This window comes from Silene latifolia, chromosome Y (assembly GCF_048544455.1).
Source record: "Silene latifolia isolate original U9 population chromosome Y, ASM4854445v1, whole genome shotgun sequence".
Lineage (NCBI taxonomy): Eukaryota > Viridiplantae > Streptophyta > Magnoliopsida > Caryophyllales > Caryophyllaceae > Silene > Silene latifolia.
In genome coordinates this window covers 374,607,052-374,679,140 of record NC_133538.1, presented here as the reverse complement: position 1 = coordinate 374,679,140, position 72,089 = coordinate 374,607,052, and the positions used below count along the sequence as shown (strand labels likewise).

Sequence of the window (72,089 nt, the reverse complement as noted above, 5' to 3'; positions counted from 1 at the left end):
TGAGTGACCAAACAAGAATTAATATGTATGGGGTTCTAAATCCATTCCCCCATGGTATCTCATTCTATTCCAATCCATTCCGACTTATTGAATTTGAGCCAAACGCCCCTTTAGTGTCATATGAAATGGCGTCACGTGAGATCCAGCCTAAATAATTGTGATTTTCTCATTTAAATCTATAGCTAGTGGGTTATCTCATGTGTAAGACTATCTCATAATAAATTTTGTGCCTATAATAATGTTATTTGTTTCACTTATATATATGTCAATTTTTTTGGACATTTCGTAGGTAAGGGCTATTCCATATACATCGGACACTTGCCTTACGATGCCACACCCAAACTTGTTGAACAAGAATTCAAAAAGTTTGGGTGCATAAAGAAGAATGGCATTCAAGTGCGATCGAATAAGGTACACGCTACACTAAAAAATATCTGTATCTAATTTTAATTCTAATAGCTCTTTTACCTTTCATTATACCCGATTTAGAACTCTGTTACCTTTCATTGATGTCAGGGTTATGTTTTTGGTTTTGTTGAGTACGAGGATGCTAGCGCTCGAGAGAATGCACTTAAAGTCTTAAAGTATGAATTTCAATTTACTCTTTTTTTACATTTCGCGTACAAAAACCTGTTACTGGCAACTTAACCTTTTAATCAAAAATGTTCCCTGGAGTCTATATTACTGTCACTAGTTTCTTTTAAACATCCATTGCATTGATGGCTAGCTGCGCTGAGTTATTTGCAGCCATGACCTTGAATTTGTGCACATCTTCATTATAACTCACTCTTGATTGATACTCTATAAAAAAATTTACTTTAGTCGGTGTCGCTAGGCCTTGGTCTACGAAGCTGATTATGAGGTAACATAACACATCTTCATGTTTGACTTGGAATCGGCTGTCACCTCCTGATCTCGGTTGTTTCGCTAGAAATGCAGCCTGATCTTAGTCTATATTCTAAAAGATGATCTCAGTTTGAGACTTGATGTGAATGATCTTGGTGATTTCGCTATATATTAGGCCAATATCAGCATAGTATATGGTCGCAGTAAACTTCCATACCTTATAGGTGTTGCAGCCTAGATAGGAAGAATGTTGTCTTGTGCTTGTGTGTGTGACTGGCAACTCTTCTGTAGACAGGTCCTTTTTATACATGGATCCTCTTTACTTCATAAAATATCAGGTTATCATAATAAAATTAAAAAACACAAGTTATATAGAGTATATTTGAGCTTATTTCTACTGGGTTTATCATATCTTATATATATAACAATTTAGTGATCTGTCAATCTATACACAACGGTTCTTTAGCATCCTTGTTCCTATTGTTCAGATGGGGACAATCCAAATTGGTGATAGAGAGTTTCAGATTGAGGAGAAAAAAACAGATGCTCGAGGCAAGTACTCTTATACTACACCTTTATTCATCCGTTGTCTGAAAATTGTCCTACTTCGTTCTAAATGGTAGTGTCACTGAAATTTAGCACATTTATGTATTTCCCTCAATTTCTTATCTGTAAATGAATTCAGTTGATGATTATACCGCGGGACGTGGTGGCTATCGCAATAATGGTTACCGACGGGGCAACTATTCCAATGGCCGTGGCTATGCAAGAAACGATTATGGGAAGCGCAGTATAGAAGGTCCACCCCATGGAAGAGGTAATGGCAATGGATATCTTCACCAGAACGTGGTGGTAGAGGGGGTCGTCAAGGGGGAGGCCCCATGTAGAAGTGGGTTTTTCCCCAAGTAAAGAGAGTTTTAGTAGGAAGTAGGCGGGTTCTTTTCTGCATTTTCGACAAACTTTGGCTGAGTATGTTCTCCGGAAGTAGGTAGAAGAGTTGGTGTTAGTAATTTCTTTGAAGTCTAGCTAGGAAGTTGATTATTTAAGTTCCGGAGGAATACTTGATATGGGCTTGTCTAGGTGTTTGGCTATCTATGAACGGTGTTTGTTCATGCCATCTTGGGATGACATCATTGTTTTCCGGCGATGATTGTTTTATTAAAATGAGGTTCTTGAATCCTGATTCATGAAACTTCAATTGTTTCTGTGGGAAGCAACTTTGTTAAAAATTTACTGGCTTAATATGGAGCTTCAAAATATCGGACTTTATCTATGAAGTATGAACGGTGTTTGTTCATGGAGTTGTGCCATCTTGGGCATGACAACATTATTTTGCGGCAATTGTTGTTTTATGAATAATGAGATTCTTTTTAATCTTGATTCATGAGACTTTAATTTTTTCGTGGGAAGCAACTTCGATTAAAATTTACTGGCGTAATATGAAGCTTCATAATATCGTACTTGATCAATATTAGCATCAGAAACGAGGAGAGTTTGAGAGGGATATGCATTTCCTTCAATTTATACCCTCCGACCTCCCGTGTAGCATTACCCAAGAGGCTCCGTTCTCGGTGGAATTCAGGGGTCGGATTGTACACATTTTCCCTGCAATTGGTCTCCCTTGTGACGGGTTACCATTTGTGGCGGATATTTTGTGAGTTAAAATGGTAACAAAATGGGTTAGTGGAGAAAGGGGACCACATGAATAGTGTTGCAGAGAGAGAAAAAGTGGGTACTTTGTGAGGTAAAATGGTATCCGTCACTCAAGAATGACGGATATGTGCCGTCAGAAACAAGAATTTGTGTATCCTAAATTGGAGGTCGCATAGTTGATATTCTTATTTTTTATTTGTGATCAAAGAAAAGAGTGATAACTGATGATGATAGGCAGTCAAGGAGAATGAGATCGTGTCGTAGTTGGCAGTTTATTCACTAAACGAACTACCATATATCCGTATCTTAATGTTTTCATATTGAGTACTTGTACGTATAAATATACCGTGAATTAATCACATCATGACACATCAGCTTTTTTTTGTTGGAGTGGCTTTTGCTTTAATAGTACTAGTCTTAAACCCGTGCAAATTGCACGGGTATGCTCTTTAAGAAATTGTTACTATAAAAAAAATTCAAGATGAAATTGTATATTAATACTGTATTAATTAATTATCTCCTTTTGAATTTAATTATCTTTAGAAATAAAATTTTAAAGTAAAGCAGTAATATCACCCTACTTTTGTTTAACAATTTTGATCTCTAAATGTAATAATTGAGTTATAAAGAGTCATGTTTAATTAAGATCTTAGATAAGGATTATAATTTCATTTTGCAATTAGCATAAATGACATGTTAGGGTTAATTAGCTCAGTACTTGTAATTAGCATAAATGATACGTTAGGGTAAATTAGCTGAGTACTTGTTGTAATATGATATGTTCTTTTGTTAGCTAAATTTGAACTTCTACTCTAACTTGTTACTCGGGTGCTTAAAAAAGCCCGACTTTGTATAAAATGAAACAAAATTATTTGGATGAAATTAACATAAAATTATTGAAATTGCACAGGTTTGATAAGTTTGAATAGTTGCAGGCTTCTTCAAATTGTTAGACCGCTTTTCATTATTGAAACCAATGTACAAAACAAAATGGAAATTTTGACCCGTGCTTATTTAAAATGAGAATTTTGGTCCATATTTTAGTATAAATTTTTAAATTAGTGAAACGGGCTAAAATGAAATTTTGACCCGTGCACGTTTAAATTGATATAAATCAAACTGTTAAATATTCTCACCCATGAAATTATCATATAAATATATGATAACAAAAACTAAACGATAATGTTACATCATAAATCTTATTAAAATAAAATAAAAAGTTGCATGAATAATCATCATATTCACACTATTTGAACAAAAAGTAAAAATAATTGACAAATTACTATCTCGAACTTTCATTTGTATTTGCAATGTAATAGGCCATTAAAGACGATATGCAATCACAAGTGAATGTGATGGAAATTAGTTTGAGTGACGTGTTTAAACGTCCATAAACGTTGCTATGATTAACAAAAAAAACCATTCCCAAAATGTTGCTATTGGTCCATAAAATATTTTTTTTCATAAACGCATAAATAGAAGTAGGCTAAGTAAATAAATATAAATACGATATCTACCTTCTATTAATACAAAAGCAAATAGAAGCATGAGAATCAACCACGTCACCTACAAATTTTCCTATTTACAAATTGAAAAAATACAAAAAGTAAAAAATTGTGTAAAACTGACGTAACCAATTCATGAAAAGTACCCCACCACCAATTTTCTATGCGCACACTCTCATTTATAAGAAGGTTGATATCCGTCACAAGCTTGTGACGGGTTAAGTAAAACCCATATGAATAAATAAGATAAATCATTTGTGATTTCCTAGGCGCTTTAATTTTTGTCTTCTCTACTCATATGAGTAATAGTTGACCCGTCACAAGCTTGTAACGGATAAACCCGTCATAAGAGAGACTCATTATTTTCTATGTCTATAGCAGTGGATAATTGCCAAGAGAGTATTTTTTGAGAAAGAGAATTGCTATTTTGGAACTGCTAGAACACTAACAAAAAAATAATGGATTATGAAACTAAAATTGCATAATTAAACTGTCAAGACTCAAGAATAAGTAATCAGTTGAAATTAAAAGACCGGGATATCATTACAACCAATGACACATTGACACCGCCTGGCCAAACTTCCTAGCCTTCCCTCGCTGTAATTCTCATACTTTTCTATACAAGTTATAGATTAAGACGGCATTACATTTTAAGATGGTCCATTTATATAAGAATATTACTTCCTCCGTTCTCATATGATCTACCCATTTGTTAAATATATGAGTGTAGTATTTTAATAAAATGGGTAGATCATATAAGAACAGAGGAAGTATTTATTTATCACAAATACTATCCTACAACCAGTTGTATAATAGCATTGTACAACCGTCTCAAAGTTGTTGAGCTCTTACACAAAGTTGTTGAGCTATTTTACAAGTTATTGAGCTATTTTACAAAGTTATTGAGCTTAATAATTATTCTGTTAAACTCAATAACTTTGTATCTTAACTCGATAATTTTGTTAGTAGAGCTCGATAACTTTATAACAAAGCTCAATTACATTGAATAAGTTCTATATACAACCAGTTGTATAATACATCAACTGTTTATTTATTGTGCTAATTAATAAATGATTTTTTTTTAAACATGATCAAACTTTCTCATAATATAGTAAACCTCTCATACAAAAACTAATATCCTAACTCATTATATATTAACTAAAGATATGGGACTAAACTCGATGACTACATCATAATTAATGGTCAAAATTGACCTTTAGCCACTTTAGAGAAGATAGTAGTAGTAAAATTGGGAAAAAAAGTACAGTTTGTTTTGCGAGGACGATAAACAAGAGTCAAGGTCAGTCTTTATCTCAGGTCAACATCTATCTTTCAAGACCGGTGTTTACTCATGGTCAGCTTTATGTGACACTTTCCAGGGTCACAAAAAAAGAAGGCTTGAAAAATCTAATTTGTGATTCAGATATGCGTACATCTAATACGACTACTAATGTAGATTTTCAAATTTTTTTTATCAATGTCCAATTTTTAGAATAATTTGCGTATGTTAAAAGTAGATTCTCAAATTTTTTTCCTTTATTCGGGTTGTAAAGTTTTTTATATTTGCAAATTGTATTTACAATGGTATATTACGTTTTTCAGCTTAAATCATTGCATTTCAACACGTCTTTGAAAGATGTGTAAACATTAATCATGTAGATCACGGATTTACAACTATTATAATTATAATAGAAATGCAAATTAAAATATTCATTAAAAGAACATTCATACCGACCTAAATACATACCCGTACAATTTTGCACGGGTTTAAAACTAGTTAATATTGAATATGATTCATTTAAAAAAAAAATATATATATTCTTAGTTTTTCGCCTAAGAAAATGGTATAAGTAAAAGACGGCAAACATAGTTTGTTTTTAATAAAATATTCTAACTTAATATGACCTGTCGTATAACCCAATTCGTATTTTATTTAACCGTATTTTAACCCGACCCTTTTAACAGGTCTAATGGGACATGATTGTTATATAGTTAATCTTGTGTTGTTGTAGAAGATAAATGTTGCGATGGATTATTGTATCTGCACAATCATAGCTCACAAATTCTTGTTTAAGAGTATCTGTCTTGGGCTTAAGAGTTAAGACGGATTAAATAATAAGATAAGTCAAAAGAAAAATGCATCAAGAAAAGTAAAAAAAGTTGTTTTACATGCTCAATTGGATGTTACTTATCCGTTTTAATGTTAAGACAAAGTAGAGCTATTCATGGGTCGTTTCGTCCATTAAACCCGACTCATCCCGCCCGTTAAATAAGCGGGTACGGCAAGGCATTTTAAGAAAAATATAAAGGCCCAACCCATTAACCCGTTCCAAACCCATTAACTCGCTTGTCTGTGTGGGCCAAAAATCAAACATGAATCCGCCTATATCCGATCCAAGCCCGTATTTAAACACCTCTAAAACAAAGATACAATATACCAAATCGATAAAAAGTTGTACATTGGAAGGACAGATTAAAACAAAGGTACATTATATATTAAATGAACTACGACACACTCGGCCAACTTAAGACCTTCAGCCCAAACTATTGACCTCATAATCTCGTATATTCCATGTTCACTTTAACCCTAATTATATACCCACCTTCGCCTCATCCACCTCCATGTATATCTTCCTCAATCTCCCTGACTTTATCCATTCATATTCTCCTCCTCCTTCCACCTCCCTTAACTTCAGCCATCGCATCTTTTATTTACCCCCTTCTTTTTCATTCCAGTTTAACCCTAATTCCATTTATCACCATAAAACTTTGTTCTGAAGCGATTTCGTGTGGAAAATCGTTTACTTTCACTGTTGAAAGCTTGAAGTTTGTACATTTACTCACTACATGAAGATTTAAGTCTGCCTATTTTTTTTTTTTCTTCTTCTTTTTAAGAAAATTAAGTTTGAAAATAATATAGGTTTCAAATTCAAATGTCGGTTGTTATATGATTATTCAATCAATTATATAAATTTTATTATTTATGATTCTTCAATCAATTATATTAAATTTGTAAATTTTATTATTTCCGATTCTTCAATCAATTTGTATATTAATTCAATTTCTAAATATGTGTTTTATAATTTATTTATTTTGGTACGCAAATTTGTGTTTTATAATGAACTAGGCAATTTGTTTTATGTGCAACAAATTAAATCCATGATAGAACGTGGGTTCCATAAATTGAGCAAAAAAAATTGATCTTTGAAAAGTTGACTTTCAACCACAGAGCGACACCTCAGCTCTGTGGTTGTTCCTTTAATAAATAAGATTAACTAGTGTAAGACCCGTGAAAATTGACGGGATTGTTTTAAATTTTTATAAATTAAAGAGAAAATTGTTGATTACAGCCTTATGAAAACCACTTTTTGAAAATTACAGCCTTATATAATTTTTTTTGAAAAATACATCCATAATATCACTTTTCTTGAAAATTGCACCACGATGACGTTTCCGGTAAATTTTATCAAAAAGTGACCGATATACCCTTGCTTATTTGTTTGCCTACTTACCCAGATCTTTACACTTTACCTATCATTTATCTCTCTCACAACACAACATTCTTCCAATCTCTTTCCATTTACCATTCTCAATTCTTCACTTTTTCTCTTCGCTTCACTAATACTAACTTATAATGTCGAATCGGCATGAAAAGGAGAAAGACGTTAATGTCCAAGTCCTCCTTCGCTGCTGGTTTTCCCAGAAATCCTCCTCGCTTTTTCATCCTTTTCTATTTCACTCTCTTATTGTTGTTTTATTGTATTTTTACATGCCTTTCAGTGGAGCTCCGTAACAATGCGCCGCAATTTGTTGTTTTTTAATTGATTGAATTGAATTTTAGGGTTTATGTCTAAAATTAGTTTGGGGAAAATTGGTGATGAACCCTAATTATTTTCAATTTGGGGAAATTGATGATAAATTAATGAACACTAATTAATTTTAAGAGAAAATTGAAATAATAGAATTAGAATTCAATTAAATTAAGTAGGGTAGAACCTGAATAAAAGGGGTGAATTAGATTAGATGATATTGTTGAAGAAATGAAGAATTAGAGAGAACGAAGATGAGTTATGAAATCTGATTTTAGGGATAAACTCATAAACATAAGGGTTTAGAAAGGTTGAGGGTAAGGGTATTTTGGTCTTAAAAAATGAACTTAAGTTACAAAAATTCAAAATGGCATCAATTTCCCGCAGGCGTTAATGTTTTGGTTGTAATTTATGATCAGAAGTAATATTATGGATGTAGTTTTCAAAAAATATTATATAAGACTGTAATTTTCAAAAAGTGGTTTTTATAAGGCTGTAATCAACAATTTTCTCTAAATTAAATTTATTTGTTAAACTTGTAAAATGAATGTTACACTATGTATTTAATCATTATGAGTATACTTTAATTAATACTCATCCTATCTTATCATCATACCGTTGTCCCCTTTGAGTTCTTTACACTTTTACAGGTACGTATAATTACAGCTCTTTCCTTGCTCTGGAGATGCTTCAACTTCCTGAGACCCCTATTTGATTGGACTGCTCCCGTAGAAGGTTCTAAATTAACTTAATTCGTTTATGTATATGGTTTTGCCGCTCCATTCCCGCTTTACATAGCTATGTTTATCTTTTAAAGTTTACTTTATACTCCGTATTATATATATATAAAACTGGGTTGAAACGCTGTGGATGCGACATGTGTCAACCCAGCATTAAATACGAGTATTAATTACAGCTGAACATTAAATATAAACATAATAAATGCAGCATAAATCTCAGTTAAATATTAATTATAATTTAATAAATTTTATTATAAAATTATATTAAATAATTACGTTGATTTGATTCTAAATTTACTAAAAAAAATATTTTGATAAAAATTCTAAATTGTAAATAAAAACGTTCATTGCAAAAAATGCTTTCAATCGAGTATACTTTTCATTATATTTATTAACATAATTTGATATGTAGAGATGATTAAAGTGAGCATCTTACAATGTTTCACATTTACGTAAAAAAATATTTTGAGAAAGTTATAAAACTTAGACCATTAATTTTATTAAGAAAAATATATTTTAAAGAGTCATTGTATTTATTAAAAACAAAACTTAAAAAAAAAAAAACTACTAAGATATACTCCCTCCTATCCACTCTTTTCTTCCCTATTTCCTAAAACGGATTATTCAGGTTTTCTTCCCCTTTCCTTTTTGAGAAAGTTTTTATTAATATTATACTCTTACCTATTTCCACTCATCAAACCCCACTATATACTTTATTAATATTTAATTCTAATTATTCCTACCTCTCTCCAATAACCAAACCCCATTCATCTCCTTTATTAATATTTAATCATAAATATTCATACCTCTCTCCAATTACCAAACCCCACTCATATATTTATCAATATTATACTCCCACCCTTAATCTCCGTGCCCACTTCAAAGGGGAAAAAAAGGATGGATAGGAGGGAGTAAGTTTTTATAGTGTGGGAACGAAAAAATTATATTGCGACAAAATGAATACATATGAGATTTTGAGAGGTTTAAATACTGTGATAACGAGTATGTATGTACACAGTGATCACGAATGAATTTGAATAATTAAAAGAAAAGTATGATTATTAAGTAATATAATATTATATAGGGTTTTTCTACGTGATACCCCGTGTTTCTTCGCATTCTACGTGATACCCCTATATTTTTGAAAATACAAGTGGTATCCCTAAATATAGTAAAATGTTCTAAAAATACCCAATCTACTAAAAATCACGTTTTAATATGTTATATTTTGTAAAGAAAATATGTTTACAATTGAGTAGACGATGTTTATGTTAATGACATGACAAATTACTGCCAAAAAAATCAATAAAAAATGTATAAATTAAACATTCTAAAGAGGCGGATTAAAGCATTTTGGGTATTTTAAGATGTTTTTATCATGTTTAGGGGTACCCACGGTTATTTTTGAAAAGCAAGGGGTATCACATAGAATTCGAATAAGTACAAGGGTATCATGTAGAAAAACCCTATTATATAAACAACATGAAGAAGTAAAATACACATTAGATTTTTCTTTAATATCTTTAGTTAAATATGTATACGTCAAGAACAAAACATTAGTTATGACTAACTAGATATTACTTTTATTTAAATATTTTATACGTTATCTTATAAAAATGATATTTGAGAAAATTCAACCTATTTTATTTACCGTAAACTCTTAAACATCTTATCTCTCTCTCTCTCTCTCTCTCTCTCTCTCTCTATATATATATATATATATATATATATATATATATATATATATATATATATATATATATATATATATGCGCCACGTGTCAACCCAGCTTTAAATACATGTATTAATTACAGCTGAATATTAAATATAAACATAATAAATGCTGTATAAATCTCAGCAAAATATTAATTATAGCTTAATAAATTTTATTATAAAATTACATTACATAATTACGGTGATTTGATTCTAAATTTATTACAAAGTTATTTTGATAAAAATCCTAAAATGTAAATAATTACGTTTATTGCGAAAAATGCTTCAAATTGAGTATAATTTTCATTATATTTATTGAAATATTTTGATTTGTAGAGATGATTAAAGTGAGTATCTCATAATATTTTATGTTTACGTAAAAAGATATTTTGAGAAAGTTATAAAACTTAGACCATTAAATCCTAAGAAAAATATATTTGGAAGAGTCAATTAAATCCTAAGAAAAATATATTTGGAATAGTCGTATTTCTTAAAAACGTAACTTAAAAGAAAACTACTAAGAGATAAGTTTTTATGTGATAATGAAAAAAATATATTGCTTAAAATCGAATACATATGAGATTTTGTTAGGTTTAAATAGTGTGATAACAAAAGTATTGATAACAAAAGTATTGATAACAAAAGTATGTGTACGAGTATGTATGTACACAGTGATCGCGAATGCATTTGAATAATCAAAACAAAAGTAATGATTATTAAATAATATAGTAGTATAGAAGACATGAAAAAGCAGAAAAAAACGTTACATTTTTCTTTAATATCTTCAATTAAAATACGTATACGTCAAGTATAAATATTGATTATGACTAGCTAAATACTCCCTCCACACACCTATTTTCACCCCATTTCAATATAATACTCCTCACATATATTAAAGAAATGAGGTGAAAACAAATGTGTGAAGGGAGTATTACTTTTAGTTAATAATTTTATATGTTATATTTTAAATACTTTGAAGTTAAACCTCAAAAAATATTATTTGAGAAAGTTTAACCTATTTTATTTACAGGTAAACTTTTAAGCATCATTTATATATATAGTTGTTTAAAAATACAAAAGGTGCAATTTTGATAGATATGTTTGATACATAACAGATGCAAAACACAATCAAAACATTTGAATAAGTTGAGTTTGAACTCTATATGTTTAATACATAAATATCACATGTTATATATAAGAAAATTAAAAATTTCATAAAATTATATTCACATTATTTTGAACAAATATTAATTGATTTGAAACCTAACGTATTGTGAAATGATATAATTTGAGAACTTAATGTTGACTGTTGCATTTTCGAATAAATTTTATTTTAATTAATATGATATTTGATCAGTCCCAAAATAATTTATAAAACGTTGATCAACATAATTAATTATTACTTATTAGTTTTAATTAAAATTGTATGTATTTTATTTTAACATATTGAAAATAAACCTAAAATAATTAAATTTGAGAATAATTTATTTTTATTTATAAGTAAAAATATTAAAGGTCTTATATAAATTATGTTATTTTCTTCAATTATAATAATTAAATTTAAAAACAGGCCGCGCGAAGCGCGAGATACTACCTAGTAGAATTGTATTAACTGGTCTAATTCATACATCTATCGTTTACACTACATATTTTAAATCATGGTTATGATAAAATTTATCAATCTGATAATGAGACACATTCATTGCTTTCTATGTTACTATTGTTACTCTTACTATTTATACAATTAATATGGTTACTTACAATTACACCCCACTGATAGTATTGTTCATTTCACTTTATTCATACTACTCGTGTTTTCGTACAAATATTTAGTTCACTATTTGCGTTGATATTGTTGTTAGTTCGTCACCCTCGTTGGTATTATTGATATGTGCTACTCTCCAACGTTAATGGAGGAGCTCATCGTAAGATAGATTTTTGAATTAACATGAATTTCAAATTTTAAAAGATAAACATAGGGGTTGTTCATTTCACTACTACTGATTGTATTCCTTTTACACAGATACTTTTTTTTTTTTTTTTTTGACAGCATCACACAGATACTTAAGACCGCATTTTGAGATGTGGAACTTAACTTATGTTTTGGTCTTGAACTAAAATTAGTTAAGAAAAAAGTAGTTTATACCTTAATGAGGTTGGAAAAGTAAAGGATAACTGAATTTTTTGAATGTGTAGGCACAATATATTTAAAATTTACATTTTTTTGTACAATCGTGTTGAATCATAGTCTCATAATATTTTTTTAAGTCATAAATTGACTTCCAAATAAAATCACACCTCCTAAAATCATTAATTAATTAAATAATTATTAGTCATTAGTCATTAATTTTACAGTAATTATTTCATAAGACGGTTTCAAACAGTATTTTACAAGTGCTTTTACAACTGAAAAAATAGAAACTAGGCCAAACACTATAAATTAGATGGATGTAAAACTACTTTTGAAAAGTTAAAAACTTTAAAAAAAGCCACTTAAAGCAGAAGCTGCAAATACCTACTTCTATTTCTACTTCTCACAATCTCTACTAGATGGGCAATTGTTTTGATTTTTTATTGTTTGTACTCTATAATTATAATATTTTTCACTTTATTATTGCCTATTTTTTGTTAATCGGCTGCTTCTAATTGTACGTTCTTTAAGTCATGTGGCATTGATTATTGCTATGTACTCCGTATATTGCTTATGATTTGTCTTATGGTATTTTTTTAAATATAAGCTCAATATTAATTACTCCCTCCTATTCACAATAAACCTCACATTTCATTTTGGCACAAATATTAAGGAAACTCACTACCCCACCATATAATTAAATTTGAACCACACAAATACACTACCTCACCATACAATTAAATTTGTACCACACAAACACTTACCAAAAAAGGAAATAGGGAAGTTATTGTGAATAGACGGAAAAGGAAATAGGGAATTTTATTGTGAATAAGAGGGAGTATATAAAAAGGAAAAATAATTTACGGTTTGAGATGAAAAGAGTATGAGACGATCCTTTCAATAATGTATAAGACCGTCTTTCAGTGTGAGATGATCCTTTATATGTAAAAATTGAATGTTTGGCTTATAAAAGTAATATCTCATAGTATAAAACTATAAGACGGTCTTATTTTATAATTATTTTTCTTTGGCTAAGTACGTAGTAATTGTTTTGTAGTTCAAGTACCCACCAATATAAATGCTTAATTTATTTTGTTTATAGTTTGACTAATTGATTATATTTGTAGGTAAGTTTCATCATCTTGCAAAGTTGATATTGCAACTTTCTAATCGAGGAGATAACATCGGCTATGAATATCATGATTATGATTTATGAGTATTACACATTATAAAAATTGCGGTTGTAACTATGACATTACATAATTTTTATTAGAAAAAACGCGCTTAAAGGTGAAAAGTTTGACATGTGTGGCGCAGACCTAAATTATATAGTAAACAAAAAAAATCAAAAAAGTCAAATAAAAGTAATTAGACCAAACACATCAAATTGGGAAAAACTATTTTTACAAAAGTTAGGCCAAACAATCACAACTTTTTCAAGAAGTAGTTTGTGAAAAACCTCATTTTAAAAAGTAAAAACTCTTTTAGGTAAACTTGGTCAAACAACCTAGATGTCTCACATTATGAAACCAACTTATTCTATAATTTGTGTTATTTTTGTTTAATAACTTAACTATGTTTGCAGTTTAAATATAGAATACATGCGTATTTCTATTAAACTTTTTAACATCAACGAAGTATTATTATTAGTATTTTTTTTAAATGCGAACTGTTACTAAGATCAAACAAATTAGGATTGGAAAAATTAGATGATACAAAACCAAATACGCTATCCCTTCTACATTTCTATTGAACTTTACTATCATAATCACAAAGATTAAATACTCATCGTTTTCCACTTCTTATAAACTATGGAATACCAAATATGTCTTAATCTGGTGGTTAAGACGGAGGTATTGTGGACAATAGGTCGCAGGTTCGAATCCCCCATCCCCTCTATTGTAATGCGACTAAGTCCACGCTTCGATTGACAAAAAAAAAAAAAATAAACTATGGAGTAATTGAACGCTTTTGATGGCAAAACACTATCACAAACTCCTGTTTGAATCTCTTGACCCATCATCTCCCGACTTCATAACTTCTACTACCACCAACCGCTGATCTGCCTCGCTCTAACGCACTACTGGCATCCCCGTTCTATTCGATCACTGTCGTCAAGGCGCCAACATTCGTGCTCATTGACCCGGTCGAGGTGACCCGCATTGATTTTTTAGAGAGAAGAATTGTGTCAACTCAGGCAAGTTGACTCACTAACGACGCGACGCTGGTCACAATAGACAGATCTAGAGCGATCGACGTACTCTTCGACGACATGAAGGCAAAACACACTCTCACCGATTGATGGCGGCGATTTGTATCTGAGCATTAGCCTTGACGTCTGGGACTTGCTGAATATTGCCTGGAAAACCATCTGTTATGTCACCATATTCGCCAGCGAAGACGGAATTCAACGGATGTAATAGTATGTGTAACAACAAATTTTGTATCGCAAAATAAATGTAATATAAAATAAGAAACAAATGAATTTTTATTAATATCAGAATGTTTATGTGTACAATCTCTATGTATCCTCTGATTCTAAATTCCGTAGTAGATTACGCAAACACTGTCTGTAGTAGAGGCGCGAACGTTGTATTTGAATGACACCTGTAGAGGTTGTATGCACTCTGTAGGAGGCGTCGATTTGTATTCTTGAGAGGGTCACTGCGACTTGTTTTCTCTTGAATGTTGTAGCTTTAACTTGAATTTCTTGGGCAGGCGGCACAGTTTTGGTGTGCTTGTTGACTGCTTGCAGAGAGAATTTGTAAAACTTTTCTATCTTCTTCTCTCTGAAATTTTATGATTATGATTTCTCTCCAGCTCTGAAATGAATGGGAATAGCTCTATTTATAGAGTTTTAGTTCCCTTTGGTGGACTTTGACATTCAGAGGCCCATTTATGGGTTTATTAGTGAATTTGGCCCAAGTTTGATTCTTTCTGGGTTTAGTGATATGAATAACTCCTTTTGAAATCCGAATCGACCCACATTTCATTTAATCGGGACAAATTAATTAAATTAGGTTAAAATTTGGTATTAACTCAAAATAATTAATTCATTTTACTTATTTGGCACATTAATAAATTTTCCGCGCCTACAAATTTCCCCATCGAGACCTTGTCATGTGCGCCTTTTTGATGTCTTGACGTGGCGAGGTCTCGATACATTTTGATTTGACTTGGAAGTCGATGATGAGCGCCCTAACTTGTCACGAAGGGCTCCTCCACTTGGCTTGACTTGGAAGTCAAGGGCACCTCAACCTGTCGTTGAGACAATCCATTTTTCTTGTAATGTCACTTAATCATTATTTAATTTGGCGAGCGACTTTTTTCTTTGACTTGGAAGTTGATTAGCGCACCCGAACTTGTCGTAAGGGTAGTAGCTTGCGGATTTTTTTTGACGTCACCCTGTCATTTTTAGACTTGGCGGTTGACATATATTTTTTTTGTTTGACTTGAAAGTCAAGGCGTACCCAAACTTATCGTAAGGGTAATAATTTTTTTTGACGTCACCTTGTCACTTTTAGACTTGGCGGTTGACATATTTTTTGTTTGACTTGAAAGTCATTAGCTACTCGAACTCGTCGCTAGAGTAACCTTTCACTTTTTTTTTCTTCTTTTTATTTACCTTGATCCTATCATTATCTGATTTGGCAGATGACTATCTCTTGAGAGAGTTGTGTGAACAATTTATCTCACATATGCCCTTTCCATGAGATTAATCAGTTATTTTTTTTGACAAATTGGAACGGGAAGTATATGATGTATGCAAGAAATCAATAAGCAATAGGTTTCTTTATTTTATCGTTGCGCCTGATGATCTATTTTAGCACTAGGGTTGGAGATCAAGCAATTATATATACTTAGCAACCAGGCTTCTGTACTCATCCCTACCATGCCTCATTTCTGAATTTTTGACTTCATCGCGCTTAATTCGCCGCCCAAATACCTAGAAGGTACGAGTATCTTCTCCTTTCTCGTTTTCTCATAGTCTTCAAATGATGCTAATGAATCTTGACCAACTTATCTTTGTTTCATCATAACATGAGAGGCAAAATCCAACCTTTCCTTCTTGTATTTGCGTGAATGTGCACCATGTACCTTTAATTATGAAATATCTTACATTAATCTCATATAGGACATGAGACTGACCTCTTTCTTTGCAGGTTTTTGTCCGCGTATTTTTGTCCGCGTATTAGCAACTTGAACCCCCTTTTTTTTTCGTATACTTTGTTTAATCCTTGCATATATAAAACTCTTGAATAGAACTTTGCAGAGTAAACACGAAGTTTTCGGCGAGCTTCTTGCTTTGTTTCGATGATTTTTTCTATTCATTTGCTTGAAATTTTATTGTCAACTTGATAGCAGTTCATGGAACCCTCAGACCAAAATATACCGAAGCTTGACTAAATTTTATTTGAAATCGACACTGATATACCTCAATATTGCCGAGAAGTTCTTCACTTCAACCAATCTTTAGCTAAATTCAACCAGCACCAAATTACACCGCGACTTGACCCGAATTTGCAGGCTTCGAATTTCTATGCGAACATAACCCAACTGTGCCCAGAAATTCTAAGGTATGAAGTTCCGAATTCAAATTTCTTTAGAGAAAGTTTCCGTTTCGGACTGAGGAGATTGACTTAGCGCTAGTTTAGACACCAAGGATTAGTGACCATCGATGCCAATGCCTACTTGACGGTATTTTTTTCATTGAATTCTTGAATTATTCCTTCTGTCCGTCTGTGTTTTCCATACTTATGCATCTATGGTGCTGACTTCTCGAGGTCAACCACTGACCCGCTTCTGGTTGCTCGACTCATTCAGCAATTCAGCAAACTTCAAATACTGTTAAGATTATAGAGGGGGAAGGAATTCATAAATGATAACTGTATTATTGAATGATGATGTTTTACATTGATATGGTGAGGTATTTATAATACCTCCCAACTTAATGGCAAACCCTAACCCTAATGGCAAACCCTAATGGTAGTTGGGCCTAGTATAGGCCCAATCTCCTAATACCCTCCCGCAATCGTAAAGGCAGTACATAGTACGAACTTTACGATTGGAGAAATACAAAGAAAAAAGTACATAACAAAAATGAAATCTTCAATCTTCATCTTCTTCAATCTTCATTAATTCTCTTCATCTCCGCAAGGTTGATTGGTAAGATAAACGAGTATAAGACTCGCTAGAAAATTTATTCGAACAAGAACGTTAATTTTTTCGGACTTGTCGAAAGTATGAGTTAATTTGCAGGAACCCTAATCGAACCTGACAAATATCAATAAAACGGAAAATTATCCGTCAATTTCAATATTTGGAGAACGCTAAGTTTTTCGGACTCCAAATTGATTTAGACACCACCTTGAACGGAATTGAAAAGAGTAACCAAGTTTCAAAGATAAACCAAGGAGATTTTCTTTTTTTTTTTGATGAGGGTGATAGGGTATTTCTTTGAAAGGAAAGCATCGAAGGTTGCAATAGCAAAATTGCTACACAACAAGAACACACCATACTACATTACTACCATTATTACTGAGGTTCTAAAGAAACGCAGGAATAAATGAAAAAGCGTTAGTATTTTTTTTTTATTTTTTTTTGATGAAATTTGTAAATACGGAAGAAGATCCCGCCGGTGGGTGTAGTAGGTTAAACGACAGTCCTCAGAAAAGAGGCTCTGATACCATGTATTATAAATACCTCACCATATCAATGTAAAACATCATCATTCAATAATACAGTTATTATTTATAATACCTCCCAACTTAATGGCAAACCCTAACCCTAATGGCAAACCCTAATGGTAGTTGGGCCTAGTATAGGCCCAATCTCCTAATAAATACTATCTTCTCGTTTCTCCGAAATCTCAACTTTTTTTTTTCAGCAGTTGCGCGCGTCCGGACAACAGTTTAGTCGTCGGATTCCACTTTTTATTACATTAAACTTTCACCCCGCCATTGTAAATATTCACTGGCAGGTTGTACGATGGAGTTCGCCGCTTTAAATAGGCTGTCAGACCCTTTGCTTTTTGGTCTCATATTCACAGGAAAAGCGATGCGTTGGAGACTCGGGTGAGGATACACGCTCCAAGCAATATGAACCAGCCGCTTGGAATTCTACGAGATTGTTATCGACAGTCGACGTGTTACTCCTTGAGCATGGTGAGATGGCGAGGACTAAAAATTAGTACCGGGTTTAGTGGTTCACTAGAGCATGCGCCTCTGCGTACGCAAATTGAGCTTTGTTTGAGGACAATAAAGAGAGCGTCAGTCTGAGTGCTAATGAATGAAAATGTTCAATTCCATGCATCAGCTTCTATTGTGAGAGATTTGGTTACTGTTTTAGCAGGATTTTCCCTGAAAGGATCCGGCTTGATTATAGAGTAATCAGGGTATCTAGTTCTATAAGTTTGGAATAATATTATGAGTAAATAACAAGGAAGGACTAAGTGTAAAGAATATCACTTGTATTATTTTAATAAGCTGAGTACAAACTCGTGTATATAATTGAATATTCTGGAAATAGTGAGAGATAAATTATAAAATAACTAATGAATAATGAATCCCTTTACAAATTCTAGATCAAGCTATTTATAGTTCTACAAATATTAATGTTGTATTCAATCTCAACGTTCTTCTCAATTGTCGGAGCTGTTACCTGATTAATAGGGCACATTCCCTATTAATCCGGTTGACTCGTTCTTCTCTAACTAATCTTTAGCTTATCTTCTTTTGCACGTCTTGATTCCTGGGAATGATGTAGTCTTATAGTTAGACTTGGTCTTCCTTGAGAAGAGGATGTGAGCATTTATCTTTATATAACCGTCTTGTTGCTCTTCAACTTGATCCAGCCTGCTTAAGTATCCTACCAGGCTATTCTGCACTTACCATCAGGCTTTTCTTCTAGGGTTTAGTAGCTTGCTTATTTTGTGGTTCCCTTAAATCGCCAAATAGTAGTTGGATTTGTCCGGTCCTTGGTTGCTTCATTCAGCCTAACAGGATCAGGCTAAATTACAGTCAGACCAGGCTAATTTGGGCCTAACAATTGCCCCTTGATATTTTACCCGTGCTGGATCAGGCCAGGGATGAGATGTCAATTTACCGGGCTAAACAATAAAAAGAATCACATTTATTCAAGGACTCTTAGACTTCTAGTGACCGTTAAACACTGCAACGGCTAACTGCATGATGTCATGCTGACAGTTTTGCGTTTTCTAGGGTTTTTGCACCGTTACTCCTCTTCTATAAATACGGTATTTGTGATGAGTTTATCTTTCACCAAATTTCATCCACTTTCCTTGCTAAATCTTCTCTAAAATTCTCCCCTATTTCCCAGGAACTCTAGTTTGCTGACTTATAATTTTTCATTAAATAAAATTCATCACGATAACCAAAACAACAAAGGATATGGGAGCCAAAAAGCGTCCTGCTTCCCAGAAATCTGCTGCTGAGCCTGAACCCAAAGATGTCCATGAGGAAGAGGTGCTTGAAATTGATCCTCCTGCTCGTGCTATAGCTTTTAAATATCAAGACTCTATTTTTTCCGCTCTTCAATCTCTGGATCCTTATTTCCTTGAAGAAAACTTATTGAAAACGAACTATGATAGGGTTTTAAGGGAGAAAAAATTAATTCCTGATTCGACTGAGGTTTGGATTCCTGAGTCTTGTCCAGTCAGAGCTAATTTGGTGTCACCTGGTTGGTTCTATATTTATGAATGGGCGTTCAAGGCAGGTTGTAAGTTACCTTTTACTCCTTAATGATTGATACTATTCGTGCTATGGAAGTATCACCTTTCCAAATCATGCCAATGGTTTGGAAACTTATCCACTCTATTGAAAATTTATGTGCCAAGCATAAACTTGTAATTACTATTAATGATATAAAGGCAGTATATCATATGAAAAATCCTTCTACTGGTCGTTTCAATTTGAGAATTAAGTCGAAAAAGTCTCCATTAATCACTAACCTGGACTCTGGAGATGATAAAAGCTGGGCGAAGACTTTCCTGTTTATCCGACCGAAAGTCCGGGGTAGAGCTTTGATTATTTGAGATATCCTCCTTTGGAGAGTGGTAGGTTTCCTGTACTCTTAATTTGCAATTTATATTATACGAAATTAGGATATCTAAGTTTTACCTGTGCATTTTTGGTAATATTTGTAGCTCCTGATTGGAACTTCGACCCTCTTGACGAGGAGGCTGTTTCAAGGATAGAGGCTTTTCTTTCTATTCCTGAGGAAGAGAGGGCTTGGCCTGCTAGTCTGGGCAGGGATTTATTGCCCCGGTATATGAAGACTAAGCTGAGTGTGGTTAAAGTACCCAAAGGCAAGCCTAGCTCCACTGCTCTTTCCTGTATGTCTTCTATATGTCTCTATGTTGATCGTTGTCTTCTTATCGCTTCTCTTCTGATATTTATGTATATTCTTTATATATTCAGTATTCAGGTCTTCTGCTAGGTTGGCAGATTTACTGCCAAAGACTTGAAAGCTGGGGTTGCTAGGATTGCTGAACAGTCCAAGAGCCAGGAGGCTAGTGGGAGTGACAAGACGCTTGATGTTTTGGTTTCGATGTTCGGCCTCCCGGGGAACCACCTGTGCTAGTATCACGAGAGGTCGTTCGGGCTTCCAAAAGGAGAAGGGAAGTCGTTATTCCTGAAGAAGAAGGGAGAGAGAAAGAGCCTATTCAGGCTCAGCCAATCAGAAGTGTGTCTGCTCGGATTGACGATATGGATGCTGCCCGGGCGCAGATAAATGATTTTTCTGCTGGTATGAGCGGCCATCTTTTATCTGATAATGAATCTTCTACTAAAGTGGTTTCTATCTTTTCTTCCCTTGTGACAAAGGCTGCTGCCTTTGTTTTCCAAGCTAAGGAGGTTAGTTGGAAAGGGACTTTCCAATATTTATGTGTTCTTTGTGTTGCTTTGTGTTTGGCTGATTGACTTTCTTTTGTTTTTCTGTAGGGATTGGACGCTGGGGTTGGTCACTGGTTGTCAGCTCAGGGATGCCTAGGCTAGGATTTCTGGCTTGGAAGAGAAATTAGATAAACTTAACCGTGAGCTGCACACATCCAGGGGTAATGAGGTAGTACTTCAATCTCGGTGGGGTCACTAGAGAGGCATCCAGGGTCGCTTTGGTTTGCGAGGTGGCTGCGAAAAATCTTTGAGAAAGTTGTCAGGCAAGAGTTGGAGGTGCAAGGGAAGAGTCAAGACGCAAGGAAGAGCTGGCTGCCGAGAAGCAGGTAATGCAGGATCAGCTGAGGAAAAATGAAGAGCTTGGTGCTGAAAAGGAGCTAGTACGGCTTGCTGATGCTGCCTAGTACTTCTTTGGGAAAGGCCAAGTTGATGCTATGAGGGATCCGGAATCTGACCGGGCTAATTGGGATCCGGATCGGGATGAGACAGATCTGGACACCCAGTATCCTGACTTGGCCAATATGGGTCAAGAAGAAGAAGTGGATTCTGCTCCTTCCAAGGAGAAATCTGGTGATCAGGAAATGATGGATGGTTGTGAGTCGGTTACAGGTTTGAAGCCTGTTTAGATTCGTGTTTTTCCTTTTCGTTTTGGCCCGTCCAGGGGTGTTCCTGGAATGAATATTTATTAGGTATGTTTTGGCCCATCTAGGGGGATGTTCCTGGAATGGATAATTATTAGGTATGTTTTAGCCCATCCAGGGGGGATGTTCCTGGAATGGATAATTATTAGGTATGTGGTAAGGCCAACTTTTTTGGATGAATAAATATTTGGTCTTTGTTGGTTTCTTTTTGTGTTTTGATAAAGTACATTTGTGATGTTGGATGTGTACTGGATATGGCCAGTTATCCGTCTGGATCGGGCCAGTTTTTTGCGCTGGATCTGGCCAGTTCATTGTATTATGGGTGGGGTTATTGCCTGTCTGGAGGGCTTATATCCCCTGCCTGTCAGGAGGGCTTATGACCCATTTATGTTATACAAGCCAGGAAAAGGTTTTCCAGATTTGTATATTAAATTGAGCTCAATATTTTAAGGCCTGTTTTTGCAACTGAAAGTTGGGTATCAGTTGGATATCAGTGGGGTGGCCCCCAATCTTTAAAATTTGTTTTAAGTAAAGTGTAGTATGTAAAACAAATATTGAAGATTCTACTCGGTAAAAGGAAATATGAGAATATTGACAAGTACTTGGGCACATAATGGAAGAAATTATATAAGGCATTTATTCATATAATGGCAAATATCATACATTTAGTTTCATATCAGGTCAGGCAAGAAATGTTTAAGATGAAGATTATACCTGGACTAGGAGATATATTTTATATGTGAAATAGTTTTAAGTGTGCAATATTCCAAGCTCTTGGGATCATTTCGCCGTCCAGGGTTTGTAGTCTATAAGCTCCTTGGCCGACTATTGAGTCAATCAGGTAGGGACCTTCCCAGGTTGGGGCCAATTTGCCAGCATTCTTCTCTTTTGTGTTTTGAAAAACTTTTCTAAGAACAAGGTCTCGTACCCTGAATACTCTAGCTTTGACGGTCTTGTTGTAGCTTTTTGCAACTCTGTGCTGGTATGCTGCCATTCTAATGCTGGCTGCATCTCTTAGTTCTTCCGTTAAGTCCAGGTTGTCCTCCATTAGAGGTATATTGCTTGTTATTGTATTCAGGCTGCATCTGGCTGATGGAATGTCGACCTCTGGATTATTCTTGCTTCACATCCATAGACCAAGGAGTAGGGGGTTTGGCTTGTGGATGTTTTATGCGTGGTTCTGTCAGCCCAGAGGACCAAGGGGAGCTCTTTAGCCCATCTAACTTTCCTTTTTTCTAGCTTCTTCTTTATGCAACTGATTATTACTTTGTTGCTAGATTCTGCCTGACCGTTAGCTTTTGGATATCCTGGTGTGGAGGTTACCAGGTTGATGTTCCATTGAGCACAGAAGGCTGCTGTTCTTTTTCCCACGAATTACGTGCCATTGTCGCATACTATTTCAGAGGGGATGCCATATTTACATATGATGTCGTGTTTGATGAATGCTATGACATCCTTTTCTTTGACTTGCCTGTATGAATCAGCTTCTATCCACTTGGAGAAGTAGTCAGTCATTGCTAGCATAAAAACTTTTTGTCCGGGTGCTTGAGGTAGTTTCCCTACTATATCCATGCCCTACTTTATAAATGGCCAGGGTGCGGATATGGAATGTAGTTCCTTAGATGGCTGGTGGATATATGGTCTATGAATCTGGCAAGCTTTGCATTTAGAGCTGAATTCCAGGCAATCGGCCCTCAAAGTGGGCCAATGATATCCTGTTCTGAGTACATTGCTTGCCAGGCTCCTTCCGCCCTTATGATTTCCACAGTGTCCTCCATGGATTTCTGATAGTATCTGTTCAGCTTCTTGTGGTTCCAGGCATCTGAGGTACGGTCTCGCCTGCGATTTCTTAAAAAGCACGTTGTTAATAATAGTGTATGAAGCAGCTTTTATTTTGAGTGCCCTGGCATCTTCCTTATTCAGGGAAATGATTCCTTGTTGTAGCCAATCGTAGTAAGGTTTTGTCCAAGATTTGGGGACATATATTGGGAAACTTTCATCTTGTTTGTTTATTGCAGGTTCTAATAAATGTACGATGGGTATTTTGTCAAAGTCAGGGGGACTGAAGTTGGATCCTAGGCCGGCTAGGGCATCGGCCTGGGTATTCAAGTCCCTAGGAATTTGATCAATATTAAAATTGCGGAATTTTGCTTTCAAATTCTGGACAACTTCTAAGTAAAGCATCATTTTTGAGTCTTTTGCAGTATATATTCCATTTACTTGGTTTGAAATGAGGAGGGAATCAGTACGTACCTTTAGGTTTTGTACACCAAGGTCAATACATACCTTTAGTCCGACTATTAGGGCTTCATATTCTGCCTCATTATTGGTAGCTTCAAATGCACAGCTTATAGCTTGTACTATCTTATCCCCCTGTGGCGATTTTAGTACTACCCCTAGGCCTGTGCCCCTCATGTTGGCTGCACCATCGACAAATAGGGTCCATTCTAGGTCTGTTTGGTCATTGGTCAATCTATTTACTTCTTTTATTAGGTCGGGTTCTAGGGCTAGACTAAAATCAGCCACAAAGTCTGCCAATGATTGTGACTTAATTGCTGTCCTTGGTTCAAATGTTATGTTGTATGTGCTTAGCTGGACTGACCATTTTCACATTCGTCCGGACAATTTTGGTTTCCTAAATACAGACTTGATAGGAAGATTGGTTCTGACTATTATAGGGTGGCTTTCAAAGTATGGTCTTAATTTTGTGCAACTCATAATTAAAGCTAAAACGTATTTTTCAAGTAGGCCATACCTGATCTCTGCATCTAGTAGACTTTTACTTACGTAGTAGACAGGGTGTTGTTGTCCGTCCTCTTCTTTGACCAGGACCGCACGACGAGATTTCCGTGGTCGAAGGTATACTCGGGGTTCGTCTTTGAGACAGGTTTTGCCAAGCAAGGGAGGAGAGGATAGATATGTTTTAAGATCTTCAAAGGCAACGATGATCAAAGGCGTCCATTGAAAGTCCTTGTTTTTCCTTAGCAGATTATAGAATGATTTGCACCTTTCTGATGATCTTGAAATGAATCATTTCAGGGTCGCTATCCTTCCCTGTCGCTTTTGTATGTCTTTGATTGTCTTTGCTTTGGTTCTAGCTCCAAGATGGCTTTGATCTGTTCAGGGCTGGCTTCTATCCCTCTTTTTGTCACCATATGGGCCAAGAATTTGCCTGCCGAGACTCCAAAATGGCACTTCTATGGATTGAGTTTCATATTGAATTTCTCCAGTATTTGGAAGGCTACTTCCAGGTCTTTGACGTGGTCTTCTGCCTTTTTTGACTTGACTACCATATCGTCTATGTAGACTTCCATGGTATCTCCTATTTGATCTTTGAACATCATGTTGACTAATCTTTGATAGGTTGCACCTGCATTTTTTAATCCAAAGGGCATAGCAGATACCAAGATATTCCTCTTTTAGTGATGAAAGTCGTACTTTCTTTCCGATCGGGGTGCATCTTTATTTTGTTGAATCCACTCGGAGGCATACATGAATGTTAGCATCTGGCGTGGCAGCAAATGGCATCTACCATTGCATCAATATGTGGCAGGGGAAATGGATCTTTGGGGCAGGCCTTGTCTAGGTCGGTGTAGTCTACACAGACTCTCCATTTGCCGTTTTTCTTTTGGACGACTACTACATTTGCAAGCCAGTCGGGGTACATTACTTCCCTGATAATTCCCATGTCCAATAGCTTGTCAACTTCTTGGTTGATGATTTCATGCCTCTCTGACAAATTTTCTTCTTTTTTGTTGTTGGGCTTAAAGGATTTGTCAATATTTAACTTAAGGGTTATAATATCAGCATCTATACCAGTCATATCAAAATGTGACCAAGCAAAACAAGACATTTTAGTTTTGAGAAAGCTGACCAGATTGGGTCGACTGAAGTCTGGTGCATCGACCCTACAAGTACCTTCCTGTCAGTGGAATTCGGGTCAAGAATGACCTCTCCTGTTTCCATCCGTGATTGTGCAATATATTCTTTCCGATAGGTGACTTTAATTGCTATGCAAGGGACTTACGACTTTGAGGGTTTCAAAGCCTGGGTGTAGCATTCTGAGCCGTCCTTTGTTCTCCCCGATGGTGGTTATCCCTCATTCGGTTGGTATTTTCACACATTGATGGTATGTTGATGGGATTGCTTTGACATTGTGGATCCATGGTCGGCCCAGGATTACATTATATGAGGATAGGCAATCCATTACCCCGAATCTTTCATATGAAGCCACGCCTTCCACATAGGTTGGCGGGCTAATTTCTCCAGGGTGTTCTTTGTTTCTCCATTGAACCCAACCAGACGCTGGATTTTTTGATGATTTTCTCTTCATCTATCTTCATAGCTTTGAGGACGTCAAGCATCACCAAATTGATTGAACTACCCCGTCTATCAGATTCTTGATACCTTTCTTTGTGCCAATTTGCATGGTAATTATCAAGTCTGTCATGGTGTAGATCGATATTCCCTGCAAGTCCGAGTCATCAAAAGTAATAGCAGGTAATGACTTAGATCTAAGAGGGGATTGAAGTCTAGACTCCATGGATATTCTTTTGCAGCCAAAGAGTGGTTAGACCACGATTTTTCGATCCTCCATTTATGAACTTGACTTCATAGATGGGGGGGGAGGAGGAGGAGGATCTCTACCGTTCCTGAATCTCTCTTGTTTTGTCCTTCATCTTTGTTCTTTGGTCTTTGGATTAAGTCTTTGAGATAACCTTTCTTTAGGAGGTATGCCACTTGTTTCCGAGTTGGATGCATTCTTACGTGGTGTGCCCGATGTCTGGTGAAAGTCACACCATCTCGTTGGGTCTTTCCTGGGGTTGTCGGATTTTTGGGCCATCCGACCGTGTCCCCAAGCTTTCCAGGCATTTGATTAATCCTGCAGTATTTATAGAGAAGTTATATTCAGGAATAGTTGGTAGGCTAGAAAGGTTACCTTTGTGTTCTTGTGCCATGTTGACTTGGATCGTTCGGGCCTGGAATAGGGTCTTGATCCGGGGTTGCCTCCTTTATGGTAGGAGGTTTTCCATTCATGTGTCCATAGCCTTGCTTTCCTCCGGGACGAGTTTGTTCGAAGTTGAGATCTTCCTCCAATCGACATGTTCTAAGGCGATGGGTGAAAGTGGCAAAGGTTGGGCGTGCTTTTTGGTTAAGTCTGCATAGATGTCACTTTGTCAGCAGGACTCCTTGCCTGAAGGCTTCTACCTTGTCTCTTCGTCACACTGGGAATGGCTACCTTCTCTTTGACAAATCTTGCCAGGAATTCTTTGAGAGATTCTTCAGGAAGTTGCTTTACCCTGAACAGGTTACTGGGTCTCTTGGCCATGTCTCTGCTGTTTGCGAATTGTTGATTGAAGGTATTGACCAATTCTGCAAAATTCTTGATACTTCCATTTGGGAGATTGATGAACCATTGTAATGCTGCTCCGGTCAGGGTTGTACTAAAGCCTGTACACATGTAGACCTGCCTGAGTTCACTGGGTGTTGAGGCGGCTAACATCTTTTGTTTGAATATGGCAACGTGATTTTGTGAATCAGAGGTCCCATCATAAGTTCTCATGGATGGGACGATAAATTTCTTGGGGAAATCAATTTTTGCAATTTCATCTGCAAAGGGTGAATCAGCGAAGCTGTCAACTTCTACTTCAGCCAACGGGTCTGGTACTCCAGATATATTTTATATTTTTTTGTGGAGTTTTTGAATTTCCTGAAGCATAGCCATCATTATTGCTGCTTCAGTTTTGTTTGTTTCATCATTGGAGATGTTTTAGCAGGATTTTCCCTGAATGGATCCGGCTTGATTAAAGAGTAATTTGGGTATCTAGTTCTATAAGCTTGGAAAAATATTGTGAGTAAATAATGAGGAAAGACTGAGTACAAAGAATATCACTTGTATTATTTGGATAAGCTGAATACAAATTTGTGTATATAATTGAATATTCGGGAAATAATGAAAGGTAAATTGTGAAATAGCTAAGTAATAATCAATGAATCCCCCTTACCAATGCTAGATTATGCTATTTATAGTTCTACAAATATTAACGTTGCATTGATCTCAACGTCCCTCTCCATTGTCGGGGCTGTTACCGGATTAATAGGGCAAACTCCCTATTAATCCGGTTGACTTGTTCCACTCTTAACCAATCTTCAGCTTTTCTTCTTTTAGTCGTCTACATTCATGGATGATATAGTCTTATAGTTAGACTTGGTCTTCCTTGAGAATAGGACGTGATTATTAGTTCATACAACTGCATTTCTTGTTTATCTTCTTAATCCAGTTTGTTTGAATGCCCCCGGACTATTCTCGCACTTATTATCGAGGCTCTTCTTCCAGGATTTAGTAGCCTGCTTATCCTGTAATACTCTTCATCTGCCAAATAGTAGTTAGATTTGTCCGTTCCCTGGTTGCCTTAATCAGCCCAGTAAGGTCGGGCCAGGCAATAGTCGGACCAGGCTAAATTGGGCCTAACAATTGCCCCTTGACATTTTACCCGTGCTGGATCAGGCCAGGGGTGAGATGTCAATTTTACCAAAGGTTAAACAATAAAAAGAATTATGTTTGCTCAATGACTCTTAGACTCCTAGTTACTGTTAAATACCACAACGGCTAATTGTATGATGTCATGCTGACAGTTTTGCATTTTCTAGGGTTTTTGCATCGTTACTCCCCTTCTATAAATATGGTATTTGCGATGAGTTTGTTTTTCACCAAATTTCTTCCACTTTCCTTGCTAACTTTTCTCTAGAATTCTCCCCTATTTCCCAGGAGTTCCATTCTGCTAACTTATAATTTTTCATTAAGTAAAATTCATCACAATAAACTAAATAATAAAGGATATGGGAGCCAAAAAGCGTCCCGCACGCTGAATCGTCGCGCTGGCCGAACTCGAACCCAAAGACGTCCAGGAGGAGGAGGTGGTTGAAGTTGATCCCCCTGCTCGTGCTATAGCTTTTAAATATCAAGATTCTATTTTTTCTGCTCTTCAATCTCTGGATCCCTATTTCCCTGAAGAAAACTTATTGAAAACAAACTATGATAGGGTTTTAAGGGAGAAAAAATTAATTCCTGATTCGACTGAGGTATGGATTCCTGAGTCTTGCCCAGTCAGAGCCAATCGGGTGTCTCCTGGTTGGTTCTGTATTTATGGATGGGGGTTCAAGGCGGGCTATAAGTTACCTTTTACTCCTTTAATGATTGATACTATTCGTGCTATGGAAGTATCACCTTTTCAAATTATGCCAATGGTTTGGAAACTTATCCATTCTATTGAAAATTTATGTGCTAAGCATTAATTTGTAATTACTATTAATGATATCAAGGCAATATATCATATGAAAAATCCTTCTACTGGACGTTTTAATTTGAGAATCAAGTCGAAAATGTCTCCATTAATTACTAACCTGGACTCTGGAGATGATAAAAGTTGGGCAAAGACTTTCCTGTTCATCCGGACCGAGAGTCCGGGATCGAGCTTTGATTATCTCGAGATATCCTCCTTTGGAGAGTGGTAGGTTTCCTGTACTCTTAGTTTTGCAATATATTTTACACGAAGTTAGGATGTTTTGAGTTTCACCTGTACACTTTTGGTGATTTTTGCAGCTCCTGATTGGAACTTCAATCCTCTTGACGAGGAAGCTATTTCTAGGGAAGAGGCTTTCCTTTCTATTCCTGAGCAAGAGAGGGCCTGGGCTACTAGTCTGGGCAGGGATTTATTGCCCCGGTATATGAAGACCAAGCTGAGTGTGGTCAAAGTACCCAAAGGCAAGCCTAGCTCCACTGCTCTTTCCTGTATGTCTTCTATATGTCTTTATGTCAATTATTGTCTTCTTATTGCTTCTCTTATGATATTTACGTATATTCTATGTATGTTCAGTATTCAGGTCTTCTGCTAGGTTGGCCAGTTTTACTGCGAAAGATTTAAAGGCTGGGGTTGCTAGAATTGCCGAGCAGTCCAAGAGCCAGGAGGCTAGCGGGAGTGACGAGACGCTTGACATTTTGGTTTCTGATGTCCAGCCTCCCCAGGAACCGCCCAGGCTAGTATCACCAGAGGTCATTCAGGCTTCTAAAAGGAGAAGGGAAGATGTTATTCCTGAAGAGGAAGGGGGAGAGAAAGAGCCTATTCGTGCTCAACCAATCGGGAGCATCGGCAAGTGTCTCGCTAGGATGGACGACATGGATCTTTGCCGGGCACGGATAAATGAATTTTCTCATTGGTATGAGCGGTCGCTTTTATCTGCTAATACCCTTGAGTCTTCTACTAAGGTGGTTTCCATCCTGTCTTCTCTTGTGACAAAGGCTGCTGAACTTGCTTCTCAAGCTAAGGAGGTTAGTTGTAAAGGGATTTTTATTTTTTATTGTTATGTGTTCTTTGTGTTGCTTTATATTTGGCTGATTGACTTTCTTTTGTTTCTTGTAGGGATTAGATGACGGGTTTGGCCACGCTTGTCACTCAGGGGATGCCAGTGCTAGGGTTTCTAGCTTGGAAAAGAAAGTGGATAAAGTTAACCGTGAGCTGCACACATCCAGGGGTAATGAGGTAGTGCTTCAATCTCAGATGGGGACAACTAGAGAGGTATCCAGGGCTGCTATAGTTTGTGAGGTGGCTGCAAAAAACGCCGAGAAGGCTGTCAGGCAAGAGTTGGAGGTCAAGGGAAGAGTTGAGGATTTGTCAAGGAAGAGTTGGCTGCGAGAAGCGAGGCAATGCAGATCGGTGAGAAAAAATGAAGAGCTTGGTGTTGAAAAGGAACTAGTGGAGGCGCGGCTTGCCGATGCCGCTCAAGATTTCTTTGGGAAAGGCCGGGTTGATGCCATGAGGGATCCGGAATCGGCCAAGGGCCAATTGGGATCCGGACCGGGATGAGACAGACTCTGGATACCCAAGATATCCGATTTGGCCCATATGGGTCAAGAAGAAGAAGTGGATTCTCCTCCTTCCAAGGAGAAATCGGTGATCGGAAATGGTGGATGGTTGTGAGTCGGTTCATCGCTCGAAACCTGCTTAGATTTCTGTTTTTCTTTTTTGTTTTGGCCCATCCAGGGGGGATGTCCCTGGAATGAATATTTATTAGGTATGTGGTAAGGCTAGGCTTTTTTGGATGGATATTTTCTTTCGGTTTTGAATAAATATTTGGTCTTTGTTTCTTTTTGTGTTTTGGTAAGGTATATTTGTAGTGTTGGATGTGTACTGGATCTGGCTAGTTATTCGACTGGATCGGGCCAGTTTTTTGTACTGGATCTGGCCAGCTCTTTATATCATGGGTGGGGTTATTGCCTGTTTGGAGGGCTTATATCCCTTGTCTGTCTGGAGGGCTTATGACCCATTTATGTTATGCAAGCCAGGAAAGGGTTTTCCTGGCTTGTATATTAAATTGAGCTCAATATTTTAAGGCCTGATTTTGCAACTGAAAGTTGGATATCAGTTGTATATTAGTGGGGTGGCCCCCAATCTTTAAGATTTGTTTTAAGTAAAGTGAAGTATGTAAAACAAACATTGAAGATTCTATTCGGTAAAAGGAAATATGAGAATATTGATAAATACTTGGGCACATAATAGAATAAATTATATAAGGCATTTATTCATATAATGGCAAGTATCATACATCTAGTTTCATATCAGGTCAGGCAGGAAATGTGAAGATAAAAATTATACCTGGACCGGGAGATATATTTTATATGTGAAATAGTTTTAAGTGTGTAATATTCCAAGCTCTTGGGATCATTTCGCCGTCCAGGGTTTGTAATCTATAAGCTCCCTGACCGACTATTGAGTCAATCAGGTAGGGACCTTCCCAGGTTGGGGCCAATTTGCCAGCATTTTTCTCTTTTGTGTTTTGAAAGACTTTCCTGAGGACAAGGTCTTCTACCCTGAATACTCTAGCTTTGACGGTCTTGTTGTAGCTCTTTGCAACTCTTTTTTTTGCCTATATCGCCAATCTAATCTAATGCTGGCTGCATCTCTTAGCTCTTCCGTTAAGTCCAGGTTGTCCTCCATTAGAGGTATATTGCTCGTTATTGTGTTCAGGCTACATCTGGCTGATGGAATGTCGACCTCAGCTGGGATTACTGCTTCACATCCATAAACCAAGGAGTAGGGGGTTTGGCCTATGGACGTTTTAGGCGTGGTTCTGTCAGCCCAGAGGACCAAGGGGAGTTCTTCAGCCCATCTGCCTTTCCTTCTTTCTAGCTTCTTCTTTATCCAACTGATTATTACTTTGTTATTGGATTCTGCCTGGCCGTTAGCTTTTGGGTATCCTGGCGTGGAGGTTACCAGGTTGATGTTCCATTGAGCACAGAAGGCTGCTGTTCTTTTTCCTACGAATTGAGTGCCATTGTCGTATACTATCTCAGAGAGGATGCCATATCTGCATATGATGTTGTGTTTGATGAATGCTATGACATCCTTTTCTTTGACTTGCCTGTATGAATCAGCTTCTATCCACTTGGAGAAGTAGTCAGTCATTGCTAGCATAAAAACTTTTTGTCCGGGTGCTTGAGGTAGTTTCCCTACTATGTCCATGCCCCCACTTCATAAATGGCCAGGGTGCGGATATGGAATGTAGGTCCTCAGATGGCTAATGGATATATGGTCCATGAATCTGGCAAGCTTCGCATTTAGAGCTGAATTCCAGGCAATCGGCTCTCAAGGTGGGCCAATAATAACCTGTTCTGAGTACCTTGCTTGCCAGGCTCCTTCCGCCTTTATGATTCCCATAGTATCCTTCATGTATTTCTGATAATATCTGTTCAGCTTCTTGTGGTTCCAAGCATCTGAGGTATGGCCATGTCTGCGATTTCTTAAAAAGCACATTGTTAATAATAGTATATGAAGCAGCTTTTATTTTTAGTGCCCTGGCATCTTGCTTATTTAGGGGAAGGATTCCCTGTTGTTGCCAATCGTAGTAAGGTTTTGTCCAAGAGTTGGCAACATATATCGGGAAACTTTCATCTTGCTTATTTATTGCAGGTTCTAATAAATGTACGATGGGCATTTGTCAAAGTCGAGAGGGACTAAAGTTGGATCCTAGGCCGGCTAAGGCATCAGCCTGGGTATTCAAGTCCCTGGGAATCTGGTCATTATTAAAATTGCGGAATTTTGATTTTAAATTCTGGACAGCTTCTAAATAAAGCATCATTTTTTAGTCTTTTGCAGTATATATTCCATTTACTTGGTTTGAAATAAGAAGGGAATCAGTACGTACCTTTAGGTTTTGCACACCAAGGTCAATACATACCTTTAATCCAGCTATTAAGGCTTCATATTCTGCCTCATTGTTGGTAGCTTCAAATGCACTGACTTATAGCTTGTACTATCTTATCCCCCCGTGGCGATTTTAGTACTACCCCAGGCCTGTGCCCCTCATGTTGGCTGCACCATCGACAAATAGGGTCCATTCTAGGTCCTGTTTGGTCGCCGGTCGGTTTATTTACTTCTTTTATTAGGTCGGGTTCTAGGGTGGACTAAAATCGCCATAAAGTCTGCTAGTGCTTGTGACTTAATTGCTGTCCTTGGTTCAAATGTTATGTTGTATGTGCTTATTTGGGTGACCATATGCACATTCGTCCAGGACAATTCGCTTCCTAAGTACGGACTTGATAGGAAGATTGGTTCTGACTATTATAGGGTGGCTTTCAAAGTATGGTTTTAAATTTGTGCAACTCATAATTAAAGCTAAAACATATTTTTCAAGCAAGCCATACCTGATCTCTACATCCAGTAGACTTTTACTTACGTAGTAGACAGGTGTTGTTGTCCCGTCCGCTTCTTTGACCAAGACCGCACCGACAAAGAAGTTCGTGGATCGATGTATACTGTCAGGGGTTCGTCTTTGACTGGTTTTGCCAGCAGGGGAGGAGAGGATAGATATGTTTTCATGTCCTCAAAGGCAGCCTGATGATCAGGGGTCCATTAAAAGTCCTTGTTTTTCCTTAGCAGATTATAGAATGATTTGCACCTTTCTGACGATCTTGAAATGAACCCGTTGTTTGGTGCTATTCTTCCTGTCAGCTTTTGTATGTCTTTGACTGACTTTGGTGGTTCTAGCTCCAGGATAGCTTTGATTTGTTCAGGGCTGGCTTCTATTCCTCTTTTTGTCACCATATAGCCCAAGAATTTTCCTGCTGAGACTCCAAAATGGCATTTTTGTGGATTGAGCTTCATATTGAATTTCTCCAGTATCTTGAAGGCTACCTCCAGGTCTTTAATGTGATCCTCTGCTTTTTTTGACTTGACTACCATATCGTCTATGTAGACTTCCATGGTGTCTCCTATTTGATCTTTGAACATCATGTTGACTAACCTCTGATAGGTTGCACCTGCATTTTTTAATCCAAAGGGCATAGCAGTATAACAGTATATCCCTCTTTCAGTGATGAAAGCTGTAGTTTCCTAATCTGCAGGGTGCATCTTTATTTGGTTGAATCCGCTGGAGGTATCCATGAATGTTAACATCTCGTGGCCTGCAGTAGCATCCACCATTGCATCGATGTGTGGCAGGGGAAATGGATCTTTGGGGCAGGCTTTGTTTAGGTCGGTATAGTCTACACAGACTCTCCATTTGCCGTTTTTCTTTTGGACGACTACTACATTTGCAAGCCAGTCAGGGTACATTACTTCCCTGATCATTCCCATGTCCAATAGCTTGTCAACTTCTTGGTTGATGATTTCATGTCTTTCTGCAGCAAATTTTCTTCTCTTTTGCTGTACCAGCTTAAATGATTTGTCAATATTTAACTTATGGGTTATAATATCAGCATCTATACCAGTCATATCAAAATGTGACCAAGTAAAGCAGGACATTTTAGTTTTGAGAAAGCTGACCAGATTGGGTCTGACTGAGTCTGGTGCATCTGACCCTACAAGTACCTTCATGTCAGGGAATTCTGGGTCCAAAATGACCTCTCCTGTTTCCATCTACGATTGTGCAATATATTCTTCCCTGACAGGTGACTTTAATTGCTATGCAAGGGACTTACCTAACTTTGATGGTTTCAAAGCCTGGGTGTAGCATTCCTGAGCCGTCCTTTGTTCTCCCCTGATGGTGGTTATCCCCCATTCGGTTGGTATTTTCACACACTGATGGTATGTTGATGGGATTGCTTTGACGTTGTGGATCCATGGTCTGCCCAGGATTACGTTATATGAGGATAGGCAATCCATTACCCCAAATCTTTCATATGAAGCCACGCCTTCCACATAGGTTGGCAGGCTAATTTCTCCCAGGGTGTTCATTGTTTCTCCGCTGAACCCAACCAGGACGCTGGATTTCTTAATGATCTTTCCTTCATCTATCTTCATAGCTTTGAGGACGTTAAGCATCACCAAATTGATTGAACTGCCTCCGTCTATAAGGATTCTTGACACCTTAGCTGTGCCAATTTGCATGGTAATTACCAAGCTGTCATGATGTAGATCAGATATTCCCTACAAGTCTGAGTCATCAAAAGTAATAGCAGACAATGACTTAGATCTAAGAGGGGGCTGAAGTCTAGACTCCCTGGATATTCTTTTGGCAGCCGAGCTGGTCAGACCACAGATTTATGATCCTCCATTTATGAACTTGACTTCATAGATGGGGGGAGGAGGAGGAGGATCTCCGCCGTTTCTGAATCTCTCTTGTTTTGTCCTTCATCTTTTTTCTTTGGCTGCTGGATTAAGTCCTTCGGATAGCCTTTCTTTAGGAGGTATGCAACTTGTTTCCTGAGTTGGATGCATTCTTCTGTGGTGTGCCCAATATCCTGGTGCAAATCACACCATCTCATTGGATCTTTTCTAGGGTTGTCAGATTTTTTAGGCCATCTGACCGTATCTCCCAAGCTTTCCAGGCGTTTGATTAATCGTGCAGTATTTAGAGAGAAGTTATATTCAGGAATAGTTGGTAGGCTAGAAAGATTACCTTTGTGTTCTTGTGCCATATTGACTTCGGATCGTTCAGGCCTGGAATAAGGTGCGATCCGGTGTTGCCTCCTTTCCGGTAGGAGCTTTTCTGTTCGTGTGTCCATAGCCTTGCTTTTCTCCGGACGAGTTTGTTCTGAAATTGAGATCTTCCTCCAATCTGACATGCTCTAAGGCGATGGATTGATTAGTGGCAAAGGTTGGGCAGGCTTTTTTGGTTAAGTCTGCATAGATGTCACTGTCGAGCAGGACCCCTTGCCTGAAGGCTTCTACCGCTGTCTCCTCGTCACACCTGGGAATGGCTACCTTCTCTTTGACAAATCTTGCCAGGAATTCTTTGAGAGTTTTTTCAGGAAGCTGCTTGACCCTGAACTGGTTACTGGGTCTCTTGGCCATGTCCCTACTGCTTGCGAATTGTTGATTGGAGGCATTGATCAGTTCTGCAAAATTCTTGATACCTTCCTTTGGGAGATTGATGAACCATTGTAATGCTGCTCCAGTCAGGGTTGTGCCAAAGCCTTTACACATGCAAACCAGCCTGAGTTCACTGGGTATTGAGGCGGCTAACATCTTCTGTTTGAATATGGCAACGTGATTTTGTGAATCAGAGGTTCCATCATAAGTTCTCATGGATGGAACAGTGAATTTCTTGGGGAGATCAATCTTTGCAATTTCATCTGCAAAGGGTGAATCAGCAAAGCTGTCAATTTCTACTTTAGCCACAGGGTATGGCACTCCAGGTATATTTTCTATTTTGTTGTGGAGTTTTTGAATTTCCTGAAGCATAGCCATCATTATTGCTGCTTCAGTTTTGTTTGTTTCATCATTGGGAATGGTCCGGGTATCGGATAAGGTATCCTTCTCCGGGGTTCCAAAATTGGAAAAGTCAATGTTTTTGATAATGGATGAGAATGGGGTTCCTGGCTCGAATCTGGTCTTGGAGCCTGAAGCCTGATTTTCCAATTTCTTCTTCAGGTTAGACTCAGATTCCTTAAGCCTACTGATTTCAACTTCTGCCTGGGCTGCCTTCTCTTGAATTGTCTCCAATTCTTTGATTTTGGCCAGGGCAGCCGCTAATTGTTGTTCTGAGGTGAGTTCCACCATTTTTGTATGTGAATATTAAGTGGAAAAATATTGTGAGTAAATAATGAGGAAAGACTGAGTACAAAGAATATCACTTGTATTATTTGGATAAGCTGAATACAAATTTGTGTATATAATTGAATATTCGGGAAATAATGAAAGGTAAATTGTGAAATAGCTAAGTAATAATCAATGAATCCCCCTTACCAATGCTAGATTATGCTATTTATAGTTCTACAAATATTAACGTTGGATTGATCTCAACGTCCCTCTCCATTGTCGGGGCTGTTACCGGATTAATAGGGCAAACTCCCTATTAATCCGGTTGACTTGTTCCACTCTTAACCAATCTTCAGCTTTTCTTCTTTTACTTGTCTACATTCATGGATGATATAGTCTTATAGTTAGACTTGGTCTTCCTTGAGAATAGGACGTGATTATTAGTTCATACAACTGCATTTCTTGTTTATCTTATTAATCCAGTTTGTTTGAATGCCCTGCCAGGCTATTCTGCACTTATTAACAGGCTCTTCTTCCAGGATTTAGTAGCCCGCTTATCCTGTAATACTCTTTATCTGCCAAATAGTAGTTAGATTTGTCCGGTCCCTGGTTGCCTTAATCAGCCCAGTAAGGTCGGGCCAAGCAATAGTCGGACTAGGCTAAATTGGGCCTAACAGGGGATGATTTGGGTGCCGGATGAGGTATCCTTCTCCGGAGTTCCAAAATTGGAAAAGTCAATATTTTTGATAATGGATGAGAATGGGGTTCCTGGTTCGAATCTGGTCTTAGAGCCTGAAGCCTGATTTTCCAATTTCTTTTTCAGGTTAGACTCAGATTCCTTCAGTCTACTGATTTCAGCTTCTGCTTGGGCTGCCTTTTCTTGAATTGTCTCCAACTCTTTAATCTTAGCCAAGGCAGCCGCCAATTGTTGTTCTGGGGTGAGTTCTACCATTTTTGTATGTGAATATTAAATGAAGAATGGAAAAAGGAATTTTTTGATTAATGAACTAGATGCCCCACGGTGGGTGCCAATTGTTTTAGCAGGATTTTCCCTGAAAGGATCCGACTTGATTATAGAGTAATCAGGGTATCTAGTTCTATAAGTTTGGAATAATATTATGAGTAAATAACAAGGAAGGACTAAGTATAAAGAATATCACTTGTATTATTTTGATAAGCTGAGTACAAACTCGTGTATATAATTGAATATTCAGGAAATAGTGAGAGATAAATTATAAAATAACTAATGAATAATGAATCCCTTTACAAATGCTAGATCATGCTATTTATAGTTCTACAAATATTAACGTTTATTCAATCTCAATGTTCTTCTCAATTGTCGGAGCTGTTACCTGATTAATAGGGCACATTCCCTATTAATCCAGTTGACTCATTCTTCTCTAACTAATCTTTAGCTTTTCTCCTTTTGCACGTCTTGATTCATGGGAATGATGTAGTCTTATAGTTAGACTTGGTCTTCCTTGAGAATAGGATGTGATCATTTATCTTTATATAACCGTCTTGTTGCTCTTCAACTTGATCCAGCCTGCTTAAGTATCCTACCAGGCTATTCTGCACTTACCATCAGGCTTTTCTTCTAGGGTTTAGTAGCTTGCTTATTTTGTGGTTCCCTTCATCTGCCAAATAGTAGTTGGATTTGTCCGGTCCTTGGTTGCTTCATTCAGCCTAACAGGATCAGGCTAAATTACAGTCAGACCAGGCTAATTTGGGCCTAACAATTACTTTTTTTTTTTTTTTTTTTTTTTGGTGAATTTCAACCATTTTTTTTGTTTTATAAAATTCCTCATGATGTTACAATTGTCATATACCAAGTAAAGACATGCGTTATTAACTATATATTTTCACACGCATTAATCGTACGTAATGGATTGGCCCTTAATTAACAGTCGATCTATTATCGTCTTTTCGAGGTGAGGTGATACATATCCTTTATTCCCCTGTTATTTGAGCTTTATATACACAACATTATAACATAATGTACATATTCATCCCGCAGATTGTTGCTTGTATGCTTGTTTGTTGGCCAAAATTTTTTGCAGGCTTGGAGTTCCTCAAATCAGGCTTTATCAACCTATGTGGATTCACTCCGGTCGGATCATTTCGACTCTCTTCGGAGTTGTCATGCAATGTACCCGATCCGTCGACCGCATGATGATTTAGAGTTATTCCGGTTGGATCATTTCGACTGTCTTTGGATTTGTCACACAACGTACCTAATCCGTCAACCGCATGAAGAGATGGAGGCTACACCGGTCGGATCATTTCGATTCTCTTTCTGAGTAATCATGCAATGTACCCGATTCGTCGACCGCATGAATATTAGAGGTTACTCCCGTCGGATCATTTTGATTCTCCTTTAGTGTTATCATGAAATGCACCCGATTCGTCGACTGCGAGAGCAAGAGACCGCAACCTACTTCGAGTTATGTGATGTACCGACTCGTCGACATGAAGAGATTACGAGCTAATCCGAGATGGGTCATTTTGGTTTCTCTTTGGAGTTACCATGCAATAAACCTAGATCGTCGACTGCAGGAGGCGTAAGAGACAAGAGACTGCGAGTTACTCCGAGTCACACAATGTATTGACTTGTCGACAGGAAGAACAAGACGCCGAGCTACTCTCCTAGGAGATGTCATGCAGTGTACCTGAATTGTCGACTCCAAGAGGCTACGCAATGCATCAAGTTAAATACATCAAGAGATTTGTCAATGAGATGAGGAAGAAGACATACATCCCAAATTATTGCAACATATTTTTAAGAAGTCTATATGAGCAATGACGTACATTTCTCTGAAGCACCAAATTGCACTTAAGAAGATCAAGACAACATGGTTTAAAGAGACATGATTTTTATTTAGAGGTGTGGCTGCGCTCAAGCTACATGTTCATTCAAGTTGCCTACGTACCTGGAAAGCACGAAGTGTACTTCACAAGATCAAGCCAACGTAGTTCAAAGAAGATGGAGGGACTTTTTTTTTTTTTTTTTTTTTATTTTTTTTTTATGCAGTTTAACCTCTTGCTTAGGAGCTTTGGTGTGCAGTTTAAACTCTTGCTTAGGAGCTTTCATTGTTGAGCTTCAAGAATAGTAGCGCTTCAAGAATTTTTCGTTGATTGGACCGACACGCACACCGTCTTCATCAACAATCTTATAAGCACCATTTGTGTAGACTTCTTGCACCACGTATGGGCCATCCCACTTAGAGGTGAATTTACCAACTAGTTTGTGAGAGGTGATGATTGGCTTTCGTACTGCAAGGACGAGGTCTCCTACTTGGAAAGAACGAGGGCACACTTTTTTGTTGAATGCGCGTGACAACCTTGCTTGATATCATTGGAGCTTTTGTTGGGCCTCTAATCTTTTTTTATCGAGAGACTCTAACTCTGCTAATTGCAACTTGCCGTTCTCATCATCTGTGAGTCCCTCGTGAATAGCAATGCGTAAGGACGGAATCTGCAACTCCAAAGGCAACACGGCCTCAACTCCATACACCAACGCGTACGGGGTTGCTTGAGTAGGTGTTTTGTATGTGGTACGATATGCCCACAACACCTCACCAATTCTTTCATGCCAATCTCGTTTTGACTATGCTACTACTTTTCTCAACAAGTTGCAAATGGTTTTATTGAAGGCTTCAGCCAGACCATTTGCAGAAGCATTGTACATGGATGACTTGTATTGTTTGAACTTGAATTTTTCTCCCAGACTTGTCATCAGATGGTTGAAGAATTGTTTCCCATTGTCAGTTGTGATACGTTGAGGTACACCATATCTAAAGATGATCTGGGTTCGAATGAAGTCCACAACATTTTCTTTCTTCACTTCCCGTAGTGTGATGGCTTCTGCCCATTTTGAGAAGTAGTCTGTGGCGGCGAGGATATACTCGTGTCCATTTGAGGCTTTTGGAGTAAGATGCCCCACAACATCAAGTCCCCAAGCTTCAAAGGGCCATGAAGAAACAGTAGGGTGTAACGGCTCTGGCGGTTGGTGTATGAAGTTTGCATAGAACTGACAAGGTTCACATTTTTTCGCGAAGTCCATACAATCTTGCACCATGGTTGGCCAGTAATAGCCCATTCTCTTTACACGATCATGCAGTTTAGGCCCAGATTGGTGAGCGCCACAAATGCCAGAGTGAGCTTCATGCATTGCTTCAGCAGCTTCGTCCTTGCTTAGACACCTCAACCATTGGCCTGAGAAAGAACGTCTGTAGAGCATCCCTTTGTAGTGAATAAACTTTGAATCACGTCGACGTATCTCAACCTTATGTCTGGGATCATCAGGTAATTTTTGGTGGTCCAATAAATCAATGATAGGCTGACGCCAATCATCTTCATCAGCTGTGTAGACGCATATCATGTTGGTTGTGTCTACATTTTCTTCCCCTTCAAGCAAAGATACTGCCCAACGGTTGCAGACTGGGACTTGCATAGACTCTTCTGCCCCCAAGGCCAAAGTGGCTGCAAGATTAGAAAGCGCATCGGCCAACTTATTGGCACTCCTTGGTACATGACCAACATGGATGTCATCAATTTGATTCAGCAGTTGTAATGCCCGTTGATGGTAGGGAATCAAGTCTTCCTTTTTCACTTCATATTCACCAAGGACTTGTTTGACCACTAGCTTCTAGTCTCCATAGATGTCCATATCCCTGACGCCTATTTCAATCGCCATTTGAAGGCCGAGTATAAGAACTTGGTATTCTGCCATATTATTCGTGCACAACTGAGTAAGTGTAAAGGCATATGGCATGAGATGATTTTGTAGAGTTACGAACACAACTCCAGCTCCAGCTCCATCTTGCCTTGCAGCGCCATCAAAGTAAATCTTCCATGGAGGTAGAACGTCCACGTAGAAAATTTCTTCTCCTGGGAGGTCATCTGAAATTTCCCACTCTGCCGGCACTGGATGATCAGCAAAGAAGTCGGCGATAGCTTGACCTTTCACAGCCTTTTGAGGCACGAACACCAAGTCATACTGCTTAAGTAACACTTCCCATTTCGCAAGTCTTCCAGACAAGACTGGTCTTGAGAGTATGTACTTGATTGGATCAAATTTTGAGACCACATGTATGGTATGCGCCTGCATGTAGTGCCTCAACTTCTGGATGGCGAACACCAAAGCAAGACATATCTTCTCTATGGGCGCGTAATTCAACTCAGCTCCAACCGAGGTACGACTCAAGTAGTAGAGTGCTCTCTCCTTGCGGTCTTCAATTTATTGAGCACACATTGCCCCCAATGGGCGTTCTTGTGCTGCAATGTAGAGGACAAGTGGCCTTCCTGGAATTGGTGCCCCCAGCACTGGCGCGCTGGCCAAGTACTTCTTGATGCTATCAGAAGCATTTTTGCATTTTTCATCCCATTGAAATGGAGCATCCTTTTTCATGAGATGGCTGAACGACTGGTAACGCCCGACTAAGTTAGAGATGAACCTTCGGATGTATGCCAAATGTCTATGCAATCCGCGCAACTCTTTCAATGTGTTTGGTTCTGGCATTTCGTTGATAGCTTTGATTTTTGTTTGGTCAATTTCAATGCCTCTATGCCTGACCACAAAGCCCAAGAACTTCCCAGATGTGACACCGAACGCACACTTGAGTGGATTCATCTTGAGTTGACATTTTCTAAGTCTTTCAAAGACGTTTCGAAGGTCTTTGATATGGTCTTCTCTTTTCTTTTATTTGACAACCACGTCATCCACATAACACTCTATTATTTTATGCAGCATATCATCAAAGATATTTTGCATTGCGCGTTGGTACGTAGCGCCAACATTCTTCAATCCAAACGGCATAACTGTGTAGCAGAAGATCCCTTTTGGGGTTCGAAAACCTGTTGCTTCTTGATCTTCAGGTGCCATATGTATTTGATTGTAACCAGCAGTACAATCCATGAATGAGAGGGCTTCATGATCAGTGGTTGCATCAATCATCAAGTCTGTGACTGGTAAAGGGAAGTCATCCTTTGGGCATGCATCATTAAGGTCTCTGAAGTCGACACATATGCACAATTGTCCATTCTTCTTTCTGAATGGGACAATGTTTGCTATCCAGGTAGAATATTTGACTTCTCGAATGAAACCTGCTTCAATGAGTTTGTTGACTTCCTTTTCAATTTCAGGTACAAGCTCCGGCCTGAAACGACGTTGAGGTTGCTTTTTGGGACTGGTGCCTTTCTTGATTGCTAGACGATGAACTACAATTTTTGGGCTGAGTCCAGGCATCTCTTTATAGCTCCAAACGAAGACATCCTTGTACTCGACCAACAACTTGTAGTACTCTTCTTCTTCTTCTTTAGTCAGCAGAGCACTAAAATAAATGGAGCGAGGATCTTCCGTAGTTCCCAAGTTGAGCTCCTTGAGTTCATCCACAGTCGATTGCCCCCATCTTCAAGTGTTTCAGGGGCCTCGTCTACCTCAACTTCTTCGTTCTCATCAGGTATCTCTTCTACTGTGATGTGATATGACGACGTTGTAATTTCTATGTCACTTTACTTCTTTGCATCACAGGGGCGCGAAGATGAAGGCACATGCTCTTCAACATTCTTTTGTTGACAAGTAAGAACTAGTACGCGCCTCCTTGCTTTGAGTGGCTCATGCTGGATTATATCCACTACTTGCATACGCTTAATGCGAGATGGTATTGCGCTTCTCAAGTCATCGCTTACTCATACTTCTTCATTTTGTGTTGCAGAAGTTGAGAGAGGATGACCCTCACCACTATTCTTCTTGGGAGCCCCTAGTCGACTGAAGATGTTTTTGATGGACTGCCCAAGCGTTTATGTATTGCGCCCTTCTTGTTTATGCGCAACAAAGGTGTTGACACTTTGACTTTACTTTCTCCTTGATTTCCAAGCCTAGCAAAGACAGAAATGTGTTTGGTTGAAGCACTTAGTCTCCCTAACCTTGTAAATATATAAGGACGACACTTCTCTGCAGGTGAACTTATTCGATCGAAGACTGAAGATGGATGCACCTTTTCTTCTCCTTATTCATTTTCTTCAAGCTCTTCTACTGTGATGTGCTGAGAAGACGCAATAGCCCCTTTTCTACGAGCATCAATCTTCACAGGCACATGAGACTCATATCCGAGCCCGGCCCTGGTCACCATGAAGCTCCCATCTTGCTTGAACACTTTATGTTGCGCTTTGTTAAGTCCGTATGGATCGACTTCTATAATTTTGACGAGAGGAGTCGGATTTGTAAAGTCATATCCGACCTTCGCCAATGGCTTGTAAGCATTGGAATCAAATATCCCCTTATTTTTCTTACTTGATGATTGACTGGATGCACATACGAAACCAGTTGGAGGAGGTCTCACAATCTTTGTTTGAGATGAACTTGGTAGAGGTGTAACGACTTTGGCCACCCATTCCTACTTGATCACCTGACTTGACTTTTTGTCCTTAGGCTCTGTCTTTGGTGTTAGACACTTTGCAAAAGGACTCTCCCCATCTTTGCGGCGAGACTTTGGGATGTAGCGTAGTACTGGTGGTGTAGTTTTCTGCATCGTCTCTTGCTTCTTGGGTGATGCAATAGGAGTAGTTGTTTTGCTGGCCTTGTCTACATCTCTCTTAACATCATTTTATTTAGCAAGACTTGCAGCTCCATCTTCTTTGATGATGTTCTTTTCCCGCTTACCTCCTTTTCCTGTTGAAGAGATGGTGGTTGGCATGAACTCACTAGAAGTACCATTCTCTTCAAAGAATTTTGCATCAGCGAAGAAAGAGTCGACCTTAGAGAAGGGTTTGGCGTCTCCGTCTATTTTCCTTTCACCACCACGATAATATTTTAGGCATTGGTGGAGGGTTGAGGCGACAACTCCGTTCTCGTGCTTCCAAGGTCGTCCCAGCAATAGTTTGAACGATGTCTTGCCATCCATGACATGGAACAATGTGTCGGAAGAAAGATCACCCATGGTAAGGTTCACGCGGATCATGCCAACCGCGTGCTCCCCATTCAAGTTGAAACCATGAATCATTGTTCGACTACTGGAGAGTTCATCCATCGTGATCCCTAATTCATTCATGGTGGCTTTTGGCATGAGATTGACTCCTGAGCCTCCATCTATTAAGATGCGCTTGACCTTTTTCCCACGGATATACCCAGACACATAAAGTGGCCTGTTGTGAGGCTTGGATCCAAGAAGTAAATCCTCATCTGAAAAACTCAAGGCTGCATTGCAGGACACACATCTAGTTGATTGCTCGGAAGGCTCAATTTTGTCTTTCATCTTGCCCGCGTATAACTCTGGCTTCTCAAGTCCTTGAATTATCAGTTGACGCTTCTCTTTAGGTAGATGAAAGATTTGTTTCCATCCCATGTTTGTAGGAAGGGCGTCAAGAGCAGCCACTATTTCGTTCTCCTTTTCAGAATGCAACTGTTGTGGCAATACCGCATCATCTGGGCCTTCTTCCTCTATCTTCTTTTTATCATCACCACCTTCCGTAGCTGAGATGGTGCACACGGTAACCTTGTTTAAGAAGTTTTGTGGGAAGAATTCTTTTAAGGTGACAGGACTTGGTGGTTCTTGCTCAAGTACATCGATAGGCAAGACATGTGGTTTGACCACTGTTTTGGACTTTTTCTTTCCCTTCGTCTTGCGAGGTTTAGTATTCTTTGATTGTTTTCTTCGACGGTGAACAGGTTGCGCTATCTGCCTTGTTTGTTTCTTTGACTTCTTGCGCGTAACCAAAGTCCAACCTTCATCGTCATCTTCATGCTTCTTTTCCTCATTATTATCCTGAGGAGGTAGTTTTTGTTCCAATGATATTGGAGGTAGCGACGACAATGACCCTTGGATCCGTAATGCCAGAGGCTCAAAATTTCCGAACTGCAATGATGTGTCGAATTTTTATATTATTTTCACTCCTCTTTTAGCTCGATTTTACATGACAATTGCACTTTATAAAATGATTTTATGAGCTAATTCCGTGTTCTAGGTGTTTTGCATGCATTATTGTCTTTTTGTAGAAAATGAAGCAATTGTCGGATTTTTCCTATCATTTTGGCATTCACCGAGAATCACGAGGCTACTTGAGACGAGTCTTGGCCATGGAAGGTCATTTTGGGAAGATTCTTGCAACCCCAAGCATATAATTTACTATATTTTATATACTTATTTTCCATAATTTTACATTGATTTTAAGCATTATAGTGTATTTTAATAATAAATTCCTTCCTATAACATTTTACTGCAATTATATAATTAATTGTAGGAAGGAGCTATTTTGATGCTGATATTAGCTAAACAGCTAAACGAGGCGATGAATAAAAACTGGCAAAACAATTAAGGACTTCAAGCTCAGACTCAAAATCTCCAAGTCCACAAAATAAAAAAGAAGCCGTCCAAAATAAAATGAAAGCCAACTATTGAATAATGTTGACAAGACCATCATTTTAAAAATGATAAAATAAAGAAGCATATTCGTAGAAGTTAGTGCATTGAACACCAAGTCTTGAAGCATTCAATTTGGTGATGTTACATTGAAGGATTTTTACGAGCAAAACGCATGCAACATTTACATGGGTGAAGAGTTATTCTGATAATTACAACATGAAACATCTCAAATTAATTCTTTAATTCATGAAACATTCTTTATGTGAAGAAACTTCATGCACTAAAAGCACAAAACCGTAGGAATAATTTTATATGTAATGTATTTATATTAATTATTTATTCTAAACGTACATGTATAATTAAATTTCAAAGCTCAAATGATCGCCTATATAATGGAGGTGATTTGCTTTTGAGAAGAACGAAAACATAGACATAGACAACAAATAATAAAATAATTAGTTCCATATTAAATTCTATCCATTCTCTCATTATTTACATCAATTACCTTTGATATATTTTAATATTGTTTATGCTATTATTTGACCAATTTATATATTGTTACCATGTTCATATTTATTCATCTTATTGTTGTTAGTCTACTCATAATTATGTGTGAGTAGTTTCTTAATCTAGGGGAGGGGAAGCCATGTTTGATTAGCCATTTACACATGTTGAATTAGAGAATTATATTATCAAATTGTTGCTTATAATACATGCTTGTTTCATATTGTTAATCTTTGATTGTTGGCCATAATCGTTGATTAGTTTGTTATTCATTTCCTAAGAGCGAAAGTCGGGAATTGAATTAGGCAAAGTATGTTTTAATAGTTCGATCTAATTTGTGCGAGAGCTCGTTAGTAATCGTTCTATGGTTGGGTAATAGACCGAGAGGAAATTGCTAATAACCTAAACAACATTTGATTTTATGTTCGTCTGATTTGACATCGATTTATGCCAATCTACATGTGTGACCCCATTCCCCTTAGATCCTTATTCATAATTGTTTACAACTTATTTTTCATCATTGCTTTTACTTTAATCAAATCAAACCAAACCAAATCGTGACCGACCTTGGTAGAATTCTACTCATAGCTTGTCATATTGCGTCCACCATCTCCCTGAGATCGACTCCTACTTCCCTAACTACATTCATTTTTGTTAGCTATGCCTAGGGTATTTTATCTTTGTTAGGTACGCGATAAGCCTACCAAATTTTGGCGCCGTTGCCGGGGAGCACGGTTTTGTTTGCTTTGTGATTTGTTGATTTCTATCTTGTTTTTCTTTGTCTTAAGGAGCACTTGTTCCTTAAGACCATTAATCACGATCTCCTCTAGGTTGTTGTCTTATGCCCAGGTCCTCTCGTATTGGTGAATTACTTCCAATCGATCCCGAGCCCGAAAGACCTTTGCATAGACGACTACGCTTCTTTAAGGAGATTTCTGAAGCTACATCTATTGAAGGACTTGAAAGTGTGAGGAGATCTTACGAAGAAGATATTAAAATTATTGAGGAAGAGGGGGATTCTAGTTCTACACCACCAATCAAGAAGATGTTTCGTTTATCCGATCACTCCAAGCCCACCGCGGCAATGCTTCATAGGGGCATTGTTACTACCCAAATTGGTGCGGCAGATTTTGAAATCAAGCCGGCTTTCATTAGCCTTGTTGAGAGGAAGCAATTTGGTGGGAGTCCAACGGAAGATCCTAATTTACATGTTCAAAATTTTTGCGACTATTGCTCGATGATTAGGCAACCAGGGGTTACACAAGCTCAAATGAGGGAGATACTTTTCCCTTTTTCTTTGAGAGACAAAGCCAAGTTGTGGATTAATAGCCTTGATAGAGCCAAAATGGAAATTACCGATTGGGATTCATTGGCTCTTGTATTTTATCAAAAGTATTTTCCCCCGGAGAAGACCCAACAATTGAGAAGCCAAATCACGGGATTCCGTCAAAATGGTCATGAAAGTTTGTTTGAAGCATGGGAAAGGTATAAGGAGTTGCAAAGAGAGTGCCCTCATTACGGGTTAGATCCATAGTTCCTTGCCATTACATTTTATAATGGTTGTTGTGCCGAGTCTCGTCGCGTTCTAGATTCCGCTAACAACGGGAGGTTTGACCAAATTGATACGGAACTTGCTCATTCTACCATTGAATCCATGGCGGTGCATGATTCCCAATACGTCAAATCTCGTAACACCCCATTGAAAGACAAGGAAGAGGATACAACTATATCTCTTTTGAAAGCTAAAGTGGGTCTTCTCCAACAACAAATGGATAACCGAGGAGCAAGCTCATCCCAATCTCATGAACAAGTGAATATTACTATCCAAATGATGGTGTGTGAAGCTTGTGGAGGTGCGGGACATTGCACCACTTTGTGTAGGGCATCTATTGAAGAGGTGAATGCTTTTCAAAGTTTTAGACAAAATCTCAGTTCTTTCTCCAACACCTACAATGAAGCTACAAAGTATCATCCAAACTTGTCCTACAAGAGCACCAATGTGTTAAATCCACAACATCAAATTCAAAATGTGCCACAAAAACCAGGGCATGTTCAAGCACCCCCACTGGGTTTTCAAAATCAAATTCAAAGGCCTCATTATCAACAAAATTTCCAACAAAGCTTTCAACAACCCTTCCACAATCAACAAACTCAAGGTCAATCATCAAATTACCAACAATCCAACCAAGGATCAAATAAGATTGAGTCTTTGTTGACACAAGTGGTTGAGACACAACGGAATATGGCCGCCCACATTCAAAAGAGCGATCAAGCTAGGGATGGGACAATCAAAATGCTTGAAACCCAAATAGCCCAACTTGCCACCTCAAGTGCCCAAAGACAACAAGGTCAATTACCACCTCAAGGTGCACAACCTCATGACACCGCAAATGCTATCACTTTGAGGAGTGGTACCACTTATGATGAACCCCTTATGCCTAACGATGATGGTGGGGTAGATGGTGAGGAAAGTCGTGATGTTGAAGATGGCAACAAGGTTGATGGGTCAATAAAGGTTGAGGATGTTTCAACGAAATATGATGAGCCAATAGTGGTGGAAGATATGGAGGATGTTCCTCCAAAGAAGGATGATAAAGTCAAAGAGCCGGAAAACATTCAAGTACCTTTCCCTCATAGATTAAAGAAGGCCCAAAAGGAGACTCAATTTGGTAAGTTCATGGAAGTGGTGAAGAATTTGCAGGTAACCGTTCCCTTTACCAAATTAATCACCCAAATCCCTTCTTATACTATGTTCATGAAAGACATTTTAACTAGGAAGAGGACTTTTGATAATGTTGAAACTATAGCGTTCACCGCCGAGTGTAGCGCTCTTTTACAAAATAAGTCCCCTCCCAAGTTAAAAGATCCTGGTAGCTTTTCTATTCAATGCACTATTAGCACCTACACTATTGATAAAGCCTTATGTGATCTAGGTGCTAGTGTGAGTGTGATGCCATACTCAATTTGTGAAAGGCTAAACATGGGTGTCTTAAAATGTACTAGTGTCACCTTGCAAATGGCGGACCATTCTATAAAATGCCCTTTGGGTGTTTTGGAGGACGTGCCCATCAAAGTTGGAAAGTTTTTCATTCCGGTTGATTTTATTGTTCTTGACATTGCCGAAGATTCACAAATCCCAATCATTTTGGGAAGGCCGTTTTTACATACCGCGGGCGCGGTCATTGATGTCAAGAATGGTAAGTTAACATTGGAAGTAGGTGATGACAAGGTCACTTATAATTTGAATAATGCTATGAAGAGTCCAATGCTAGAGGAGTCATGTTATTTCCTTGAAGTTTTGGATGTTGTTGATGTTATTGTAGATGACTCATTGCCTCGATCTTTAAGCAAAGATCCTTTGGAGACACTCTTGTTGTTGGAATCTTTTTCAGGTGATGGAGATATTGGAAGTGAAGAAATTGATGCTTTGGAGGTGGAATTAGATGGAGAGGAGCTACCATTGGAGGAAAGCTCTCAATTCATAGGTTTGGTTGCTACTTCTACCAAGGTTGAGGTACAAAAACCCGAGCTTAAACCCCTCTCCTTAAATTTGAAATATGCTTTTCTTGACGAGCCGGAAATGTGTCCGGTCATAGTTAGTGTCCACTTGAGTGAGACTCAATTGTCTTCATTGTTGAATGTGTTGAGAACACATAAGAAAGCCATTGGTTATACACTTGATGATTTGAGGGGTATAAGCCCCGATTTTTGCATGCATAGAATTCATCTTGAAGAGGATCATAAACCATGTGTCCAAGGTCAACGTTGTTTAAATCCTAACATGCAAGACGTGGTAAAAAAGGAAGTCATGAAACTTTTGGATGCGGGAATTATTTATGCAATTTCCGATTCGAAATGGGTAAGTCCGGTCTAAGTGGTTCCTAAGAAAGGAGGGACCACTGTAGTAAAAAATGATAAAGATGAACTCATCCCCACTAGAATTGTGACAGGATGGCGCATGTGCATTGACTATAGGAGGTTGAATTTTGCCACAAAAAAAGACCATTACCCATTGCCCTTTATTGACCAGATGTTAGAGAGGTTGACATGTCATAAATACTTTTGCTACTTAGATGGTTATTTGGGATTCTTTCAAATACCAATTCACCCCGATGACCAAGAAAAGACCCCTTTTACTTGCCCTTATGGTACCTTTGCCTACCGTAGGATGCCCTTTGGTCTATGTAATGCACCCGCAACCTTCCAACGTTGCATGACTAGTATTTTCTCGGATTTTATTGAGTCAATCATGGAAGTTTTTATGGATGATTTTAGTGTCTATGGCACTACATTTGATGCATGTTTGGCTAACATAACCAAGGTTTTGAAAAGATGTGAAGAAGTAGATTTGGTTTTAAATTGGGAGAAGTGCCACTTCATGGTGAATGAAGGAGTGGTGCTTGGTCATCTTGTTTCGGAAAGAGGTATTGAAGTGAATCGTGCTAAGGTCCAAGTTATTGAACAACTTCCCCCTCCCGTGAATGTTAAAGGTGTAAGGAGCTTTTTAGGCCATGAGGGGTTCTACCGTCGTTTCATTAAAGATTTTTCCAAAATTGCCAAGCCCCTTACCGAGCTCCTTTTAAAGGATGCGACTTTTGTGTTTATTGATGCTTGTCTTGAGTAATTTAACAGGATTAAGAAGGCTTTGATCTCTGCACCTATCATCCAATCACCGGATTGGAATTTACCATTTGAATTGATGTGCGATGCTAGTGACTATGCGGTAGGTGCCGTTCTTGGACAAAGAAAGGACAAAGTGCTCCATGCTATCTACTATGCAAGCAAAACTTTGGATGAAGCTCAAATAAACTATGCCACCACCGAGAAGGAGCTTCTTGCTATTGTCTATGCCATAGACAAATTCCGCTCTTATCTGATTGGATCCAAAGTCATTGTCCACTCCGATCATGCCACCTTAAAACATCTACTGTCAAAGAAAGAAGCAAAGCCAAGGCTTATTCGATGGATCTTTCTCTTGCAAGAATTTGATCTTGAGATTCGTGACAAGAAAGGGGCTGAAAATGTTGTTGCCGATCACCTTTCCCGCTTGAGAGTTGATGATGTAAGTATTCATATTCCAATTAATGATTCTTTTGCCGATGACTCCTTGATGATGGTGGATTCAAATACTCCGTGGTATGCCAATATTGCCAACTATCTTGTTGGTCATGAGTTGCCACCAAACCTTTCATATCAACAAAAGAAGAAGTTCATGCATGATGCCAAGTTTTATCTATGGGATGATGCTTATTTGTTCAAGCATTGCTCCGATGCATTGTATCGGAGATGTATTCCACAATGGGATGTGAAAGGTGTTCTAGAAGGTTGTCATTCTTCCCCTTATGGTGGTCACCATGGACCATCTAAGACCGTTGCTAAGATTCTCCAATCCGGGTTCTATTGGCCTACCATGTTCCAAGATGCCAAGAATTTCGTTATGACATGTGATGCTTGCCAAAGAACCTGGTCTATTTCAAGGAGGCATGAGATGCCTCAAATAGGGATACTTGAAGTTGGAATTTTCGATGTATGGGGTATTGATTACCAAGGTCCTTTTCCTTCATCAAAGGGTAATCGTTACATCTTAGTCGCCGTTGACTACGTCTCTAAATGGGTAGAGGCAATTGCTACTCCAACCAATGATGCTCGTCATGTAAAAAACTTGTTTAAGAAAATCATATTTCCACGTTTTGGTGTCCCTAGGGCGGTGATTAGTGATCGTGGCACGCATTTTGGGGAAAAACAACTTGATGCATTGCTTGCTAAGTGTGGAGTTTACCATAGAAGAGGCTTGGCCTATCATCCACAAACAAGTGGCCAAGTTGAAGTTTCAAATCGTGAGCTCAAGTACATACTTGAGAAAGTTGTTACCAAGTGAAGAAAGGATTGGAGTATGAAGCTAGATGATGCCTTGTGGGCATATAAGACCGCTTTTAAGACACCTATTGGCACCTCACCATATAGGTTGGTCTATGGAAAAGCTTATCATTTACCCGTGGAGATGGAGCAAAAAGCATACTGGGCAATCAAGGAGCTTAATTTTGATGCTACTTTATGTGGTGAGAAAAGGTTATTGCAACTTAATGAGCTTGATGAATTTCGTTTGCAGGCCTATGAGAGCTCCCGTCTTTATAAGAAGAAAACAAAACGTTGGCATGACAAGAAAATACTCAAGAAATATTTTCAAATTGGTGACAAGGTGCTCTTGTTTAACTCCCGAATGAAGATTTTTCCGGGAAAATTGTGATCAAAGTGGTCCGGACCATACACCGTCATTAATGTTAACAAGCTTGGCTCTATTGAAGTAATGACCACCAATGGAGAGAAGTTCAAAGTTAATGGCCATCGTTTGAAGATTTATCATGAGAATGCTATCATTGGAGTTGTGGAGGAATTTTTCTTGGACCTTTCGTCTTTGACGAATTAATTCTCAAGCTTCATTACGTCGTGCGGGACATAAAATCAGCGCTTCTTGAGAGGCAACCCGTGTTTTGTTGTAATTTTGAAAAATTTATTGCTTTCGTAGAATTAGAGACTTCTTTTTTAGTTTAGTTGTTATTTGAATTTTACATTTGTAGGTGAAAGAAGAAGAGCTCAAGAGGAGCCAAATGATGAAGAAGATGTTGAGATGTTATTCCACCCGAGGGCCCTCACCCATCCTTGTATCCTTGGCCAGAGGGTGGGTTTCCGTCTTCTTCTGATCATGTTGCGGTACTTATTGATCCATACTATTGTGGTTCGGATTATGGAGTTGAAGGCTTAGGAGGCGGCTATGGAGGTTATGATTATTATGGTGGCAGCTCAAGTGGTGCAAGGGGTATTTATGACTATGCTAGTGACTACCAAGCTGGAGGTAGTTCCTTTGATGGTGCGTTGGGATCCGGAGGTGATCACGCATCCAATGATGAGCCGAGCCACTGCTGGTGGCCCTTTTCTTGATGACGAAATGTATGACCCCCTTGTACATACTAGCTTGGGGGAGGCTAGATCGTTTAGTAAGCTTTCCTTCCTTTGCATTTAGTTTTTCGTTCCCTTTCCCCATTAAACATATTGTACCTTGCTGGATAATGTGCTGAAAACCGTTTTCTATGGTTTGATGGTTGTTTCTGTGTGCACATTGGGGACAATGTGATGTTTAGTTTGGGGGAGGAATTTGCATCTAGTTAGAGCATATTAGTTAGCTTTGCATATAGTTTAGTTGAAAAAAATCAAAAATCAAAAATTTGAAAAATTGTTCTTCTCTTGTGACTTTGTGATGCTTACCCCCACTTGAGCTTACTATGTTCTCTCCTTGATTATCCTAATTGTAGCTTTATAGCTAATGATTCATACTTATCGACGGGATTTTGCATACATGGGGATGTCTTGACATAGTGAGTGGATGGAATTTAGATCTAGTAGGCTTGATCTTGACAATGGCAACCTAAAAAATTGGTAAGGTAGAGCCTCTAACGACCGGTTCATCTATATCCGGTCTCATCTAGGTGTGTGTAGGTCTCCTTATGGTGTACGTCATGTCAAAACGCATAAGTATGGTCTTTATCCCATTTCTAACGAGCATTGCATTCATATTTTGCGAGCATTTGAAGCCGTTCACATGACTATTGTTGCCCATTTTGAAACCCTCTCACACATTTCCTCATATCTAGCTACATTAAAAACTTGCCTACCTTGTTGAGCTACTAACTTTATCATTTGTGTTTGGGTGCTTATTTGGGATATTGCTCAGCTTATGTCATTGTGAGCTTGGTTGGGCGGAATTACTGATTTTCGTACCTTTGTGTCTACTTGAAATGTTATCTTGAGATTGAAAAAGGAGGATGAAAGGAAATTGAGAAGTTGAGAAAAACAAAGTGAAATTTGTGAAGAATGAAAAAGAAAAAAAGTGAATTGAAAAAAAAAGAAAGTTGAAAAAAGTGACGAAAAGAAAGAAAATCAAAGAAAGAAGCATGATCAAAATGAAAAAAAATGAATTTGTTGAAAATTTTTAGAAAAGAAGAGAAGAGATTTGTGAAATAACTTCTATGTTGTTAATCATGATTTTTGGGAAGTTTACTTTTGTTTTGAATTAAAAGGAAGTCGAATTGCTGATTTTGGCTTCATGTCCTCTACTTGGGATTGGGTTAGAGTTTGGGTTGAGCATCCATGCACATCTTGGTTAGTTGCTAGCTTAACTTTGCACCACTTTCCATAATTCATTTGTTCCCCCTTCTTACCCATATCCCTTTACCTTATTTTTACCATTGGCTTCTTTCTATGCTTGCGTTTGATTGCTTTCACTTGTGGACGTGGAATGATTACCATATTAGGTTGCGGGCGCACTCTCATGAGTCGGAGTAGGTGAGTGCCACTCAAATAAATTACCTTTTACATACAGATGTGTGCTTGAGTGAACCGCGAGAGTCCATTGTCAAAAGATCATGCAAGAGCCGAAAAGTTTAGATGAAGTCTTTCATGCTACGCCGCCATGTAAATCTCATCCATGTTTTTGCATTCTCCCTATTGTTGAAATATGTGTCCTCCGACAATAATGCGATCACGACTGTTGATCATGATGATCACATGTTTAAGTCTCATTAAAATGAATACAATTGGGAAGTAATTTTGTTACTGTCAACTGGTCAACATATATCGGTAATGATTGGCTGACTAGAGTTTGACATTACTGTCGTGTGACGGTGGTGATCAGTTGACCCCCTAGGTCATACCTAAAGGGCCACACTCTTAATTGATTATTTAATTAATCGTATAATGTTACGAGTTAATTAAATTACTTGAAAATTGACGGACGATTTTGGAAGTAAAATTTACGTATCATATTGAAATGTGATTAAATAAGATACGGTATGAGTAATTGAATTGTATCATTACTCGGATGAAATAATTGTTTAATGTAACAATTAAATTGAATGAATTATTATAAATACAATCAGTTGTGATTTATAAATTGGTAAAAATTTTGGCATAAGTAATTATGAAATTACTAAGTCAATTTTTGTATGTGACGTATTTTTATTAATACGTTGATTTTTGATATGATAAAAATTACATAACAAATATATGTGACATGTGACATGTAACATATAGACAATTGACAAAAATAATATGGACTCTATATTATCCATTGTGCGAAATAAAGGTTAGTGGAAGCTAATATTGTGTTTGTTTAATTATTATAAGAACACAATGATTACCTACATTCCTAGCCATGCAACCCTAATATTCTTGTGAAGACAAAGGTGTTCATGCATTGGCTCCCCAAAACCCCTCCTCTTACCCGGTTTTGAGAAGGCAAAAGCCATCATGGCTTTTGTTTTATTTTTACCTAATAATATACAAAATGTTGTATATCATTATTCATGCTATTCTATCATCAAATATAGAGATTTCTAGTGAGATAAAATCCTCTCTTCTTCTCTCTTTAAAACCGAAACAAATAAGTGTTTTATAAAAGTTTTGGTTCAATTTTCTACCTTTGATTAATATTATAACTAGTATTTGTAATATTAATTATATTAAGAGGAGCCTTGGGTATAATACATAGGGAGAGATCTTACACTTAGATCTTTATTCTTCCATTGGAAAAGCTCAAGAACAAGAAGAGAAAGGTGATCTCTCTTGTGCCCTAATAGCCGAAATTTACAATGTAAGGACATGATTTCTCCTCTATTTATATTATTGTTTGCATGCATAAGATCCGTTTTAATTTTATGACAAATTAGTTTTGACATATTTGAGTATGTTAACATGTATATGAATCTACATTTCCTTCAATCGGTATCATGAGCCACGGTTGTTTGCATGCAAATTGGTTAAAAGTTTTTCCGAGTTATATGAATAACAAAATAAAACTTGTAAAATTTGTGTTATTATGATATATCACGAAATTATTACATGCATGTTAATATTTCTGGTCCTAAAGTGTTTTAGGATATTTTGGTTATTTTTTTCGGATTTTTATTGTTCATAATTTACAATAATGGCATTTAAATGTGATTTTATGATTAAAAATGTCATTTTTGGTCTAAAAATAGCTATACTTCGAATTTTCACTTGGTTTTTGGATATGTTGTTACATATATTATTTTGAGATAACCTGTAAATTTTCATAATTTTTGGACTTGTTATGCTCGAAAAATGATTTTTTCATCATTAAATTCGGATTTAAGAGAAAAAAAGGTTAATATGAGTTAAATTTCGAATCTGGTCATAGAAAATTAATATGTTGTCACATGCAATTTTACAAGATGTGTGTGAAATAATTGGCTATAAAGAAGTCTTTTAGCATGATTTATGAATTTTTGAAGAAAAATGGCATAAATAGTGACATTATTAGTGAAAATTAATAAAATATAATCTATGACTTAGGAAAAACGTCTAATGTTACATTTTATTATATTTTTTTTCAGATCTAAAATTGAAAGGTTAATGAAAATAATTTTTCCATGTTTTTATGATTATTTTATTAAATATCGATAAACCGCAACATTGTTTTTCCGGAAAATTTTCGAAATTTTTAACCTAAGATTTTGAACATTATGAGTGTCATGGAATTTTTCCAGAACGTTCATGAATTTAAATTTCAAATTTTGAATTTATTTGAAATTTTTAGATTTATTTGAAGTTTAATGGCTTATTTTTGTAATTTTTGGTCCATTTTTGAACAATTTTATAAATAAAGGTTAATTATGGTCAAATTATTAGTGAAGATTATATTTTGAGTCCTAAGAGGTTAGGGTAATTAACTTATGCATAAATATGAGTTTATGCATTTTTGTGATTATAAAATGTTGAAATCACGCAAATCCGTAAAAACCGAGTAATATACGATATTGGCTAATTAAAAGGCGATTTAGCATAAAAATTGCGCATGTTTATACATATTATAATGCTGCATTTTTATTTATGATTGTCATAATTTTAATTTATGTAATTTTGAATTATGTAATTTTACTTAGTATGGCCTTAGATTTTAATTGGTATTTCCCGAAATGTATGGGAATATCGATTCGGTTGTAATTTTTATTGTGATCTCGTATCACCGTTTTGTAATTTAATAGATTTATTTTATTTTAGTTACAAATGTATAATAGGAAATTATGTAATTCATTATGTAATTTTATTCATTCCGGAGTTCCAAAAGACGGATTACTTCAAGAATGGCGATACATAAAGACGGTGTTACCTCGAGATGCGTGCCACAACCGAAGTTCAAGGGACCAATGGAGTTGGTTTCCGAATGTGTAATAGATTAATAGTTTTTCTTTTTAGGAAGGCCATACTAGGATTTATTTATTTTATGCTTGCATTTTATTTTATGTCACATGCATCGCTAAATCGCCATAACTAAACATGCATTGTCTTTTTATCGAGTTTATCGACCGTGTCAATTAGAATTATCGTAGTTCACCGCTTTAGTTCACTTAAAACGTGATAGATAATAAATTGACATGACCTCTCGCTAAAACTATCAATTGAGACATAGCCTTACCAAATAGTAGAAACCATGAAAACCTATTTCGTGAGGGAGTGCACTCGGCTACCCAGGGGTACAAACCTTGTTACGTAGGGGAAGTGGGTGATAAATGTCTAATCCACCGAATTCATGTTGATGAGGGTTTCATCGGCTACCCCGTGCCTAAGTTAATGTGGGTTTGGATAATGGACACATTTATTCGAAATTTGGATTGAACTCAACAAAAGTAATTGATAAGGGTTTCATCGGCTACCCCGTGCCCTTATTGATGTGTTTTGGGCTATAGATAAATATTAGAGTAATTTTATCGACCAAGAGTTCTAAAAGTAGAATCGATTAAAAGGTTAATCCACCGAGTTATATTGATGAGGGTTTCATCGGCTACCCCGTGCCTAAGTCGATATGAATTTGGGTCTTGGAATCATTTATTCTAGTTGGGTAGAGGTCACTAGAAAAATGCATAAAACTTGTTTAAATCATTCATTTTTACGAGTATAATTAAAACAACATATGTTTTACTCCTTATATTTTGTTTTGTAGACCACTTCTTATTCATAACAAATGGCAACACCAACTCCTAATGCTACACCACTCGCTACTTCATCTTGGCTCCGATCCTTTATGGATCGATGTAAACTTGAAAAGAATGGGTCAAATTTCTCCGAGTGGGATGCCCAACTCAAATTAGCCGCCGAGGGTGACGACAAGCTTCGTTACCTTACCGAGGCCTCTCCACCCGAACCCTCCGCTAGGTCCACCGCGGCCACTAGGGAAGCCTATGAGGCTTACCAAAAGGAGTCCGCCGCAATGAAAAATGTATTGATATTTGCAATGGAGGCGGAACTCCAAAGGAGAGCCTTCAAAATGGGCAATGCTAATGAGATTTACTCCAAACTTGTGACCATGTTTTCACAAACTCCGCGGATCGTCCAATATGAGGCGGCCGCGGCATTCTTTGATCTCGACTCCAAAGAGGGCCAAAAGGTTAGCCCTCATGTGCTCAAACTCATGGAGCTTGTCGAGACCTTGAAAATTCAAAAGGTTGAAATCCCCAAAGAACTCATCGTAGATAGGATTCTACACTCCTTGTCTAAAGTCAAGGCATATGTGCAATTCCGGGTGAATTTCAACATGCAAGACAAGGATGTGTCTCTTGAGGAGTTGCACAAGTTACTTGTGCAAGCCGAGAGGGACATGGGGTTAAATGTGAACCCTCCCAAGGATGTGCTTAACATAAGCACAAAGAGTAAGGGGAAGTTCAAGAAGAATGGGAGAAAGGGCAAGAAGCAAGCTCCCACATTCACCAAAGCTAAGTCTTGTGAAGCTAGCACATCCAAAGTCAAGAAGGGTCCTCTTGACAAATGCCATTATTGTAACGGCATGGGTCATTGGAAAAGGAATTGTTCCAAATACCTTGGTGATATCAAAGCTGGAAAGATCACTCCAGAAGGTAAATGACTAACCTTCTTTTATGTTTCTAAATTCAACTATGGTATTATGATGCAAAGTTGTGATAATGTATCTCCTTTTTATTGTAAATAGGGCCTCCACCAAGCAAAGACAAGGGAAAAGAAAAACAAGCATGAGAAACCATGGAGAAGCTAAGAATAGCTTTTATGGAGCTTTGTTTTTCATTGTCTTATTTTAAGTTATGTTTTGGATTCTAGAACTTTGAGTTTCCGTGTTCGACATGAAAAAGTATTTTGGATAATGAGTTGTATTTTGGATGATAGTGACTTGGTTTGCAACCCAAGTCACCCGTTTTATCATTTATCCTTTTAATGTTCTAAAATTCATCTTTAAATGCTTGCGTTTTGAAACATAAGATCATTCACTTAAAGGTGATCTAATAGACAATTATAATGACGGGTTTCATTATATGTCCACATGCTTAAGGCTTGTGTATGATCATTTATGAAGTGATTTTGAGTCTATGAACTCTCTTAAAGGTATGTCAATCACCAAGTACACACATGAAATCAATTACTATTAGTCTGTCTATGAGATAGTTCTCCTTATACTTCAACATCATTGATTAGTGTCTCATATGCTATCTTTGAATATATAGTGTATTTATTCTAAAGATAGAGTGGGAGAAAAATAAGGACACAACACACAAGGCAAGATAAAATTGTGTACTTGTGTAAATGTAGATCTACACAAGAGAAAATGATTTGAATAAAGGTATATCTATTTACATAGTATACCAAATAGATGAGATCTATGGTCTCAAGTTAGTTCTATATAACTAATGAGACCAAGTGTAGTAATCATAAGAGTAAATTCTCAAAATAACTACACGAGGAGACCAAAAGAAGTTTTGGATAAAAATGACTAATGTAAAGTCTTAACAAGTTTTGACTAAGTTCTATATGATAAATTTTGACCAAATAGTTTCAATCATGAGTTTTACTTAAGAGCCTAAATGAATCAAAGTAACATACTAGTTATGATCAAGATTAAGTTGCAAAGATTGATATTCCGATATCTTCAATAGCCAACGTTTTAACCACGCAAATGTCATTGCTTAACCTCGCTATGAAATGGTTAAATCTCCTTCCAAAAGGGTATTTGCGAGGGACGTATTCTAGATATTGTTTATATTTGAATAATGACATTACTACACATCATTATGACATGAGTGTGTTAGAGATTTAAAAATCTCTTTCCGTAAGGTTGAGATGAGACCACTTCAAAATAGGCTTTTTGAAAGGATATGATGGGAACATATATGGTTTTATCCTAGTAACTTGGCAAAGCAATTTATATTTATATCTTTGACAAATTTCGATTGAGAAGTCAATTTAGAAATATGTTGAATTGAGTGGGAGTTAGGAAATTCTCATGTGAAGACATGGAATTTAGTGGGAGCTATCATCCTTGAATGTATAAAACTCATTACTCATTAAAGAATGAAGAGCTAATGCCTTCTTTCATAAAGAAGCGTTTGAGTTTTCAATTCTGGATGAAAATGGACAATGATGAATCCAATTGCATCAGGAATGTTGGATTAGTATTAAGAGATACACATCATATCAACATATACATAGGTTATTCATATGAATGAAAATGGGATTACCATTAGCAGTCATGGTAGTTCATTGAACCTGAGAACGGTTGATCTCATGATTATTAGTAACTAATGTTTCCGCCATTAGAATGATCATGTACGTGTCCAATTTTGAATCATATGCATAAGAGCATGATGATTGGTTGGTGAGCCATAAAAGAAACGTCATGAATTCTCGAGTAGAATCCGATGAGCGATTTCGGTGTTTGACGGAATACTCGATTATGTGACAATAGGTTGCACATATATATGAAATCCGAACACAGGTAAGGATTTATGAGAATCCTAAAACTTTCGAGCTAGAAAGAGAAATGAGAAGCTTTGGAAAGATGCTTGGTTGAATAAGAAGTTATTCAAAAACAATCTTTCCTAGTAAAGCTAGGACTTGTGAGAAGTGCTAAGCTGAATAATCTTGTAAATTGTTACAAGATTCTACAAAACATATACCTAGTGCATTGTGTGTGGATGGAACACTTGATCAGTACAAGTTGTATTATTCATCGCAAATTCGTTCGTTATGAGATGAGCGATAAGAAAGTTCTTTCAAGTTAAAGAACCAAAACCAAGGTCGAGAACCTTGATGTGTACTTGGTAAGATTCATGCTATGAGAGAAAACATGAATGTAAAGGAAAATGCAAGTGTAAGAAGTTTGAACACATGGACACATGGGATGTTAAACTTCTATTGCAATCAATAAGTGTTTATACTTATGATAAACATCACAAGGTTGTAATATGATATTGACTACCCGAGTGTGATGTCGACACTTGTCGTTTGAGTTATTATTAACTCACTTTGAACATTGTTATATCCAAACGGGTTGTAGAGACAATTGAACCCCGTTAAAGTGAACATGGATTAACATTGTTTTTGCCCATAGTTACTTATATGAGGTGACGTCTCGAAGTGACTAGAGTGTGAGGCGATTGATGGCAAGTTCAAGTGCCATACCGTCATGTGAGATGACTAGTCGATCACATAGGCAGACTGTTAGGAACATTTTGTCGGGCCTAATGACCGCTTATAGAGTTCTGGCAAATTTATATAGCCTGGTCGTGGCGAGAGCTACTATAGTATTCAAATGAGTCGATTCTTTTGACTAAAGACTATTCTCCTAAGATGGCACGATTTCATTAACTTTGATTTGTGTTACTACGACCTTCGTAAATGGGGTCAAATGGGCATATTTTGGGTTATGATGGCTGTGGCTAGTCAAAGGGAATGAGTGCGATAGGAATTGTCCACCCCTAGTCAGGGTTATAACAATATCTCAGGGCCACTCGAGGAGTAATGAATCGAAATGCGTGGCCACGCTCGGATGGCATCCGAGTGGATAAATCCGGTCAATCGGTTATTCTCCGGATCGAGGAAACCACTCTTGATATGATCACTTGCAAGTACGACCTGAAAGACACCTTGCATTGAGTGGGAGATAGTAATAGGACAAGAGAATTGGTGGAGCACACTTGTCGAGGACAAGTGGGAGATTGTTGGAATATGTGTCCTCCGACAATAATGCGATCACGATTGTTGATCATGATGATCACATGTTTAAGTCTCATTAAAATGAATACAATTGGGAAGTAATTTTGTTTCTTGTCAATTGGTCAACATATATCGGTAATGATTGGCCGACTAGAGTTTGACATTCTTTGTCGTGTGTGTGGTGGTGATGATTGATTGACCCCTAGGTCATACCTAAAGGGCAACACTCTTAATTGATTATTTAATTAATCGTATAATGTTACGAGTTAATTAAATTACTTGAAAATTGACGGACGATTTTGGAAGTAAAATTTACGTATCATATTGAAATGTGATTAAATAAGATACGGTCCGAGTAATTGAATTGTATCATTACTCGGATGAAATAATTGTTTAATGTAACAATTAAATTGAATGAATTATTATAAATACAATCAGTTGTGATTTATAAATTGGTAAAATTTTTGGCATAAGTAATTATGAAATTACTAAGTCAATTTTTGTATGTGACGTATTTTTATTAATACGTTGATTTTTGATATGATAAAAATTACATAACAAATATATGTGACATGTGACATGTAACATATAGACAATTGACAAAAATAATATGGACTCTATATTATCCATTGTGCCGAAATAAAAGGTTAGTGGAAGCTAATATTGTGTTTGTTTAATTATTATAAGAACACAATGATTACCTACATTCCTAGCCATGCAACCCTAATATTCTTGTGAAGACAAAGGTGTTCATGCATTGGCTCCCCAAAAACCCCTCCTCTTACCCGGTTTTGAGAAGGCAAAAGCCATCATGGCTTTTGTTTTATTTTTACCTAATAATATACAAAATGTTGTATATCATTATTCATGCTATTCTATCATCAAATATAGAGATTTCTAGTGAGATAAAATCCTCTCTTCTTCTCTCTTAAAAACCGAAACAAATAAGTGTTTTATAAAAGTTTTGGTTCAATTTTCTACCTTTGATTAATATTATAACTAGTATTTGTAATATTAATTATATTAAGAGGAGCCTTGGGTATAATACATAGGGAGAGATCTTACACTTAGATCTTTATTCTTCCATTGGAAAAGCTCAAGAACAAGAAGAGAAAGGTGATCTCTCTTGTGCCCTAATAGCCGAAATTTACAATGTAAGGACATGATTTCTCCTCTATTTATATTATTGTTTGCATGCATAAGATCCGTTTTAATTTTATGACAAATTAGTTTTGACATATTTGAGTATGTTAACATGTATATGAATCTACATTTCCTTCACCTATGCCCATGATGTTTCGGGATTATGATTCATTGTGCTTGTTAGCTGATGTTGGGATTTGCAATTGATGAGATTTAGTGACTCGTTGCCCTTGTCTTGATTTGTATGCTTGCTTGAGGACAAGCAAGGGCTTAGCTTGTGGGAATTTGATGTGTCGTATTTTATATTATTTTTCACCCCTCTTTTAGCTCGATTTTACATGACAATTGCACTTTATAAAATGATTTTATGAGCTAATTCCGTGTTCTAGGTGTTTTGCATGCATTATTGTGTTTTTGTAGAAAATGAAGCAATTGTCGGATTTTTTCTATCATTTTGGCATTCGCCGAGAATCACGAGGCTACTTGAGACGAGTCTTGGCCATGGAAGGTCATTTTGGGAAGATTCTTGCAACCCCAAGCATATAATTTACTATATTTTATATACTTATTTTCCATAATTTTACATTGATTTTAAGCATTATAGTGTATTTTAATAATAAATTCCTTCCTATAACATTTTACTGCAATTATATAATTATTTGTAGGAAGGAGCTATTTTGATGCTGATATTAGCTAAACAGCTAAACGAGACGATGAATAAAAACTGGCAAAACAATTAAGGAATTCAAGCTCAGACTCAAAATCTCCAAGTCCACAAAATTAAAACGAAGCCGTCCAAAATAAAATGAAAGCCAACTATTGAATAATGTTGACAAGACCATCATTTTACAAATGATAAAATAAAGAAGCATATTCGTAGAAGTTAGTGCATTGAACACCAAGTCTTGAAGCATTCAATTTGGTGATGTTACATTGAAGGATTTTTACGAGCAAAACGCATGCAACATTCTGATAATTACAACATGAAACATCTCAAATTAATTCTTTAATTCATGAAACATTCTTTATGTGAAGAAACTTCATTCACTAAAAGCACAAAACCGTAGGAATAATTTTATATGTAATGTATTTATATTAATTATATGTTCTAAACGTACATGTATAATTAAATTTGAAAGCTCAAATGATCGCCTATATAATGGAGGTGATTTGCTTTTGAGAAGAACGAAAACATAAACATAGACAACAAATAATAAAATAATTAGTTCCATATTAAATTCTATCCATTCTCTCATTATTTACATCAATTACCTTTATTATATTTTAATATTGTTTATGCTATTATTTGACCAATTTATATATTGTTACCATGTTCATATTTATTCATCTTATTGTTGTTAGTCTACTCATAATTATGTGTGAGTAGTTTCTTAATCTAGGGGAGGGAAAGCCATGTTTGATTAGCCATTTACACATGTTGAATTAGAGAATTATATTATCAAATTGTTGCTTATAATACATGCTTGTTTCATATTGTTAATCTTTGATTGTTGGCCATAATCGTTGATTAATTTGTTACTCATTTCCTAAGAGCGAAAGTCGGGAATTGAATTAGGCAAAGTATGTTTTAATAGTTCGATCTAATTTGTGCGAGATCTCGTTAGTAATCATTCTATGGTTGGGTAATAGACCGAGAGGAAATTGCTAATAACCTAAACAACATTTGATTTTATGTTCGTTTGATTTGACATCGATTTATGCTAATCTACATGTGTGACCCCATTCCCCCTAGATCCTTATTCATAATTGTTTACAACTTATTTTTCATCATTGCTTTTACTTTAATCAAATCAAACCAAACCAAATCGTGACCGACCTTGATAGAATTCTACTCATAGCTTGTCATATTGCGTCCACCGTCTCCCTGAGATCGACCCCTACTTTCCTAACTACATTCATTTGTTGTTAGCTATGCCTAGGATATTTTATCTTTGTTAGGTACGCGATAAGCCTACCATGCAACATATAGACACACTGCCCTTGTCGTTTAATTGGCTCGTCAGGTTGCTCCAAGACTACAGTAGTTTGTTTTGTGGTTACCGTGTCATCCGAGTCAAGAATGATCTTCTCTTCCTTGGAGAGCTGCATGATCTTCTCCTTGAGTGTTATACACTTTTCAATAGGGTGACTCACCAGCCTGTGATAACGACAGTAATTGGGATCGTTTGTCTTGTTTGCTTGCTCAGGGCGCTTGGACTCTGGCAATTGTATAACCTTCTTCTCTAAGAGGTCATCGAGCATCCCTAACAAGTCAGAATCTGGGAATGGGTATTTCTTAGCCTGTAACTCTTTGAATGTAGGCCTGTCTTGTTGGTAGTTATAAGAGAATGACTCTTTCTTCTTTTCATATACTTAGGCTTTGACGAGATTTTCACAGGTGCACTGCTGGTTTCGAAAACCATTGTCTCCTTTGTCGATGACTTGGCGCCCTTGTCAGTTTTCTTGAACTCCTTCTTTTCACTTAGCGCCTTGGAAGAAGTTGGTCGAGCGCTGCCATGTTCTTTGATTGTGATCTCCATGTCATGGGCACGGGTTGCCAGGTCTTTGAAGCTCTTTGGCATGATCCCTTTCAGGATGTAAAGAATGTCCCATTTCATCCCGTTGACGCACATTTCAACTGCTGACGCTTCACTTAAGCGATCCTTGCATTCCAGACTTAGCGCACGCCACCTGTTGATGTAATCGACGATGGGCTCATCTTGCCATTGAGTTGTTTTTGTTAACTCGCTCATGCTGACTACGTGTCTGGTGCTATAGAATCTGTTGAGGAATTCATCTTTCATGCGACCCCTGCTGTCAATTGACTCAGAGTCCAGATCCGTGTACCAGTCGAACGCGATCCCTTTGAGCGAATGCACAAACTGCTTCACCAAACGATCACCTTCTGTCCCAGCATTATTGCATGTCTCGACAAAGTGGGCGATGTGTTGCTTCGGGTTTCCCTTCCCGTCGAACTGTTGAAATTTTGGAGGCTGATAACCAGATGGCATACGCAGACTGTCAATCCTCTTAGTGTAAGGCTTGATGTAGCGTCCACTACTTGTCGAGCTATCATCTAACTGACACTTGATCGTCTTGGCTATTAACTCCTGCAGCTTCTCTTCAGTGAAGGCACCGATCTCATTGTTTAGCTTTCCAATGTCATCTTCGCCAACTTCTTTATCACTGTTGACATCCCTGTCGGTGTCATCATGCTCGTTGTTGGCCTTCCTGTCACGGAGTGCCACCACCTCTTTTTGGAGCTCATCAATTTTCTTGTTCTTTTCTTTATTCTCCTTCATCATCTTTTCAAGGAGATCATTCATCTTCTGCATTCGATCCTCAAGAGTATCGCTACTTTTCACCATGACTGAAGCGACGTTAGTGTAGGAAATCTACATCTCATTACTAAACATATTCTTATATGTTTCAAATTTATTTAGTCATAAAATAAATTACAAATCTTATGCATGCAAACTAAAATAAATAAGTGAAGAAATCATTTTCTCACCATATGAATTTCGGTCAAATGGGCACCAACAAGATCTCCTTCTTGTTAGTTCTTGAGCTTTCCAATATTGGATGAACATACATGACCTAAAAATAGAAGTCCTCAAATTAGTAGCACCCAAGACTATCCCTTAAACCCAAAAACTAATATGTACTAGATATTTATATTGTGGGTTACCTTAAAATTGATTACTAATACTCATATATTACATTGATAATTTTAGTAATCTTTTGAACAAATTTGAATCAAAAATTCATCCTTTTTGATGAAGATTAAAGAGAGAATAATTCATGAACTTTTGCATGTGTTTTGAATGGTAGAGTGTGAATGAATGAGCAACAAAAATGAGAACAAAGTCCTCCTATTTCATGCATGCAACCGTGTAAGGCCACAAGAATAGGCCAAAAAGGAATCTCCTTTATGCTTTTTTTTTCTTATCAAAATATGTAGGTGTGTAAGGCTACATTATGTAGGTGTTATTATTTAAACATTATCACATAAAAAAATATCACCCACTAACACCTTCCACCACCCAATATTTCGGTCCATTTATGTAAAATGGACTACCATTTTATTTTTGTCAATTTTGTCATTTGTCACACAATATGTCTCATGTATTATGTTACATGTTATTAATTAATTTAATGCATATTTATCACATAAATATCATTTTATAAATTAATTAAATTACATTCAACAAATTGACTAGTGATACTTGATCATATAAGTAAAATGGGTCATTTAATTATAATCCACAACATCTTGTAATTATATTGAACCATTCATTCTTATCTCTATTGTTTCTCAAACAATAATCAATTTTAGTAATAAAGCCTTTTAATTACTAAAATGAATCTTATTTAATCCCATTATAATAAGATATAAATATTCTCTCTCACAAATTGAATTGTTCAATTTTAAGGAATTAATTAATCTGTATCGGTATACCAATTAAGGGAATCGTCCTTTAGGTGTGACCTCAGGGGATCAACTGATCACCACCGTCGCACGACAGTAATGTCAAACTCTAGCCAGCTAATCATTACCGATATGTGTGGAACAGTTGACTATATATGTAATGTATCATCCCTTTCGTATTCTTGGTATGAGATTTAATAATGATATTTAAATCATGTGATCGCACTATTGTTGAGGACACATTTCCCAACAATCTCCCACTTGTCCTCGACAAGTGTGCGTCACCAATTCTCTTGTGCTATTACTATCTCCCACTCAATGCAAGGTGTCTTTCGGGTCGTACTTGCAAGTGATCATATCGAGAGTGGTTTCCTCGATCTGGAGAATACCTGATTGACCGGAATTTATCCACCATGGATACCTTCCGAGCGTGGCCACGCATTTCCAGTTCATTACTCCTCGAGTGGCTCTGAGATATTGTTTTAACCCTGACAAGGGGGTGGACAATTCCTATCGCACTTATTCCCTTCGACTAACCACAACCATCATAACCCAAAATATGCCCATTTGACCCCATTTACGAAGGTCGTAGTAACACAAATCAAAGTTAATCTGAAACTGTGCCATCTTAGGCGAACAGTCTTTAGTCAAAAGAATCGACTAATTAGAATACTATAGTAGCTCTCGCCACGACCAGGCTTTATAAATTTGCCAGAACTCTATAAGCGGTCACTGCCCGACAAAGTGTTCCTAACAGTCTGCCTATGTGATCGACTAGTCATCTCACATGACTCTATGGCACTTGAACTTGCCATCAATCGCATCACACTCTAGTCACTTCGAGACGTCACCTCATACAAGTGACTATGGGCGAATACCATGCTAATCCGTGTTCACTTTAACGGGGTTCAATGTTGTCTCTACAACCCGTTTGGATGTAACAAAGTATAATAAAAGAGTTTTAAAGTAAAACTCGAACGACAAATGCGATTATCACATATGAATAGTCAATGCCTGATTACTATTTCATGTTCTATAATCTAATTTGATCTTGTATGTAGTTGTTCATTTCAATTTAATTGAAATGACATGATTCATCATGTTTAGCCTATGAGAAGGCTTTGGTTAGTAGGTTTTATCAACTTCTTGTACCGTACTGAACTTTACTACATACTCGTTTTCCTTTGTAATGTATACATTTGCATCACAAAACTTTCTGAGTACGTGTCGAGATCCAATCAAGACATAGGCCCTCTAGCCTAAGAATAGCTCCTACTGTTTTGACAGTGTGCGGGACTCATTCTCTTGCACATCTCATGATTGCAAGTGTACTCAATTTCCGTTATAAATATCTCTCATTGTTCTTTATTGCCTAGAACGATTCTAGAAAATCTACTTCTTAATTAACATAGCCACAATGGTATCTTAACCATCCTAATGTGTTTTGATTATGGTTTTGTCGGAAACCATGTGCAATCTCAATTGTCAATTGTCACTTGTGTAACACTCTTACAAAAAATTACATCATAAACACTTTGCTTTACGTCCTTAATGCTTCTGCAAGGACTTAAGGGTACTTAAATTCGATTTTGAAACAATTCATCATACTCAAAGCATATGAAGTGTTATACATCATTACTTATTTAATTGATCCGGCAGCGGAAGCAAATGGAATCAATCAAATATGTTTAATTTAATTGAACAAGTCATGAATCTTATCAACATAAGACTTCTTATTGACGCTAATATCATGTGGATTTATCTTCATAAATCCGGATATTAAAGATGTATTAGAGTACTCCAAGAGTCTTAAATCATTCTCGATGATCAATATGTCATTCACATATAAGACTAATTAAAATTTCCGTAACTCCCACTAAACTTCATGTATAAACACAACTTCTCGACTTATCGAGAAATGTTTTATCACATGATCAAAAATGTTGATTCCAACTCATTGATGTCCTACTTAAGACCCTCTCTTAAGTTTCACATTATCTTAGGATTGCAAGAATCTTCAAAACTCAAGACATGTATTGAATACATTCCTTCTAATTGAAGAAGTGGGTTTTAGATTCACTCGCTATGTATTTCATAGTAATGAAACACAATCCCTAAGAAGATCCAAATAGACTTAAGCATTTCAACTGGTTCAAAAACCTTTGCAACCAATCAAACCTTGAAATCTCTATTTATTAGTGCAAAACCCTTTGTCACTAATCAAGCCCTTTTATTTCGGATTTTCATGGCTCTAAGCCTTGTATTGAGTTGTGACTTAAACACTCTTATGTAAGTCATATGTTTATTACTTTCCAGAATTAATCAACTTGAATCAAACAATTTCTTTGTAAGTTATAAGCTCTTCACTTTCTTAAAAGTAGCATGAATTCATCATTTTCAACAAATGACGAATTTAACCTCCTAGGTTTTAAAGAAACAACGTCTTACACAAAACGTCTCATGTAGCCAAGAAAGACCAGTTTCTTGCGACACAAAATCTTTGTGGCATTCTTTGTGGCTCTTGAATAATTTCTCCCATTCTGTCTTCTATAAATAAACTTGTATTTTAGAAAGACAGCTTCACGAGCCGCAAACCCGTCATTCTCGTGATAATTGAAAGGGAAAAATGAGCATCTGTTTCTTGTGAAAACTTACAAACATGGTACCTTTACCATTTCATATCTCATATGATTCGATTTAGTGGAAAAATAATTTAGACAAAAATGATAAAATACCCAAAAGAATCAAGTGACTCAAAGTAACTTGATCGAAGTTCAAACCATATTGAATAGCGTTTGAATTCTTATCCAATCACACATTATTCTATAATGCGTGCTAAGAGAGATTAACTTGTGATACTATATCACATTTCCTTTGGCTTATATCAAAGTCTTCACTTTGATAATCCCATCACGACTAAATCGTGCTTCTTTGAACTTTTGAACTTCTTCAAAGATTTCTCTATTTACCTTATTAAGTGAACACATTAGTGTCAACCTAAATCGTTGGTAAAAGAAAATGATCAACCTATTTTTGATCAATGATTTAGAACCTCGTTTTCAACCAAAAGGCACGAGATATCTTGCTTTGAATACAAGATACGCATATACCATTAACAATCTAATGGTTTCAAGAGTACTCTATAACTCTTTGTGTTCATCATTCCAGAATTTAAGGTTTAATCTTGGGTTACCAATTCGAGTCTTGCATCATCTTCATGATATATCATTCTAGTTTGGTTTAGAATATTATCACCTTGATAATGGGCTAGCCATACATCAAATTGTGGTGTATAGGGTCACAAAAGTGAAACCTCTTTTGTATCTTAACAAGTTTGTATTCTTATTTAGAGTTTATGTACTTAATAGTCACAATTAAGTACAACTCCAAACCCGAAAACTAGATTTAGTACACAATGACTCTATCTCTCGACTTCATTGTTGCTAGTCGTCATATTCTAATCATCCTATGTATCAAACATAATGATGAAAACCACCACTGGTTTCCAATATTGACGAAGTAGTACTAGCAAAATTTTATGTCAATCAAATAAACATTTAAAGAAGAAGGTCTCATTAGATGTCCCACAACTACCTTGTTGATTCTTCAATAATTTGGGGCAGTCTCCTTTCTCGTGTCCAACATTTAAGACAATGGAAACTTATCGGTCGGGATTGATAGGTTTAGTAT

General features: G+C 37.0%; 4 protein-coding genes and 1 non-coding gene across 6 annotated transcripts in view; 3 read left to right on the top strand and 2 right to left on the bottom strand.

Annotated features, from left to right (window-relative positions):
• Positions 1 to 2,176, top strand: part of LOC141634062 (nuclear transport factor 2-like) — a 5,359-nt gene extending 3,183 nt beyond the window's left edge. For both annotated transcript variants that reach the window (XM_074446371.1, XM_074446370.1), the window contains 4 exons: positions 290 to 411; positions 517 to 584; positions 1,335 to 1,398; positions 1,532 to 2,176. In XM_074446371.1, the coding sequence (XP_074302472.1) occupies positions 290 to 411; positions 517 to 584; positions 1,335 to 1,398; positions 1,532 to 1,642 (365 nt within the window). In that variant the 3' untranslated portion in view covers positions 1,643 to 2,176. The remainder of the gene's footprint in view (positions 1 to 289; positions 412 to 516; positions 585 to 1,334; positions 1,399 to 1,531) is intronic.
• Positions 2,177 to 40,281: 38,105 nt separating this feature from the next.
• LOC141631874 (uncharacterized) lies at positions 40,282 to 43,176 on the bottom strand. The gene is made up of 5 exons (XM_074444491.1): positions 42,831 to 43,176; positions 41,725 to 42,161; positions 40,835 to 41,577; positions 40,549 to 40,723; positions 40,282 to 40,404 (listed from the first exon to the last, which is right to left on the bottom strand). The coding sequence occupies exons 1-5, from the start codon at positions 43,174 to 43,176 to the stop codon at positions 40,282 to 40,284; spliced, it is 1,824 nt and encodes a 607-aa protein (XP_074300592.1).
• A 5,036-nt stretch (positions 43,177 to 48,212) lies between these two features.
• On the bottom strand, positions 48,213 to 48,316 carry LOC141635574 (small nucleolar RNA R71). The gene has a single exon (XR_012540251.1). It is a non-coding gene; the product is annotated as a small nucleolar RNA R71 (small nucleolar RNA).
• A 133-nt stretch (positions 48,317 to 48,449) lies between these two features.
• Positions 48,450 to 52,673, top strand: LOC141631873 (uncharacterized). The gene is made up of 4 exons (XM_074444489.1): positions 48,450 to 50,487; positions 51,052 to 51,313; positions 51,428 to 51,507; positions 51,595 to 52,673. Exons 1-4 carry the CDS (start codon positions 48,450 to 48,452, stop codon positions 52,671 to 52,673), a joined length of 3,459 nt encoding a protein of 1,152 aa, XP_074300590.1.
• Positions 52,674 to 52,688: 15 nt separating this feature from the next.
• On the top strand, positions 52,689 to 53,496 carry LOC141631872 (uncharacterized). The gene is made up of 2 exons (XM_074444488.1): positions 52,689 to 52,994; positions 53,374 to 53,496. The coding sequence occupies exons 1-2, from the start codon at positions 52,689 to 52,691 to the stop codon at positions 53,494 to 53,496; spliced, it is 429 nt and encodes a 142-aa protein (XP_074300589.1).
• The last annotated feature ends 18,593 nt before the right edge of the window (positions 53,497 to 72,089 follow it).

What these genes read in the sequence shown, in the direction of transcription:
- LOC141631874 (XM_074444491.1), bottom strand. Translation starts at nt 43,176, where the DNA reads ATGCCTGGACTCAGCCCAAAAATTGTAGTTCATCGTCTAGCAATCAAG. An exon ending in ATTCATGGATTGTACTGCTG is followed by an intron (nt 42,162 to 42,830) that starts GTTACAATCAAA and finishes AATAAATTGAAG; the next exon opens with ACCGCAAGGAGAGAGCACTC. An exon ending in CTGGAGCTGGAGTTGTGTTC is followed by an intron (nt 41,578 to 41,724) that starts GTAACTCTACAA and finishes TATGGAGACTAG; the next exon opens with AAGCTAGTGGTCAAACAAGT.
- LOC141631873 (XM_074444489.1), top strand. Translation starts at nt 48,450, where the DNA reads ATGGCGGTGCATGATTCCCAATACGTCAAATCTCGTAACACCCCATTG. An exon ending in AGCTTTTTAGGCCATGAGGG is followed by an intron (nt 51,314 to 51,427) that starts GTTCTACCGTCG and finishes GTAATTTAACAG; the next exon opens with GATTAAGAAGGCTTTGATCT. An exon ending in TGAATTGATGTGCGATGCTA is followed by an intron (nt 51,508 to 51,594) that starts GTGACTATGCGG and finishes CTTTGGATGAAG; the next exon opens with CTCAAATAAACTATGCCACC.
- LOC141631872 (XM_074444488.1), top strand. Translation starts at nt 52,689, where the DNA reads ATGAAGCTAGATGATGCCTTGTGGGCATATAAGACCGCTTTTAAGACA. An exon ending in ATTTTCAAATTGGTGACAAG is followed by an intron (nt 52,995 to 53,373) that starts GTGCTCTTGTTT and finishes TTACATTTGTAG; the next exon opens with GTGAAAGAAGAAGAGCTCAA.